Here is a 72,089-nt window from a genome sequence, read left to right on the forward strand (position 1 = left end):
CTCCTATCTTTCCTTTTTCAGTCATGATGACTCACTAAATTGCAGGAAAGTACGTCACTGAGAAGCTCCACAATAGCAGTGATGTCGTACAAAATAATGGCCCAATGTGCCTCAACTGTGTTGTACCATCTCAATTTGGTAATTCTTAGTAATTAAAGTTGGTGAATAAGAAATGAAGTCGGTATTCACAATTGTTTTGCTAATTCAACATCATCTCTTGCTTTTTATGTTGTCGCTTTACAGAGGTGGAGAACAAGGAGGAGAAAAAAAGAGCTGCCCACAGCTCGAACAGTCAAAATTACAACTATAATGATTGTGTACTCTCGCTTTTAACTTTTTTTAATAATAATTAGCTAATAATAATTATAGCTTGTTTGCACCAGTGTTGAGGCAACTCATTTTTTTTTCATCCAATAGTAATTAGAGGAATATTCTGGGTTCAATAGAAATTAAGATTAATCAACAACATTTGTGGAATAATGTTGATTATACTACAAAAAAATAAAATAAATGTTTTCATAAAAAAAAGAGTATATTATAAAAAAAAAATATATATGGTGATAAACACACAATGGAAGTCATTTTTAGACTATTTAAACGAAAAAATAATTTTCTGCCACATTAGTCTATTTGTGCTAGTTTGTGTATTATTTGAGCTGTATTGCAGAATAAATCTTAATTTTAATTAGGTGTCGCAATGTCATGGCGATGAAGTTGTAAAATTAGATATAAATTTACACAGAAAATGTTGTCGATTTATTCACACTAAAATCATGTTAACACAGGCATTGTTTACATCTTGTTGCAAAAGTGAGTATTTTATGTTCACATTTGTACCATTGTAAATGCTTCACGCTAACCCAGATTTTTGCTTTTATTAAAGAAAAAGAGGGACCATTCGAAATTAACATTATGACAAGTACTGCCATGATAACATGATGATTTTTAGTTTCAGCACTTTCAACACAATGCCTCTCTACTTACTTCCAACTACCAACACCTAAATGGCGCAGAATTCATCACAATACACAATGAAAACAACACTGTCAGTGAGCTAAGGTCCAGTCTGAACCCAGACTTTTCATTCTCACTGCAGAAGAGCTCAAATTTATTACTTGTTATCCTTTCTCCAAATCTCCCTAACACCATTACATAACATGCCCAAGGTAATGTACACACTAATGGGGCAAGTGGTGTAAATCCATCAGTATGCCATAAATTAACGCTAGGCACACTTGTGTGCATGGATTACATTGTTGGGGGGGATAATGGCCGCCAAGAGAGCCCCGCCATGATATACGTTGGTTTTGACGCGAGCGGCACCACTATAAATCGTCCTGGACCACAAACGCAGGGCAAGTAATGCCCAAACAGTCTGGTAAAGATGTCACTGGATGCCTGGGATTTGACTCATATCTAGGTATTTATCTTTTTGGAATTCTCTGGCAGCCCTCTTTGTCTCTCTTTCCTACACATTCACATTGAAAGACACACCCACATTCTCTGGTGAATAAAGACCATGTCGTGTAAACCTAGACACACTTTATTATTGGTGGAGGCATGGATGCACTAAGGAGAAATACTGCAGAGTCAAGAAAAGCTCTCCATCATAGCCGCTGTGACAGTCTACCCTCACCGCATTAATGATGGACTGGATGTTTGGTGTGCCTGGTGTCTGTCCACTAGGGTTTGATATGATGACCGAGCATAGAAGTCTCACAAAGCCTATTGGCTCCACTCAGAGGGAAGGGAAATACAGGCACTGACACACATCCATTGTTTAGTCAAATAAACACTGGAATTGAGTTGCTTTTGTCTTGCCATAACTGCATTAAAAACATGTCTATTAATGAGCTGTGAAAGTGTAATAACAGACTAATTCCTGTTTGTTTTTATTCCACAGTGAAAACAGAGGAGGCGGAAATGGAGAGAAAAGAGCTGGAACAAGAACAATCTGAGAAGACAGCAATGGGAAGACTTTTCCACTGCACTAAAAGAGCAACAAGTGGTTTCCACACTCATTCAAAGGAAAAACAATGGCTTGTTAGCGATGACCCTAATTATACAAGACTTTCAAAACAGTTAACCCTTAATCAGTGCAGTAGGGTTTACGTTTTTGGTGCTTGGGGTCAGATAGACCCCAAACATTTACAGAGCTTCTCAACTATACATTTATGCTGTGTTTTTGTGGATATTTGGTAGTTTTTTTTACCTATTCACTGCACAATTACTTAACTACACCATAAATTGGCTCATGAAAAAAAAAACATTTTTTTAATGAAAAAATCACTTAAATGATGATCTTAATTAAATCTAAATTGTTTTTGGACATTGCTCTATGTGTTAGGGATAGAATACTGCCATCTGCAGGTTTGTGGAAAAACTTTAGGAATTATAGTTAAAGAAACAAAGTGCAATGACCACATATCTCCAGTAGAGGTCCACAGGGACTCTTGATGCTTCAACTTCTCCTCACAACTTTACGATATATATTTTGTGAATATATATTTAAACATTCTAAAATACATTAAAAATCTGTATTTTAGTTAGAATTTGTTGTTGTTGTCTGATATATTTTGAATTGTCTGCTTTTCCAAATTATTATACATAAATTTGCAGAAACGTTACAAGTCACCACTAAAAGACATGACTAATCACATACTATTTATTTCAGAAAATTATTTATCACAAATGATTTATTTTTTTAGAACAAGAGATGAATTTGAAAAAGTAAATAAAACCAATATAATACAAAACAAAAGAAAAGATTGTGTGTTCTAGTATTGTTCTAGACATTTTTCTGATTTAGGCCAGTTTTGTTGATTTTATTTGCCAATTTCTATAAAAATGCTCTCTGTTGCAGTCACGTGTGTGTGTGTGTGTGTGTGTGTGTGTGTGTGTGTGTGTGTGTGTGTGTGTGTGTGTGTGTGTGTGTGTGTGTCTGTGTGTGTGTGTGTGTGGGTGTATGTGTGTGTGTGTGTGTGTGTGTGCGTGTGTGAGATAGAAAGTTCGTTCCACTTTGTGTTTATGCTCTAAGACCAGACCTTGATTTAAATGTAGAAATTTTCAGATTTAAACTGGATTTATTTTTATTTTTTTGACAAACAAGATGACAAAAAAAAAGTTTTTTATTTTATTTTCCCACTCATTTTCAATGTGGGGTCAATCTGACCCCAAACACCTTAAAAATCAAATCAAGCCCAGATTTTTTGTGTGTGATTTGATTGATTATTTGGGAAAAGTCACAGAGTCTCATGCCCCTGAGATGAAGGTACCAATTTTAAAAATGAAGGAAAATTCCAGTGGGGTCAGCTGAACCCCAAACACTTAAATGATTATTAGGCTGCATAAATTAGGTCATCCCTGAAGTGTCAGCAGAGATTGTGTCAACTAGACTCTCATCGAAGGCCTCATCAACACGACAGCCATCAGCACTGATCCTCAACAAACCCGGTGTGATGACTCTGATCTTAAACCAGATGGAACTGGATAGTATTCTGATTGTTCCAAACCACTCTGACTTCTGACCTATAATGCTGCCTGAATCATAATCATACAGTGTCCGTTCATTGGCCAGGCCTGAGCCTGGTTTCTCCCAAGGTTTTTTTCTCCATTCTGCCACCTGATGGAGTTTTGGTTCCTTGCCACTGTTGCCTTTTTCACCTTTGTTGCCACTGGCTTGCCTTGCTTAGTTGGGGACATTAAATTTAACATTTAATTTAATATTCAACAATAATATTGATCTGCCTGCATTGACACTATTATACAAGAACTGAACTGAGCTGGACGATGACATCACAGTTTAATCCAGAGCGGCTTTATATATATATAAATGTATATATATAATGTATTTAATATATATATATAAAACTAAATTAATAACTTTTTTCAAAAAACAAAAATGAAACATCTGGATTGTGATGCTATTTTCTTCTGGAAACAAACTTTTTTGCATTATTTTTCTGTTATCTCTGTAAAGCTGCTTTGAAACAATCTGTATTATAAAAAGCGCTATAAATAAATGTGACTTGACTTAGTCTAAACATGAACTGTAATATATTCCATTCAAACAGTTTTGCTGTACTTTTTTTTTCCAGCCTCGCAAACACAAGCATTGCCAAATAGGACTCAAAGAAAACTTTATGGAAATCCTAGTGCAAAGTCATACAAATAGACAAATCCAAGCCATAAGGAAAACAAAAGCAGACCTGCGGGCTTAGCAGCCAGCACATAGCAAGCCACGTAAGCACCTGTTAAGGGAACAGCCAATGACAAGTAAGGTAAAAGCCCAGTTTTGCTTGGCACATCGCAGCCATTGCAAAAAGATGAAGTCAATTGGGAAAAGGCCACGCTTTTGCTTGGCAATTCCCATCCATCATCTTACCAAAGAGGGAGCTGGTCTATTGGCATTCAAACATGATGATTAAATAAAAAAATTACAGCAACTTGGCTCCGCAAACATAGTGTCACATTTTGAAAGGTTTTAAACAGCTGCATTAGATAAAGTGATTCATGGCCTCACAATTCCTTTCTGAATGTTTTTATAATAATCAGACATGCAACAGTCCATAGTCTTCTACATGGAATACACCAGCTGTAGTAACAACTACAGAAATGAGCTGATCATCAAACAGTTCCTCTCATCCGTGTGGCATGATTGGATAAGTAGGGCTTTCAGACATGTGTGGCTCAGAGTCCATAAGGATGTGATGCAGAGCAGAGTAATCCACAAGTGTGTGATTGATTGAGGGACACAATAAAACCAAAGCTTGTTAACAGCTAGACAATATTATGGGGGACTGAGAAAGGAGATTCCCTAATGTTGACTTTGTGGGTTTTCATTGTGCTTCTTACTCTTAAAACAAATGTAGCCTAGTTAAAGGGACAGTTTACCCAAAAATAAAAAAATTATGTCATGACATTTTTCAAAAATTCTTCTTTTGTGTTCCACAGAAGAAAGAAAGTCATACAGGATTAGAGAAACATGATAGCCCATTCATTTTTTGGGTGAACTATGCCTTTACATTTTAATGGAGGAACAATGCCACAACCACTTCAGAAAAACCTTATTGTCTTAGAAACTGTGACATAAACTGAGGAAGAGGTCATTTAGAGCATATTGCGTTGTCTACCGAATGGCATAAGATGTCATGTTGTTGTGCATTCGATGTGCACCGCAAGCATGTGCACATATGGCTCTGATTAAAGCCCAGATTCTCTGTTTTTTATTGGATTTGGGATGTATTGTATAAACTGGTTAGTAGTATTGTGTTAGGGCCAAAGAATGTGAATTATGAATCTCATTTGTCTCTGAAATTACTCTGAGCTCCGGAAAAAAAAAAAGGCCGGTCGGTAAAAGCAGAGACTCTGGGGGGTGAAATTGCTTTAGAAGGTGTAGCCGGCCGCATTAGAGAAACATACAGCAGAAGCACCGGAGGGCAGACTGATGATGATGATGATGATGATGATTGGAAAAGTGAGTTTGACTGAAAACAAGCTGTCCTCATTAGTGTAATGATTTTTCACTCTCATTTTATTTGGGTAGAGATTGATCGGTGATAGCACTTAATGTGGTTCCAAATGGACATCAGGAGGAAATGGCTGCATGGCGAGCGAATACAGCATGAACTTCAGTCTGGTGTGTGAACGGATGAGTTGCACGTGTTACAGTTCGTCTGATGCTTGTTTTTCCCACATGTGTCAGGTGTGCTGCTCGTATTACTGTCTGTAGGGCTTCAACATTGACCTCAGTGGTACGAAACGGACAGCAGCCTGATCAAGAGGCACATGGAGATTAACCCTCTATTCAGATTGGCCCTATTTCTCACACATTTCTGCTTTACGTAATCAGAGAGTAACTCAGTAGGGCAAGAAACAATGGAAGGGCTGACCCTATGTATGTGTGTGTGTGTGGTGAAAGGAAGTGAGTGTTGGTGAAGGAGAGGTGAGGAGACTTTGAACCATCAAAAACAGTTCAAGAAGAAAGGGGGGATGAAAACAGAAGTGGGTGGTGATGAAAAGATGAAGAGGAGGGGGGAAAAAAATTCTGTGGTCAGTGGGGAAGTCTGCAAAAACATACGGAAAGAATGAAGATAACTTGGAGACGGATGGAGATAGTGGCATTGGTTCTGATCAGACAGAGAGTCAACCATCACTGGAAACCAGTAAAACCAGCCTATCCGCAAATTGCTTCATAATCATTTGCATTCTGGGAGCTCCAGAGTGTATTATTCAGGCTGGCTCTGAAAGTGAGGATGAGATATTATGTGTTAGGGGGTGAACAGGTGTTATAAGACATGGGCTTCTGAGTGATGATTAGTATAGATACGAATTATTAATGGGTTGGAGAGAAGGAAAAGAGTGACAGGAAAGAGAATGTTTGAAAATTGATTGCAAGAATTCACAGGAGCTACAGCTGCTGACAAAAGTGATTCGTTTAAGCATCCATTGTGCACATGGATGTATCTGAACACAGAATTCATGATTTGGAAATATATCAAAATGTATAACAAACACTGCTACATGTTATATTTGGTGTTATAATAACCCTTCAGCAAGTGTGCACCAGAAACTATTACCTTCAAGTTGTACCTGCTTATCAAATTTCCCTAGATGAGTACCAAATAACTTCAAATATTCTATAACTTATTCATTAAAGTTTATATTTAAATTTCCATTAAAGTTATATCCATATCCAGTTATAATATATTTATTTGAAAAAAAAAAAATAATTGCAATAATTGAATGCATTCACGAATAAATAATATTGGTGTGATCATTGCTTAAGACCTACATAGGCTAAATATAAATAGCTTTTAAATGGAACCTGTTGTTTAAATGCGTTTGTTTTTTTGTTTTTGTTTTTAAAAATACCAATAAAATGAATGGAAACTTGTAAAATTATTATTTCTGATAGCAGGTTTTTTTTTTTTTTTTTTTTTAACACAGAAACTTTCCCATCGTTCTCTCTTTTATATACTTGGTAAAAAAATAAAAAATAAAAATATATTTTTAATGTGTCATTTAGTTTTTAAATATTTAGCTAAATTCAACGTTGCATTGATCATTACCGATTATTTGACTAATAATTAAGGATAACTCAATTAATACCTGTTCGCATTAACAAATATTTTTTATAGTAATAAAAAAAAACTATCTATAGAGAATTAATCACCCTTACACTTTTTTAAAAAATTACAGCTGAATACACGAATACAATAACAACAACTCTTTCCCAAACATGCGCTTTTTAATTACAAATATCAATATCCTCCGTTATGATCAATTAATAATAAGGGGAAATAAGGAAATAAATGTAAGTAGCCTAATTAAATCAATATTCATTTTAGGCTATAACACATATTGTAGCTACCTATTTTAATTATTTTCCCTCTGGAAGGAAAGAAAGAAAGAAAGAAAGAAAGAAAGAAAGAAAGAAAGAAAGAAAGAAAGAAAGAAAGAAAGAAAGAAAGAAAGAAAGAAAGAAAGAAAGAAAGAAAGAAAGGTGCCACCTCAATATGTTTGGAATAACCTGTTTATAATGACTGTGATTCATGAAGGCAGATGAATTGTATTAAAATCTCGTAAATGTCCCCTAAATCTGGCAGTTTGCCTGTTCCATATCAGTTGACATATCAGATGGGCTTAATACTGATATAAATTAAGCTGGGTCGCTTGTTACGGCTTACCTGGCGGCATATTAGTGGAGAGGCAAGGTGGGAAAACATGTCGGTTTTCCGAGACCGTCAATTATCACAACTACAACGACAAAGAGAACAAACGTCTGGCAGAGAAGTTGGTTAACGTGATTTGGGTGGATTTTCCGCCGGTGTGACTGAGCGGCTTTATTTAAAGTCACTGGATTGAGGAAACGTTGAAAATAGCACACGACTCTCTTAATGAGACCTCCAGAGGAAAGAAGGAGACCGGTCACTGGACTGACTGACTGGGGGATGGGAGGGACATTAGGCTTCAACCCACTGCAGGATCAGGTAGGCTATATGTGAATAAGGAAAATGTTCATTTAACAAACCTTAAATTCACAGACTGTCTAGAAAGGATAGCATAATGATAGTTCGGGTTACCTTTAATCACGAAACAACAACAATGAACTTTCAGAAATTAACAGGAAACCTGAAGGCAGAGTTGGAATATAATCATCATATAATATAGGCGATTTTAAAATTTGTATAAATATCCATCAGAAACGCGGACGCTTGCAAAAGGGGACGTTTAAAACGACACTTCGATTTTAAGAATTTCTTCTCCATGGTGACATTTCTAAATTGTATTTATTTTATTTTATTATATATATACATTATAGTGCAGCCAGGCCTTTATTGTTATGAACTGCAGCCAGGCCTTTATTGTTATTTGCTATAAGCATTATTGTTTTATTTTTTCCCCATTCATAATTTACCTTAGTCCTAATGGCATAACAAGCTACATCAATTCGGATCATATAGAGTCTATTAGTTTTGATTCATTCTACGATTATTAAACACTTTTCTCATGCTCAAATATTTGGTTCTGCATAACTTTATTTATTTTTTAAGATTTCAGTTTGAAAGGAGATCAGGAGGAGGAGGAGGAGGGGTCTGTACCAGGAGTCTGACCAAGTGACCTACAGGCTGATTATATGTCATTAACTGGAGACTCGGCCTATTTAAATTACTCCAGAACTTCCATTCAGACAGATGAATTACGCCTGAACCCCACACAACAACACTTAAACACGAATAAATCATGAGCCTTCTTTTGTGAAATTTGTGAAATTTTACACACACACACACACTTATTCCACTCCCTTTTTCTCTCACTCTCCTCTTGCCTTTCCCCTCATCTCTCTCTCTCTCTCTCTCTCTCTCTCATTCACACACACACACACACACACACACACACACACACACACACACACACACAAGAATAGCTATGCCCATAGATATTCACACATTGTTTAGCATAGCTGTTATACTTGGCAACTGGAGGAATACACTGTGAACTGTCCATATAAAACGAGTCAATTCCAAGTCCCCTGAAACGGCTCACATGCAGTCAACACTGATAGGCTAGGCTACTTGCACGGTACAACCAATCCTGTTCAAAATTACCATGTCTTTTGGATTCAGTTCAAAAATTCTACACTCTTCTACACCACATTTCAAAATATGTGTTCAAACATGGATGTCGTGAAAAATGAATGGCCAATTGAGGATTAACAGATCCAGGAAACATAATTCTTGTAAAGTGTTTCGTATACAAACATACGACATAAACATATATTACAGTCAAAATCATTGGCCTGTTCTTGATGATGTCTAAATTTTAATGGCACAAATAATTTTTCGACTACGCCCTCGGTTGGACTTTACATGATGAAACAGTGTTGATAGGCCTATTGATTTATCAAAGATAATACTTTAAAAAAAAAATCTATTATAAGCTGACGATGGCGTGATTATTTTTGTCAGAAATTTCAAATGCAGTCAAAAAGATTAAATGATTTAACAATATTATTTTATGCATTTTGTTACATTTACATTTGTATTATTATTATCATTTTTGTCTACTTGTATGTATATTGCTTGTGCTTTTATTGGTTCGTTAAACATTTTCATGTAAAACACTTTAGTTAATATACGGAAAGGAAAATACATTCAATCAACTTCTAAATGAAAAACATTTCTCGTTTTATATACTGAATGTGTATATAGATTAAATATTTAGATTATGTTTTGAAGTATTTCGAGATATTTCAGCATAATTGGCCTTATACTTAAAAAAAAAAAAAAAAAAAAAAAAAAAAATTACGCTGTGCTTGTGTTTATATGAATCCGTTTGTATTTTTTTTCCCAAAAACGCGTCAAAAAGCAATAGGCTATATATTGTTGAGAAATTTTATTTTATAGACGACCTAAAGTAGTACAAATAATTAGGTCTAAAGATGCATATAGCTACACAGTGGCTATGAGAGAATGAATAATAACCTATACGTTTTAACGTCCGTTTAAATGGCAAATCTGTTGCTCTGCACTTTGCTTTTCCTTCCTTTTTTCAAGAGGCAGTGATAAAACCCACACACACACAAGTTCTGCTCTTAACCAGGTTTTTATTTTAAATACGATCCATCTCTTTGGTTCCTGTAAGCTATTTAAAAAAGAAAAAAAGCTTATTGTACCAATGTTTAATAATACTCAAAAAGCAATTTTATTTAACCTATTTTATTACTACATTAAAGCTTTAAATTAAATGTACAAAAGACTGACGGTATTGTGCAACACACACACACACACACACAAATAGGACTATTTAAATGTATAATAAAAAAATGAAAACAAATTGGCCGAAATGTCATTGTTAGCTTTTGCACATACTACATAGGCCTAGGCCTATATAAAAATAAATATAGCCTATAGCTAATATAAACATGGCATGGCAGTATTTACCAACCACTTTTGTATGTATTTCATAGTTTTCTACATTTTATGTATGCTTTGCAAGGGTTTGTGCAATTTAGGAGCGTAAACACCCTAACGATGCAGTTCATGTCCCTCCTCCTCTTCAACGTTATTGGCTGAGAACAGTTTTGACGACATATATGAACCCAAGCCGCTCTAAAGATGTAGCTGACATGGAGATCAAACGGCGGAATTCGCCTGCTTCTACCGAGTGAATCAGGCTACGAATTGCGGGCACAACATCGACTGGGATTGGATCTTTTTCCATCCAACGCGCATTGATTCCACAACGGGTGTGAAATTCAGAAAAAGGCTGTGAACTCTTCTAAAACAATAATAACCATTAGCAATGGAACTTTTTCGTGATGGATATCTGCAGTGGAAAATATAAGCGTGAGTAAATGATTTTTCAGTAATAACTCGACTGCAGTTAGCCCACACCCGAAGCCTGTTTTGTGTATCCGTTAATGATCTGCTATATTTTCTGCGATATCTTTGTTATGGACAAATAAGTAGGACTGTATTTTTTTACATTCTGTCTGAAAGCAACAAATAAATACTTTTTATGGGGAGACAGCCAGTGTTTAAATCATCAAGTCAAAGTACGCACAATCTGAGAGCCAAAGCGAACTCCGTCTGTGGTTCGCCGTAGGGTACACAAATCTGTCGCCATGAGTTTAGTTGGAGGGTTTCCCCACCACCCGGTGATGCATCATGACGGCTATTCCTTCGCTGCTGCAGCTGCTGCCAGTCGCTGTCATGAAGAACCCCCCTATTTTCATGGGTGGCTTATCAGCCATCCGGAGATGTCTCCTCCAGACTACACGATGGCACCCTCGTATAGCCCCGAATACTCAACAGGAGCCCCCGGGCTTGACCACTCGCACTACGGAGGAGTACCGGGCGCCGTTGGAATGGAACCCCGACCAGTGAAACGTAGACCCACGGCAAACCGAAAGGAGAGGCGCAGGACTCAGAGCATCAACAGCGCCTTTGCAGAACTCAGGGAATGCATTCCCAACGTGCCCGCGGATACGAAGCTGTCCAAAATCAAAACCCTTCGTTTGGCTACCAGTTATATTGCTTACCTTATGGACATTCTGGACAAAGACGAACAGAACGGGGAAGCAGAGGCCTTCAAGGCGGAATTCAAAAAGACAGACGGCAAAGAAGAAAGGCGAAAGAAGGAAATGGTAAGATCTCAATAAACTTTAAACTTTAGTTTAAACAAATATTATGTTCTAGACTTATAATTTATTACGCAAATATGTAAGTTAAAAGATAAACAGCTCTGCGATATATTAGACATAAATATAATGGAAACTTGCTTTGACTTTGATATAGGCTACAATCTTCAATATTATTCTGTGCGAAAACGTTCTGTGAACGTTGTTGTTCCTGTGTCTTTGTTGCGTAAAAGCAATTTGCTGTCTTTACCGTATTGATGAAGTTTGGTAATTTGCAATATAAATAATCTCTTTTGTGTTCTTTTTCCACAGAATGACGTTTTGAAAAGTTCAGGGAGCAGCAATGACAAGAAAACTAAAGGGAGAACTGGTTGGCCGCAGCATGTATGGGCATTGGAACTGAAACAATGAGACTAAAGCAAAAGACACGAAATGAGGCCCTCTGAACTCATTTTAGTTGTTCTCTCACTTTATTTAATGGAATATTTATGTGCAATTTACCGCTACGGACAGTGGATATTTGAGGAAAGACCATTCCATTTTAGAAGGAGGATACTCTCTTGGTAAGAAATTGTATGTTGCTGTCTGATATTGGGTTATCATTGTTTGTTTTCGTGTCCCATAGTGAATCAAAATGAGATATCTGCCACTAGGAGTACGTGAAATTCTGTCTTTTTCTGCCTCTCTATCACTTTCAGTATCTATCTCTGTCTCCCTCTCTCTCTTTCTCTCCTTTAAGTATGAGGAAGATTAGTCGATGTTATGATATAGTAAATGTTTTATTTGAAAATGTCATGAAGTGTTATAATGTCATTTTGTGGTCGTACAATGCTGGTGTCTGAAACCACCCAGTGCACTTCCGTCCAGAGACACGAAATTTAAATAATATTGAAGATGTAAACAATGTAATTAATTCAATAAACCACTGTGTTTTTAACGATCTTAGACCTTTTTTTTTTTTTTTTGTATTGAAATGTAATTTAACTTAAAGGTGCCACTTAGTAAATTGCATACTTAATAAGTAGCCAATTCACAGAAGAAAAGTGCTGTTCGTGAACACAGAGTAGGCTATAGAAATTAATGATACGTTTCAGAGCCTAGAGAGGCTGTTGAACGTATTTTCAGTTATACTTACATTAACTTGACAGTCAAATCAAACAGCACTCACGCATACCCGGCAGCTCCTCGAGCACAAACAGAATGATTCTCACAGCCCAAACTGTGTCCCGCTTCGAGACATTTAGGCTTTTTTAAAAAGGTATTCTAGAGTTACAGTTGACAAAGTTGCTGTGGGCTAAGTGTCAGCAATGTGGCTGGTGTGCACAGTTTGCCTTTTGATCTACGTGCACCACTTGGATACGCCAAAAAATATATAGTTAAAAATAATGTTCTTGCTAGCTATCGTCCTAATGTACAGGTAATTCATTTTTACAAGGATGCCTACAATTCGATGTAGATAAACTACTTCAGGTAACAGCACTGTCTGTAGTTTCGTGTTATTACAATATATAGGCCTATATATAAAAAAAGCGATAGCTATTATCATTATTATCTCAAAATTATGCCCATTTCATTTACCTACAATTGTAATACATCTTGCCAGTGTACAAATGAAATTTGATTTAATCATATTATTAAATGGACAGGTTTGTTGAACAGGTGATACGGTTTATGCAGCAGGTGCCAAAAAATAAATATTATATGCTAATTTAATTAATCAAAATGATGATTTGCCTCAATGCATGTGACATATAAAGAATATACTAGTGCTCATGTAATAATAAAAAAATAATAAAAAAATAAATCACAGTAATCTACTGATTAAGGGGAAAATCAAATAGAATCTGAATCCCGAAGTATTGATGTAGCCGTTAAATATAGACAGCCCTTAACAGTATTTTAATAATTCTAACACTGAAACTGCAGGGTCGCTTAGACGCATGAAGTTTAATTCCATAATTGATTGAGTAGACTTACTGGAGCCAGTGGAAAATGTCAAAATGACGTTAAAAACAAAATACGGAGGAGGGCTGGACTTTCGGAGTAACGGCCAGCTCGGATGTGCAATTGATTGATAACCACCACAATTAGCACCACAATTCATTGAACCGAATTTTGGCTCTGATGGCAATAACAAGAGTCAGTAGTATCAGCTGGAATTATGGCGTAATAGGCTACAACATCCGTGATTTATAATAAATTATTCATTCATTCTTTTTTTCTGCAAAGTCTGCAAAGTTTTTATTTATATTTAGAAACAGCCTAAATAAATGTATTTATTTATATAATAATTGTTTATTATTAAAGAGATTTAATAATAAATTCCTCCCCCCCACCCAACATTTTTTCTTTAACGTTATAGTGTTTTGGGGGAGCTATGCTAACGTGAGCTATGCTATTCGGTTCAGGCCTCATTCGTATGATTTTTTTCTTTACGCAAAGGCATGTAATTAAACTGACATCTCCGGGAGAGTAAATCTCTTTAGATAGGAAGACACACAGACAATTTAAGACCCATCCAATTGCTTTAAATTACCGCGTACTTTACATTGTATTGTCTGATTCCACAGGTCCTATATGCGCTAATAATTGTAGATAATTTGTTAAGCATTGTCAAGATGGCGTCTTAGATAAAATTAACCGTCCGTACTCCCTTGATTAAGAATACAGATAATACTGTGACCTCACTCTGACCTGCTTCTGCTGCTGTAACATGAATGGCTCTCCAAATGGAAAAGAACACATATCTTACATTCGACACCATGATTCCTGAAGGCCCAAAGTATAGTCAGGACCCCTTATTTCCTCTGGCACTAAAGCAAACGAAGTCGTCTAATCCTGGAATATAGCCTACAATTTCGTTGGTATACAGAGCTCTTTTATCTCTCACTTCCCCTCACCTCATGTCCCATATGAATAAATACAATTCTAAGCTTACACATTCTGACCAGCAAAAACACTTGAATTTCAGTTGCCCATATGTCTAGTGTTGTTTATTTCAACTTGCTTCGACGATGGCATACTAAGCCACTTATCAGCCTAATAACAAATCAATTTGGTCTCTTACGTGAAATTGTCCAAAACACGTTCTCGAATGATGTCGTATAATATTTTAAAACATGGACCAAACAGCATCTATTTCTTAGTATTACAGACATCTGTAAACCATTAGCTCATAAGGCCCTCCTCCATTTTTTTCTGTCTGTGGCAGTGGCTAGTAGACATGTTGACGTCAGAACAGAGCCATCCTGCGCCTATATGCTAAACGTAATCACTTACGAGGCCTGTGATTCTACCTCAACATAAAGCCTTGCATCAAACCCGTTCAGTGGAAATAACTTATGATAAAGACAATCTAAGTTTTCGAAAAAATATAGTCAATGGTTTGAAGTGCCACAAACACGCCTACAGCATTAAGATATTTGTTTTAGTCTGTTCGTGCTTTAAAAAAAATAGATGTCGCAGTCTTAATCATTTAAAATGAAATTCATGGCTATATGTAGGCCTATTTCATTTGGACACTGCCATATTCTTACATTTTGTGATAAGGCTGGGCTACTGTAGCTCTTTACATGGTTTTCCGAACAGATCTCTTGAAAATAAAAGTTCTTAAAATACTTTTTTCCCCCTGAGTGTAAAGAACATTTTAATGAATCTATTTTGCATCTAAGAATCTATTTTGCACTATAACTTAACCTTTTGTGCAATGTTAAGGTTCCATTTATGTTAAAGGTTCGTGGAACCATATTGCCTAACGCGTAATATCAAATTTTAATATGGGAGATTAGACTGGATCACCTCAGTGTAATTAGATGTAGCATAATTTATATTTTACATTTTGTCCCACATCCTCAATGTGTACCGATATAACGGAGCATTCTAACTTAATTAAGATTTTGCTTGCGTTTCGCCGACATTTGCAACCATTTTGATGGTTGAATCAAGTCTGATATTGACTGAATTAGATAATTAAACACTTTATATTATTTCCAATAACATGATAGTCTAATTAGTTGCCTATAAAATTTAATTCCTCGTTTGTTCTTGAATTAGCGTAGCCTAGGCTAATATAAACATCGACACGGCATTTTATGTTCTTAGGCCTATACACCCTTTTGTCACATGTAGGCCTAGGCCTAAAATTGCAATCTTAATGTATATTTATACGTAAATGTGTAATTTACTACCCAAAAAGTCACTTTCATTTTTGAATCCGAGTGTATTCTCAGTCACTGACCCAAAACGTTTTCCGTGAGTTTATTGAAAGGACAGCAATATCAGTCTGCTAAATTTCCCATACAATACAAATGCGCCAGCGTATCAGGTTATAAACTGTCAGCTGTTTTCCACCCAAAATTAAACAACCAGACAATGTGCCATTTTGAGAGACTGTCCTGTGTCTTGCTGAATGTTGCGCGGAAGAGCAGGCCAGTGCCCGTGGTGCTGTCAGTTGTGACAGTTCCCAGATGGAGGCCGCTACTGTATGCGAGATTGAGTTTCTCACAGAAACAACTCCCTCTTCTTCCAAACCGTCCTCCAAAAGTTCTTCAGGCACTCTTGCGCCCCGACGCCTCAAACATCGGTAACGCGGAAAGAATGAGCGGAGGTTTGAAGGAATAAAGACGCTTCGCTTCATCAGAGTATATGCTTGACGAGAAGAGATGGCTATACATCTGCTTGACGAGCTAGTGGCAGGATCACTGATGGTACTACGGTAAACTGGATTTGCCTTGAATGTGTAAAGTGATTTGTTGGTTTTATTAGCAACTTAAACACAACTTAAACACAACTAAGAGCTTTCTTTTTTGATCATAAGGATCTCTTATCAAGAGCATACTTTTTCGGTCAGTAGAAAATCAGCCATTTGAAATAGTATGGTTTTTGTGCTGTTTTTATTTTTTCTGTTAGTTAGCTACATTACAATTTTACTAGCTATACTTTTACTGGTTTTGCACTCGCCTAATTCTATTGCGGTGCACAACGTTGCGAAAATGAGTTGAAAATTGTTTAGGCTAGGCTACTTACACATTAACCAACTTTTAAAAAAAAAAATATTTATTTTTTAAACTTGGCAGGGGCAGATACCAGTAAATGCGTCTATGGATGGCCCTTAAACAATGATAACGTTTTTTAAATGTTGTAATTACAGAAAATAATTGCCGTTACGCGATTTGCTGTAGCCTATTACTATTGGCAAATATTGCATATTTGATATTTTTATATTTAATAGATCCAGCATTAAACAAAATATGTTTGTAATATAAATATATTGTAAAATGTTATTTAATTTTGACAGTTCAGTTACAAGATCATTTTAAAGAACATCTTACACAACAAAAAGCTGGAGTTGTCCTTGTACACGGTACAGCGAAATTTAGAGTGGCAACTCTCAGAGAGCAAAAATACATTTAGCCTAAATATATAGGCTACACACACACATAAAACATTTAAATAAACATAATAAATGTATGTAGGTTATTGCACATTAAAAATGGCCTAATTTGCACTTTAAAATGTAGGCAATGCCATTGAAGACATATTGTATGAGGTAGTGTTGCATGTATTGTATGCTCTTCAAGGTTTAAACGTAGCCTAATTTAAGACTATAAAATAGAATTTAAATATAAACTGTTACATAGGCCCACAAAATATTCAATATTCAATATTTATAAAAATATTCAAATCAGCTAAAAAAAAAATGCCTACGTTACTCGTGCTGAACAGCCTGGCATCACAGCTCAGCAATGAGTACAACGACTCCTTCAGAAACATTTCAGAAAAAGCGTATATACTGCATAAAAAGCGTCACGTATCCTATTGAGCCTGTGAGAGGAGAGGAAGACCTCCCAAGTGGTCAGGGCATGCGTGTCATTTCAAGCGAGTCCTCTAACACTCCATTTATCCCTGCGAGCATGAGGCGACTGCTCTGTTTTGTCGGTGATAAACATTTAAAACCTTTAAACGAGAGCATAAATCCAGATGGGGGAAAAAAACACATGAAAAGGCTACATTTTCAGAAACCGACCTAATAAATACGGAAATGCGCTTCGGATAGATCAACAGGCGACGTTCATTTCGTAAATAATCGTTTATTAGGATAAATTTATATGTTAAAATTGAGCAAGCATTAAATATGCAAATGAATTCGGGTGCAGTCTTCGAGAAAGTATGCACGGCCTTTAAAAAATAAATAATGCCCTCTAGAAATGCTTATCAAACATTTTACATGATGTTCAGTGATACACAATATAAGGGTAATTCTAATAAATAACACGTAGCCTATGTGCCTATAGATGTTGTGGAGATGTAATTATTCGTATAATATGCAGTGTAGGGATGCTGTAATGGGAAATGTTAGTACTGTTAAAGATTCATTTACGGACATCGTGGTTGTTAATTTCATTGCGCTCCAACGGTGAAAATGTAGGCTAAGTTCATCTATAGATGCACTGTTGGTTGTGTGAGGAGATGGCGATCAAATCATTAACGGTAGGCCTTATATTACCATCTATTAAGCCTAATAGTAATGTTTTTTCAGCTAAACGTCCAGGATTGACATTCCCTGACCCTCACCAAATTCGCGCTTTCTTTATCCCATTTATTTAAATGGAACTCATAGGAGTGGTAGTGCAATACATCTTCAGTGAATAATAAACAGACTTCGTTCATCACAGACACAAATTACTCACAGTGTTAACCTTTTAAACTGACCAAATTAAACAAACTGAATACAGGTCTATTCAAATCATTGGCCTATAGCTGGAATAGACTCTCCTCGCTTAATACTTAAGCTCGTAGGCTATCTTATCCTAATGTTGAGATTGTATCTACATCAAAACTTTCGACCTTATTTCAGTAATTGCACAATCTGTTGCCATTGCTATTTACTTTTAAACAGCCTATTGACAATGTGAATGTGATTTTTGATTGTAATTCTATATTAAAAATGTGGACAGAGCGAAGAAGATATTACAAAATAGCATCTATGACCTTGAACTTGGTTTTGCAATTTTGTGAGTTTGTTGATGGAACCAACCGTTCACTATAAACCTGTGGCCTGTTGACGTTTCAATCGATTCAAGCATGCATGTCAAATGTTAACTTGTATTTTTATAATAATAAAATGGTGTAACATATGGTCTCCGCAAATATTGGATACCAGTTTTAACAGTTTTTATTTCAAAATTACCCTTGAAAATTGCTTTTGGTTACAACATAAACGTCTATTTTCAGTATGGCCAATCGTTGACATTTAGAAAACAAAATCTACCGTCGAGCACAAAGAGAAACATTCATAGACGCCAGTCAGAAGACACCTACATTATTGCCCAGGGGCCCCGAGATGCAGCTGATGGTCTATAAAGATATCTTAATCTCCCTCTGATACTTTCATGGTTCTAGCCATCTAACTATCGAAGGGGGAAATAGCGAAGTGACTTTCAAAGAAATCACACGAATGCAGGCAGATGCAGCAATGGGCTATTGGACTTTTTAAAATGAACAAATCAAATGAATTACCTTGTGTGTCCTTTATTAAATCCAGTGTGCAATGTGCAAAATGCAAGCACAGAATTATGGTCGTATTTCACTGACTGACTGGTGGTATTTAGTCGTCTTTTTTGTAAAATGTTGTTGCTCGCAAATTTGAAATGTTCCTGCTCATGTAATAACATTGGAAAATGATTTGAAATGACGAAACTCACAAAAAAAATCATGTCGTCAGGCATTGTAGAGTCTGAAAATGCATTCATGAATTATCTCACACACGGAGATTGATGGGCCAAGAGCTAAAACCAGCATTCTAGCATTATCACTTGGTTAGCCAATTCTCAGACCTCTTTACGTATCTGCAATATCCGGTCAGTTTTCCAGTCATGAAAACATCTATTACTTTGCACTCCACAGACCTTGCATATGCAATAATAGACTGTAAAAATAACCTTATGTGGCACGTGGTAAAATACAAACGTTCAGTCACTGCTTGTGGCTATACATTGAAGTATGGAGTTGAGAGTATGGTGCGGTGTCCAACTAAAACGTGCTATACGACTTTTGGAAAGAGTGGCTTCTAAGTAAAGACAGCAAACTCATGTATCAATAATGAAGAGCAGATCAGTGAGTAACCATGGAAACAGTGGTACCATGGCAACCCCAGGTTCTCCTGTCACTCAGGGGCCCCTCAAGCCAGTATATCCGGGGATAGGTTCCTCTCCCATCCATCATTGGCAGTAATGGAGAGTTTCTGGAGCAGTCTGTGGCTGACTGTGTTAAACCACAGCGATGACAGCTATCTGCTCTCCAGCTCTGAGCTATACCCTTCCTTCTCTTTACATTTACTATCACATTTATATTTCTTTCTTTCCGTTTCTCTCTCACGTCTCATCAGGCATTCTCATTTACAAAGGGTACCCTCTGTTTTTTACACCGCAAAGCCTACATGGATCACATTGGATATAGCCTACATTTTCAGTTTGTGTTCCCCTTCACATTCAGAGCGTTCCCGGATTGTTTTTCTATGGAACAAACATAAGATGTCTATATGGCATATATGGTCTCTCTTTTAAGCCTAATGAACACGTCACTATCATATAGCCTACAGCACTTTTTAATGCAGGCCTAGTTTATTGAGAAAAAAGTTTTTTTTTAAAAGACAAAACTCCAACTTTTTATTTTATAAAAAACAAGTTCTTAATAAACCTTCTAGATTTACATCGAGAATGCTTTCTATAACTGCACGATACATTTTCTTTAAGCAATCAATATATTATAATATCAGTTCTTTCTTTTTTCATTGGGGCTAATAGATTTTTTTGCATTGGCTATGTTAAAAATATATGCAATTTTCATGGCCGGAAAATGTTTAATGTAAAATGTTCAGTGTAACTGATTTTTTGCAGAACGATACATTTCTTTAGCACAAGCACTGCTTCGTTTGCAATGCTTCATTTTCACAAATAGCCTACATTGGCGGGTCGAGGTGCAAGCTTCAATGAATAGGAGACCAAGGGCCAATGATAAGGATACGAGTTCGACATTCACCGTGTTGCCATACTGCGGGGTGCATATCTGGAAGCTGCGCTTTTGGGACATTCGCCAAATCCATATTTTCATCAGCATGCAAAGCTCAGATCATTTCCCGTTAAACATATTCAGTTCCTCTGAATTTAATTTATATGGCTGTCAATCATGCCTTTTCTTTGACTGTACCAAAATCAGTGTGTTTCATTTATTTATCTCTTTATTATTTTGTTCATTACTTTGTCCATCATTTTTTATTCTCTTTTTTATTTAACTGCAGTTATGTAACATTACTATACTCACTGGTAAAATTAAAAGAATAGCCTACTGATTTTAAAGTCACATTTTATCGACCTACTGGACTGCAATTATACTACAGGCCTACATATTTATGTGTCTACGTAATTTATTTATTGTGTTATGTTTCTTTACTCGCTTATCTTTTCATTTCAATTTATTTTATTTTATTGTGTGTTATTGTTGTTTTGTACACTGTAAGCTTCTTCTTTCACCAAGACAAATTCCTTGTTTGTGTAAACATATTTGGCAATAAATCTCATTCTGATTCTGATATTAAGTTTCTGTGTGATTTTGAGTTTGTCCTGCAAATGATTGCATTGGTCTCCTTACGATGCACTTAGCACTAGTCTCTTGCGCCAGAGAATTTTCGGGTTCTGTTTGATGGTGCTTTGGGAAACAGCCCCAATTCTAACCATTAAAAAAAAAAAAAATATGATTGAAAATTTGCCTATATAAAAGAGCCGGGCACGGGACACTTTTGTGTCTTTCACACCTATAATTCATTCATGCATTTTTTAAATGGCCGGAATATTAAAAGAAAGAAAATGTTAAAAGAAGTAGGCTAAATGTTTAGTAACATTCCAATTTTCGTAATGAGCAATTAATTATTTTTACAAAAAAAATAATAGCTGTAAACCTTTCAATCAAATAGGAAAACACTTCAAGATAAAACAAATAAAAATAAAAATAAAAACTTTCTCCGCCAACAAATAAACTATTCTAGTCAAGAGGGCTTGAATAATGAAATTGAAATGTTTTCAATCCTGCATGTAGCTTTCTTGATCCAAACATTTAGACCTCATTATAGAAGGTAAAACATAAACGATACGGCGCATTTAAATGTTTCATACCTTATTTTTTTTGTCATGGCTGAATAAGCTGTAGCCTACCTATACTATAGCCTAAAAACACTATTTAAAAAAAAATAATTACACCCACTATCAAGTGCAACTAAATTGTTTGCCGTTTTCTCATTGCTTATCCCACTCACGTACAATTATTGATTTAGGAAGTGGGTGGCAGATTGATTTGGGCCTGTAGTGGCCCCATGTTTATTGGGCACACAAGTCCACAGGTCTGAGGGTATTAGGACATCTCACGGGTGGCCAGGCCACTGTGATACACCACACCCCACTGCTTTCATTGCTTGCCGCAGAATGGTTTTGATCATAGTCAAAGGAAAACGTAACACCTTGATTCAGTGTGAGAGTGGTCATGTTGCTGGCACAATTTTAGGACACAGCCGCAAAAACAAATAAATAAATAAATTCTGACGCAGGGTCAACTTCAATGTCTATGGGGATCTTATTAGCCTATTTACATGCTTTTAAGGTGAATTCGGTAATCCCTAACTGTGATGGCAACGCAAATAGATTTAAGGAGCATCCTCTGCGTGCGTGGTAACCTAGACATTCATAACTCACGGGGTTCCCTAAAATGTACTTAACGAGAACGCGCGAACAGTGCAACAAGAGTCACTGTTTGTTTATGACATGCTGAAATGTAAAGTCATTAGTATAATAATAGTATAATATAATAGTAGCGTTTTTACAACGCTTTGCGTCATGTAGACGCAATATTTACTTGTTACTTGCTTGTTATTTACCTGGAGGGAAAGGTATAGGCTAAACATATTTTCTTAAATATTCAACTTATTTTCTTCCAAAACACTTGATTGTTTTGTGCAGAACAATATATTGCCCTACTTTTACACAGTCAAAGTTACTCCATTCATCTGAATGCCATTTGCGATTTCTCAGATTTAGGTCGAGGTGCGATCCTGCGAAGCCCTGAGACTGGCAATGGCAAGGAAGCATTGTAAAGCACTTTGTTTGAATGGTCTTCTGCTCAGGGTAGGCCTACTTTATGTATTTAATTATTAGCCTATTTTTATTATATTTTATGCATTAGGCTATTTAACAGGCTATCATTTAAAATCATTTATTAAATAAAAGCAAATATTGTGCATTATACACAATAATAGCCTATAATAAAACACTCGTGAGTAACGTAGGCTAGAGGGTGAATTCAGGTTGATTGGGACACTTTTTTGCCATTGTGATGACTGTGGAAACGTGTCCCAAACCTGAATTCACACTATATGAAAAATATAAAAGTCACTGTATACATTAGGGAACTATGTGTAATTTTGCTTTTGCCCTGCAGGTTATTCTCCTTGCAATGTAGCCTACTTCGATTAGGCTATTCGTTGATCTTTCGTTTTTACAATCTGCATGGGGTTTAGATGTTTTTGGAAAAATAAAATGTATTTACAAATACCATTCGATCATAATAATGCTATGAAGACGACTAAATATTGTTTTAATGCAGGCAACAGTATGCGGTCTCAGTGGGCTAGTAAATTGTGAGACTAGATTAATAAAATGTTGAATATTAATAATAATAAAAATCACTGCGGACTAGTAGCTTTTTAATAAGAAGGGAGGACTAAAAACAAAAAAAAAAAAAAAAAAAAAAAAAAAAAAAAAACACATCAACTGCATAGCCTAGGCTATACTGCAATGGTCAGAAGCGCTGTTTCAGTCAGTGATTCAGCGGGAGCTTTAAAATGATTACTGTTATGACACTGATCTCAGAGCGATTAGAGCACAAACCTTGTGTGATTAGAGCTGTCAAATAGCCACTACTGAAACTGTCACTGTTCACAATCACTAGCAGTTGAACAGCATCGTCAATTTTCCTTCCACAACAAAGATCAATTAAGGTTACACGGTCACCATGCTCATGGTGGAAAATAGTGCTCTGTTCTGCAGAACATTATTACTTTAACACTTTATTGGAGAATGAAGGCAATATGCTAAATACACAGTTATCCACATCCATGCGGTCACAGTAACGAAACTGAATGAATCTCATAAGTGCTTACATTTTGTGGAAATATAGGCTATCAACTGTTGCCTGAAAACACTGCACATCGACGTGTAACCAGACATGTCTTTAGAAGAAAAAAACGTGTATTTTATTGGCTACAGTCTCCAAAAGTAAAATATAGGCCACATGTCATTATATTTCTATAGTAAAAAAAAAAAAAAAATCATATTGTAGGCCTATACAATATGAATAACAGGCCGCATACATATTTCTAAACCACTGATTAAGGATTTGTGTATAATAAATGAGAGTCTTTTTATCCATAGCTGTTGGTGATCCAGATCTTTTGGAAAATAGTATAAGAACATAGGTTAAGAGCGCCATCTTGTGGTTGTTGCGTGTTATAGGCTAGTGCAAGTTCATTGGGTTTCGTCTAAGCACAAAGTAGGCCCTAGAACGTAAATAAACTTATAAGGTATGCCTACAGAACGTTTTTCAAAACTTCATTATGTAATGCAAATGCGTTCGTAAATTAAGCTAGGCCTAAATTATTTTTAGCAATATTTATTTGCTAACCCACCCCACATTCATGATATTTACCATTAGCAATTGCTGTAGTAGGCTAACATCAAAGACTATTGAATTAAAACATGCAATCTTTTGTTCCAAAAGCCATCATCAGGTTCTGTGATTTGTACATCCTGCACTCTTAAAAATAAATGTTCTTTATTGGCATCTATGAAGAACCTTTAACATCCATCTTTCCATAGCTTTACAGTGGTCAAAGTCTTCACTTAAGACGCAGCCAACATACATCCGGTTCTCATTACAGCAAATATAAAGGCAAGCATTCAACAACACATATGAATGATCCATTTTCTTTTCATTTATTTTTTCTACATTAAAATGCAGGTATTGTAATTTATTTATTTCCTGAGTGGAATAGACACAACAGCTGTGCAATTCGCTCTAAACCGTCTGGTATTCTACAACAAAAAAAAATTTCAAGGATCGAGAATGCCATGGCATTACAAAAGGAGTGAAGAAGATGCGACAAATTGACACCTTGCAGAACCATTTTTGGGAGGGCAACGAGTGCGAAGTCTGTAATTACACGATCTGGCCGCTAGAGCGCAGCGGAGATCTGGTTTCAGTGGTTTGCTAAAGATCTGGTAGGGAAGGGCTTGACGTGAAGGATTGTTTCTGAATATTTATAATTCATGAGCTAAGCTTAGTCTGTTGGCAAGTGCAAACCTCTGTCCTCTTGGTCAGGAGTCCTCTGGCAACGTGTAGACTAGGCTACCTAATTAATATTCAGTATGCTACTCCAGCATTTATCATTGGGACGTTAGGCAAGGTCAGCTTTGCGAAATTAACATTCATTAGCTCAGACTCGATCGCCATTGTAGGCTTTAGTAATTTCGCAAGAGGGCGCCAAGTTAATTTTACAGGTAGGCACACCGGATACGGTCAGAGGCGTCATTGTAGCTGCTATTTTGAACCATCTATTTATATATGCACATGACTAACAGCGCCAGCGTGGTAGACTGATATAGGCTACAGTTGCTTTTTTTTGTTCGATGTAAGTTAACAATGTAACGATTAGATAACTGACTAAATAACGGGACTGGACATTTTCTTTTAATCGAGCTAATTGTTACAGGCACAGCCTCTTTGGGACGAAAATCTTCTTTGTAATTCCATGCAAGAACTTCCGAGCCTTTTCTCTAAGTGAGAAAATCCAACCGCACAAGGAAATGGTTTGGTGGAAATCAGTGAGAGGAAAATGCGAAATATAAAGAAATGATTAAATAATTAAACTGGCTCTCAGCGCTACAATAAAGAATGTTTATCAAGTTTCATTCCGTTTTACCTAAATTTTACAGACAGGGGCTCTAAAGGGGATAGGCCCTAGCAGCACAAATAAGCTCCGTTAGGGGGCAGTATTTGAAATGTAATGGTTTAAAAAGGGTGCATTTGTGATATTGTATTTGCCTAATGCAAAACAATTTAACCTGAAGTTTTGGCCATTTACTGTCTTTAATTTGTGTAGCCTTATCTGAAAAGCACTGTGTTCATTTGATGTTTAATAGAACAGTCCACACTTAAAATAATGCAATCCTTGAAATTTTATGATTTTGAAAAATGATACAATGATTAAGTGACATTAACTATTTAAGGCTAGATGACATCAGAGTCAGAATGAGCTTTATTGCAAAGTAGGGTAGGATGGGGGAAGATGTCCCCTATGTGGATTTACTTTGTAACATATTTAGATAACGTTTAGCATGTGCAGGATGCTGATGCATCAGCCAATCAGCCAATGTGTTATTGAAATAAATAGAAACATTCACTAACTTATTTGTTATAGCAGAAAATGTCAAATTTTAAAAGAGGGGTAAGATGGGCCATACTGGGGTAAGAAGCCCCCACCCAGGGATATAATTATATATAGGCAACATATATACATATATATACATATATATATATATATATATATATATATATATATATATATATAGGCCCTATATGCTGTTTTATATGTAAAACACTAAAACTATTGTAAAAAAATGATTTGTGTAACAGGGTTGAGGGATTACTGAAGGACGGAACTAAATAATGTGATTTTAATGAATAATCATGAATTTACTAATTTAAAAAAGCACAGATAGATAGTCACGGGAATGGCAAAATGTATGGACTTTTTTCTAATTATATTATTCATATCTCAAGTACACGTTCATAGAAGGCCATGAGGGAAATGACAAAATAGGTGGTGTCAACTGAAAAAACAAGATAATTTCTAATATAAAGATAATGTCATTATACCGGTTTCGTGGAATGACTCATATACTCTTTGGAACACAAATCATCCTATCATCAGGTTTTACTTGCAGTTAATGCAGCTCTAGTGTTGCTGTCATTAAAAAGCAAAAGGAAGGCAAACCAAAAACTAAGAAATCCTGCAAATCATGTTCATTTCTCAATTACTTTTCCCTAAATTGTTTTGCTGACAATACAATTTGTAAATAATAAAAAAAAAAAAAAAAACGCAAAGAGGCGCTGTACAGTCATCCTAAACCAATTCTTGCACTCTTCACATTTGCAAATAAGATGATAGTTTTGGTTTGCATCAGCATGTCTATTCTTGCCAGCTTGGAGCACTCTTAGACCTTATGCGACAGAGAAAAAAGCGCGCAGCAATTCTTTAGAATTTAAATTGTCTTTGAACTTCCGTTTTTGCGGTCGCTCTGTTTATCTCTATGGCATCGCTGTCGAGGAGTAATTAGCTGGTAAAGTGGATTTACTTATTGTAAAGTTAACAAAAGTTATCACGAGGATTGTAATGTTTAGAGCAGATGCCTTAACAAATGTCAGTAGACCGGGAAGATTTTAAAACGAGCCGTTCATTCATAAATCTGCAAGATCACTGTGAAAATACAGACCGGAAGACAAAAGACAACGAGCGCGGCGCTGAAAAGGGGCGGGGCTACATAAGGTCTATAGCACCACACCACAGATGAACAGGATGTGTTTCATGCAGAAATCTGAACGGAAGGGCATGTTACAAAAAGAAAGAAAAGAGGACAGTGTTTCACCTGTCCATTTTTCTGTAGGCCTATTAATTGCATAAATCTAAAGGAAGACACATTTAAATTAGCATGAGTCCAAAGACAAGGTATGTCTGACAACAGAGGGACACTGAAAAACAAAAGACCAACAAAAACTAGTTTTAGTTGTTGAGCTAGTTTCTAAGTCACATTTGGGATACTTAATGCACTCCTGGTTATTCACAAATAATATTTTTTTCTCTTGCACTTGTTAAAACGTCAAATCTGAAAAGTGCAATTTAATGCCTAGCTGGTATGTATTCTTATTTAGTCTCTTATTTGACCACATTTCAGACTTGCGTTATCCCCGATCATGCCCTTTGTGCTCAGACAAACTGTGCTTATAGGGTACTTAGACAGCCATTTGGCTAATTCTCTAGAACTGTTTTACACCTCTATTGTCCTAACCTATTGAAATCCAAAGGGAAAATGTAGTTAGATTTGAATGTGAGGTGCTGTTTTAGGCTCTAATGCAGAGGTAACAGTGTCATGCTAATGACCTCATTTAGTTATCCATCACAGTTAAGTCTGAAATACATAATTTTGTGCAAATATATTTAAGATTTGTGTGTATAAATATATCAGCTTTTAGTGATCTTTTTAAAGTTCTTATAAATACACAATTTCTTTAATATAAAAGTTTCACTTCTTTAAATACCACCAAACTGCTCTTGTTCTTCATATACATTTCAGCAGAGTTCCAGTTGTCCATCCCCCCTTGGCCTTTCAGTTGTCTGAACAGCTGAGAGTGTTTTCCACAATGAATCTTGATGGCACATATTTCATGGAACTGGCTTGAACTGCCCAGACAAACACTTCAGATTAGAATTTGTCTTTTGTGTGTGGGTGTGTGTGTGTGTGTGTGTATATATATGTGTGTATATATATATATATATATATATATATATATATATATATATAATGTAAATGACATTAGCACTGGCACAATTTCATAACATAACTTGTATAATACAACAGCAGCAATTTATAATTTGTCCAGGCCATGCTGTTATTAATGCTATACAGTGATTCTAGCAGATATTCTTACAGATTTCTCTTAAATATATTAAGAAATAGAAGAAAATAATTGCTTGTTACTACAGTTTTAAGTATGTTTAAGTGAACTATGCAATCTTTGTCTTCTGTTTGTCATATTTGTATTCTGTTGTATTACTTGTCTTTATAACATTCAATGGTAGGCTACTCTAACGACAAACGAACGCCCTTTCCCCCACAAAAGGTTAAAGTATCACGTGATCATGTGTTTACTCATGTGTCGTCCAAATGTGCAGATTACGCTGCTGCAATACTTATCTTCTAGACAAATTTATATAAAAAAAAATGCGTTGGAAACATGGGGCAAGATTTTTAGATTTAAATGGGAAAACAATCATAGTAATGAAAAATCATAGTAGCCATGACTTGGTTTTAACTTGGGAGGAGGTGTGAGCAGAGACCCAGGGCGTGCCTTCTTTAAACCCGCATCAACTCAGACTTCAGCTTTTGTCCATATGGCGCGACGTTGTTTGTGCCAATTAAAACTAAAAGCCTTCGAACCCTAATTCTGTTTGTCATAGTGATCCTCCCTCAAATAATTTTACTCAGAATGTGCAACGTATTAATATTTGTTACATAAAGTCATTTGGATAGAAGAACGAAACTGGGGCGCATTTCCTTGATTCAAAGACTTACCGCTCATTATTTTAAATCCCTAGTTCAACCAATAGCTGACGAGATCAGTGGCGTCGTCATCTGGATCTAATTTTCACGAAGAAACTTGACTGCGGTCATAGACAGCCAATAAGAATTCAATACCGTGTCTAGAACGTTCCTGATTCAAATTCGAACGTGTCCCAACCAATCAGACGAGAGCTGTGAGGGTGGAGTCTATGGGCATTTAATCAAGTTTGTGCGCCCTGCAGCACAGCTACAAAACAACAGTTTACAACCAGAGTACGTGTTGAGCAGTTGAGGCTGATTAGAGGTAAGCTGCATGTCTTAATGTACCCGATAAATCTTTTAAACTTGAGCTTTTATCGAATATGTCTGAGAAAGATAACGTTACACGGTCGCGTTAGAATCTTGTATGATACTTTTAATACTTTTTACAGCTACTACAGTTGAAACCAAGCAAAGTGTTGTTTATTTAAAAAAAAAAAAGTGTGTTATCATCTCAGCTGTAGCTTTTTGTAGCTGGTTACGCGAGCAAGTAGATTTAAAGGATTTTACCAGCTTAGTGATCTCGTGAAGTTAAGAGCGTAAGCAGCCATGGCTGGCTTGAGTTCGAGGTCGTAATGGAGCGCAGCGCTCGTGAGACCGAAGCGGCTAAAAGTGCGCTAAAGTTGTGTGCCGTACAAACTTAACGTTACTTGGTTTATTTACTTTCAACGACTAGAGTCTGAAACTTAATAGCCTTCATACATTATGGTGCATATTTCCTGCAGTTTAGGCGGGAAAACAAAATGGAGGGACGCTTATTGTTCTAGTTGAGTGATCTGGTGAAAACGAAGCAGGAACTTGATCGGATTAACTAGCGTTTAGTGCGCGATCGTTTCTCCGTCGCTTTGCTAGCGCACAAAGCAACAACATAGGTTTTGACTGAACAATACATGCTGCTGTTTCTGAGGGTTATTTTCTTTTAAATTGGTTTTTGTCTCTTTATCACTTTTAGCACATTACAGCCATGGGTAAGGATCCTACTAAGCCCAGGGGAAAGACGTCCTCTTACGCCTTCTTTGTGCAAACCTGCCGGGAGGAACATAAAAAGAAAAATCCAGGGACATCGGTGAACTTCTCAGAGTTCTCCAAGAAGTGCTCTGAAAGATGGAAGGTGAGCTGAACAGAAGGGCTGCTTCAATGTTTTTCCGGGGGGTGGTGGTTGTTGTTAGGGAGGGGGGGTGGGGCAGAATTACACGATGCATCTGTTACTCAAGTGACTGAGGCAAATGTAGGGCGGGAGGATAAAGGGAGACACACTGCGCCTGCCTGGCACAATCTAATCATAGTCTCATGTTTTTCAGACCATGTCCTCTAAGGAGAAGGGCAAATTTGAAGAAATGGCCAAAACCGACAAGGTCCGCTATGAACGGGAGATGAAAACTTATGTGCCTCCTAAAGGTGCGAAAGGAGGGAAAAAGCAGAAGAAAGACCCAAATGCTCCTAAGAGACCACCGTAAGTAGTGCACAAATGGACCCCTGAGATTTTTCTTTTATTTGAATATTTATTTTAAGTAATTTTTCTTCCGTCATCAGATCGGCTTTCTTTGTCTTCTGCTCTGACCATCGCCCGAAGGTGAAGGGCGACAACCCTGGCATCTCTATTGGTGACATCGCAAAGAAACTTGGGGAAATGTGGTCCAAGCTTTCACCAAAGGAAAAGTCTCCATATGAGCAGAAGGCCATGAAGCTCAAGGAGAAGTATGAAAAGGTAAAGGTTGGCCCAATTCAGGTACTTTTGATGGCGTTTTGCTCGTGTTAACAAGTATTTGTGTACCAGGACGTTGCTGCATATCGCGCCAAAGGAGCAAAAGCAGAGGGTGGCAAGAAGGGTGGACCTGGCCGGCCAGCAGGAAAAAAGGTGGAAGCTGATGATGATGATGATGACGACGAGGAGGAGGATGATGAGGAAGAAGAGGACGAGGAAGAGGAGGATGATGATGACGATTAAACTATCAGGAAAACTTGAGCTGAGTTGTTTGCAAAACAATGTGAATGCATTTAAATTTTTCAAGACCTGTACAGAAATGTGTATAATTGAATACATATTGAGGTCATGTGCTGTTTTGTAAATGTAACAGCTTTTTTTTTAAGCACTGCTTTTTGTCTTGATAGCTGTGGTTGCTTGTTTTCTTTCCCTGTTTCATATTATTTCTACTGCCATTTTAAGACAAATGAGGAACAATTTGTGTAGTGTCTCAATTTTTAAAATGAGCTTTAAAAGTTGTGTAGACTGAAATCTTTTTTTTTTTTGTTATTAAATTTTTGTATATTATGACCAGTTTCCCTTTCCACTGTGTGCAATTTTGACTTCATTTGACTTATTAAAGATTTTTGCAGAATTTGTTCATACTGCATATTGTCAGACCGCATTTATTCATAGCAACAGGTCCTGATTAAATATCATTGAGGTATAAAAACTAATTTAATCATTGCCTAAGCAAATTGTATTAAACCAAGCATTTTAGTTTTAAATTGAAACTGTTCAGCTTTGGCTGTTTTACAGACTATTTGCACTATTTTACTTCAAACAAGCCAGCTTAAAATTTTGGTGTTTTAAATTAGGCTTAGTTTCTTGTGGACTGGCCATGATGCTATTGTGAGACCATAACTATGGAGTGTAATTGTTACTGACTTTAAAGGGATGGTTCACCCAAAAATGAAAAATTGTCGTTTACTCACCCTCATGTTCCAAACCTGTATGAGTTTCTTCTGTTGAACACTAAAGATATTTTGAAGAATGTTGATGGACTCCATTGTAGGGAGAAATTACTATGGAAGTCAATGGCTACTGTCCACTGTTTGGATAACAGCATTCTTCAAAATATCATCTTTTGTGTTCAATAGAAAATAGAAACTCATACAGATTTGGAGCAACATGAGGGTGAGCAAGTAATGACAATTTAAATTTTTGGGTGAACTATCCCTTTATATTGAGGTTTGTTTCTTAATTGTTGGTTATCAGGTTACCCTGAAGGGAATGCTAATCTCACCCGTGAATAATTTGATCTGAAAAAATAAGAGGCATAAATGCACATGTAACTTAATCTGTAACCAGAGTTACAATTAAGTGCTTTAATGATTTATGTTTGGGCTGAGATGTCCTTCTGCTTGGTCATGTGACATGTGGTCCACTATATAGGTTGGGTGTATTGTTCTATGCAGTGACAATAGATGTATATTGTACATTTGACATCTGCTCACCTACTGCCTTGAACAACCTAATCTGCATATGAACAGTATACTGGGATCACTTCCACATTAGCAGGCACTTTCCAAGAACACTGCAAACAAGCTTATAACTTCTATATTAAAGGGGGGTGCTTAAAATTCACAAACTCAGAAAACAATTTATCAACTAATAACTTGAAGTTATGCTTGAATATATATAATATATAAAATATAATAATTTTAAATGATTGGAAACCAAAAAATATTTCCAACTTAATTCCCGTGATCATCTAAATGGTTGAAATATCAGTGCTTACAACCTGCTAAAAACAAAACTTTAATACAGCAACAGACTGGTAAAAATGTTCCATTTATTTTCTTGAGAAAACAGCCAGTATAAGTTAGATATTTACACCTTCATTCAGAAACCCACCATATCTCAAAATGTTAATTTAGAAATAATCATATTTACATTGTACAAAACAAACAAAAATGTACACATTGCAATCATTCCCGCCCTTAAAACATAACTTTGCTCCACTTGCTTGTGATTTTTGGCCATGAATAGAATAATCAATCAATGATTTTCACAAACAAGTAAACAAATGTTCCCTCAACCAACCAAACATTTATGCAGTAGACAAAAATAAATGCATCACTTTTTTTTTTCATTGTTGACCCCATGTCCTCATTTCCCTCGTCTTTCCACTCCCATTCTTCACCCATAGAATGTGGCAAAAAATGTGCCATTGTGCCAAAGACGAAAAAAGTTCAAGTGGCAGGTTGACATCTCAAACATAATGAAGTTCCAGTGTTAAAAAAATATATGCATCCCAGTACTTGATGGACAAACTTTACTTTATAATGGAGCAGCAACAGAAGTGGCATTAGATAATTTATCTCAGCACACATTGTGCACATTCTACAAAAGATAAAAACATTCTGTTAGGTAGACCCCTCCAATCCACAGATTCCAAAGAAAAACCCATGCAATGGACACTGGGGATGAACCGATGTAAACATTGTCTTCAATGGAGAGAAAAAAACAAATATGATCAGAGTTCAGTTATTGTGGCGAAGACTAAAACTTCATTAGTCACATGTATACTGGTAAAACATGTTTCTGTAGTTCAGTGGTTTTCCTTGAAGCACATTTGAGACAGTAAAGCCAGCTCCTCAGACTGCCACAATGTTGTTCATTTCCCATTTCTGCGAGCTCTTACTGTTGTCACAGTCAGTTATATAAACCTTGTGCAATACATCAGAGCGATCCAAACATTTCCCTGTAGGTATATGTGTGAATCGATGCAGATCCTACGAGAAATCAGGAGAGTTGGAAAAGTTCACTGAAGAATTGATACAGAAAGGTACGGAATCAAGCTTGCTAACACTTTATAATAAAGTTAATAAATTAGGTATGATGAACTAAAAAAAATATTTTTACAGCATTATTAAATGTATTCATGTATAAAATATTAGTAATTGTTACGGTTTGTTAACTAAGGGATATTGTTTTATGTTTTACTATGCATTAAAACGATCAAAAGGGACTTTTACACAGTTAAAAAAAATATATATTTCAAATAAACGATATTCATCAGTGAATCCTGAAAATCAACATTGATAACAAGAAAAGCACAAAATCAACACATTATAATGATTTCTGAAGGATCATGTGACGCTTTGCCATCACAGAAATAAATTACATTTTAAAATATATTAAAACAGAAAAGTTATTTTAAATTGTAATAATATTTCACAATATTACTATTTATACTGTATTTTTCATCAAATAAATGCAGCTTTGGTGAACATAAGAGACTTGAAATGATAATTTCTACAGATAATAATACAATTTTAACATTAACCATGTTTAATAAATGTAAACGTTTTTTTCATTGTCATCTCTTGATACCCGTCGTGACATACCTTAAAATATTTCCACTCCGTGTGCTCGTTCAAGTTGCAGTGCGTTATGATGACGGCAGATCCATCTCCTCCTTTTGTCAGGCACTGGTCGTACTGCATGAGCTGGTTTGCTTCATTAATTCTGAAGAGCTGAAGAAATGCCAAATTGAAACGAGATCAAAAACTCGTTCTAAAAACGGTCAAAGCAAAGTACTGCTGCTAAAACATTTCCCTATACCTGATTTCCACCCATTCTGTGACAAGGCCCAATCTCTACATTGCCACCATTGGTGTGGCCCATGCTGTCAATGCAGTAGCTGGTCTCATACCCACGGATCTATCGAAAGAAAAAGCGACTGAATAATAGCAAATTCCACAACATTCACTATCACTTTAATCAACTGCATTTTCTCCATTTCTTGAATAACTACATATTTGCACCTCTCCCCATTCGACATTCTTTGGAGGAAGTGGGTAATGTAGAGGGATGTCATAGGCAATCTCCTCCATGAACCACTTGAAGCTCTTGCAGCGATGTTCCTCTCTGAACTTTTTCAAGCTGCTGATGTCCCCGTAGGCCAGCGTGAGAGTCTCAGGCCGACTGGCGTAGAAATAGTCTTTATACTCATCCCACCACACCTCCACCACCCGCACATAGTTCTACATGCAGCCAATAAGGAGAAGGGAGGTTACAGACTGGATTAAAGTGCATCAGTAAAGTATAGCTTTGACCCAGTTTTGTTTTCAGATTCAGAAAGTTCTGATTATAGAATAAAAAGAGTAAAACTGACCTTAAGTGTGGGGGATGAGCCTACATGAGCAGGAGGTGGGTTTCCTTGCCAGCCCTGCAGACGGTAGATGTGCCCCACCCGTGAACATGGCACGAACAGAAGCTGCCCACCACATTGCCATATCTACACAGGACACACACATGGCAGGGATTCAGAAAGTGTCCACGTACAAACAAACTGCTCAAGTTGGCTAACTATGTTGCTCGGTGCAATTCAGATCATTATTCAGAAATAACTGACTGTTTTGAATACTGATTATGATTGGTCACTTCCATGTCATTCAAAAAGATTAACAAACAAAAAATCAAATCAATCTTAGTCACCATTAAATCAAAATATGGAATATTTTATGGAATATCACAGTAGTTATTATAAATTATTTATCTGTGAACATCGTTATTGTTTGTTATCTTTAATCAAAATAACTTATAACCCCTCCCTCTTATAACCCATCTCTTGTTCTCTTCTGTGATGATGTGTTTACCAGCTCGAGGGCAACCTGTCACTTGCATGAGATCACAATAATAGCAAACCACAATGATCCAACCATCCAATCAATTCCTCAAGTCCCACCCAACATTTTGTTTCACTTACCCAAATGCATCACAATAGGGAAGAAAAGACTATCACAACTTCCGTTTCATGACGATGTTCAAGGCAGGGTAGGTTATTTGTTCCAGATTTTTTTTTGTTATGCTGGTTGAAAGTCTCTTTACATCCTAATAGCAATCACTAAGTTAAGTGGTGTAAATATATTTATATGGATATATCTTGTCTGTGGATGGTGTAGGACCATAAAATGTTTGTTTATTCAGTCCGAATGCAATGATAGGATGTCATATCTGCCTGTTAGCGTATGTATTTGCATACCTCTGCACACCCTGCTCGTGCATACGTCACACAACATCAGCACGTTTCATGCTACGAATTAGACAGATGCCAGTCACCGAGCACCGCAACATAGAGCTTAAATCGGGACCAACAAATCAAACCCGACCCAACCCGAGCCCGAGCACGTTGTGTCCGAGCCCGGCCCGACCCGACCCGTTCACTGTAATTATGAGCCCGAGCCCGATTTAAACCCGACCATTTTTAATACGTGGGCCGTTATAATCAGGGGCGGCGCCAGAATTTTTTTAAGCAGGTGCTGCTGTGCTAGATTATTAAGGCTACAGGTGGAGCTGCGCAGCTATATAGGCTATATTATTTACATACTATTAATAAATGAGCAAAAATTGGCCACTCAATATTCAATATTCAATTATTTTAATTATCACAAATCATTATTTTATTAAATTAAACAAGCACAACATTCAGCATTCAATCAAATATTCTTAAAGATTAATTATTATTAATAATGTTACTTCAACATATTGTTATTTAAACATGTGTGTGAGCAACAAGCAAGATGTGCATTTGTAAATTCGGTGACAGCGTGTGTTACGAGTTTCAAATGGTGTAAGTGACCGCGGTGCGCCGGCGACTTCATGTCATGATTATAATATCTGCTATATTGCTTTTTATGTATTAAATCCAGGCAATTGGTTGATGAAAAATGTATTAAAATTAAGATACAATTTATACTAAACGAAATTCACTTTAAAGAAAAGCTTTCTTCAAAACAAAACTTAAACTTGAAACTATGTGCTTATTCAATGGCTAAAACACGTAGGCTACTACAGACTCTTTTTGTACAAATTGCAGCACATTCATTTAATTCTGAATTTTGCACATGTAAGTTGAAAGGCATTTGTTTGTGCAAAACATATCTGTATCATTTATCAAGTTCATAATTGTGCGTGCATTCATTAATTATTATCTTAATGAATAGACCTAATGCGACAAGGAAGAAGCATGCAAACTGCGTTGTTTGTTTATTCAGAAATGGATCGGAAAAGTAGCAAAAGCGGATATTGAGGCCTGAGGCTGACTACTATAATAATTTCTGTCATGGCAAGACTGCTTGTCTGTTCATCGTCGAAGTCCCCGTTTTTTTGCTGTCATAGGCGAGCGGCGTGCGCATTTAATGCACGAGACAGAGCCAACACATTATGTTGTCACTCCCCACGACTAGTTTAAAATGTGTCCATACCTCCGATTTTCCTCCAAACTTGCTCAAAGTTAATTCTCCTGTTTTAATTTTTTTCTTTGCTTCTTCAAGATCCATGTCGCACTTAGAATAGCAACAGAATAGCCTATAGCACGCACAGCAGGTGTGATGCGTCACGCGTGTGAGACTGCGAGTGCGAGACGCTGCGCATGACACGTGACGTGCTTTATCAAGGGCCCGACCCGACCCGGCCCGAGGACAGTGGCGGGAAATATCGGCCCGACCCGGCCCGCGGGTTGGGTCGGGTCGAGTCCGGGCTCGGGCTCGGGCAGAGAATTAAAGCTCTACCGCAACAGAAACAGCAGCCACCTTTTACAGTTCCTCCTGAACCAAAACAACAAGCTTATGCTAAGTTCACGCCATAACTACTGTAATTTGGAAGAGATCAAAACCTGTGACGTTATAGTCGGAGTGGTTCTTGATTCGAATTTATACGTTTCAATGGCGACACTATCAATGGTGAAATGAACCTGCACCTGCAGCAGTCAGGTGATATAGGTCAGTGCTTTAAGTTTTTTTATGTTCATTATTATTGTGATGTTAATGCGCTTTGAGACATGAGGTAGTTTAACGCCGTCTCTCGTGACGCTTTTGTTTGCTTCTTGCTGTAAGCGTTCATGTGTTTTGGAGGAGGTGTGGCTTTGTAGACGCTCTGAAGGGAGGGTGGGATCTCATGCTTTCAAAGCTAGCTCTCCAAAAATTACCTACCATACCTTTAAAACAAACTTAGGAACACATAATTAACCTTTATGCAAACTTCTGTGGGGGAAAAAAAAAAATCGAGTACAATTTTTAATTGAGACCACTACCAATTTCTAGAAGTTATATCTAAAAGTTTACCTTGTAGGAGATCTCAAAGTTTTCTCCTCCCCAGATCTGAAGGCCTGGATCATAGAGGCCCAGCTCGAAGAAGAATTCTCTTTCTATTGCGAAGAGTCCTCCAGCCATGGCAGGAGACCTGACACACAAATTCACTCATAAGGAATGTTCACCCCTTACTTTTCACACACATACAATACGCTATTTTACAACATTAAGAGACAAGGCCTTTTTCAGACAGGCAGTAAAAATCTGAAATCAATTTAGTTTTTTTGTTGAATTAATGAAAAACATTGACAGACACAACAAACTGCAAAATATGCACATCACGGCTGTTGACTAAAATGAATTTACTCTTTGGAAAAAAATTATATATGTAAAAACAGAAGGAATTTAAGAGAAAAAAAAAAGGATTTCCCCTGCAGCGTGAACAAAACCGAAGAGACACCAAACCAAGCAGTAAAATGCTGACAACCAATCAAGATGTTTCCATTATACTATCAGGATGTTCCATTTTTTTTTTATAAATTGTCCATGTTCTGTCTCAGCGCCTACATAATTCTGCGAAATTCTGGTGTCTCTTTTTACGTCATATTAACCATAGAATTTTTTTTCAGAAGAGTGCACAGAAAATAGCATAATGTAAAGATGAAGCTCTAGTTAAAATTCAAGCAACAACAGCATACACACTTTCCCTTGTTTGGTGACGCGTATATGTACACTTGGGTTGTAGACTTATCCCAAGTCACTACCACAGAAGAGATTAGTTGATAGACAAGAGAGAATGGAGACTACATGCAAAGAGAAGCAGAAGCAAGGTCTGTGAGTAGTTAAGTTTCTAAATTCTAGTAGTTGAGCGACTCAACCAGAACAGCCATACTGGAGTCATAATATATGAAGTATTTTATTAAAATCACTTCATTGTTTTATGACCACTTCATAGCAGTTAGTATGCAGCATGAGCATCAAAAGAGATGAACTGTTAAAAAAGCAGAGACAAGCAGACCACCACCAATCTTTACAAGAGAGAGACAAAGTCTCTCCACTTATGCGTGTTGTGGTCAGCCCTAATCCGCTCAAGATTATGGCTCTAAATTACCGATAAGGCTCAGTTCTAGTTAGTCTCTTCTGCTTCTCCTTGACACCCAGTGGCACGCGTTTCCAAAGCATGCTCCAGTCCCATGCTCCTCTGGCAAAGCCATCCTCGTCCCCGCCCCCCTGGGGCTCGATGGTATAAGTCTTGCCGTTAATAGAATCTATGAGAGGCACTGTGCACACCGTTCTGAACATGGCCACAGAGGATGGAGGAGAGACAAGGGGGACGTCCATGCAAGCAAACATGGACACACATACACACACACAAAAGGGTGGGGGAGACAAAACAAGAGAAAGAGACAGAATGGATTTAATGATCATGCTTATAGGAGGGTGGAAGTTTACCGATAAGGCTCTGTCTTATGCTTTCTCTTAGCCTTCTCCCTGCTGCTAAGAGGGACCCTTTTCCACAGGAGGCTCCAGTCCCAGGCGCCTCGCGCCAGGCCGTCCTCGTCCCCGCCCTGCTGTGGCTCTATGGTATAATCATTGCCGTCTATGTAATCTATCAACGGTACTGTGCAGACCGTTCTGCAACATTAACACAACACAGTATTAACAATACATTTAGGTGAAGATACAAAAAAATACCACACCTGTGTAGTGTACTAGAAATATAATGTAAAAAAAGAAAAGAAAATTAATGTATATATATTAATATTTGAATAACTAAAACCAATAACAAAACCAAAAGTCATGTGGTCGAACCAATATGAAAAAAATCTCTCTATATCATAGAGGAGACTGCAGCCCTTCTTTAAAGTCTTTTAAATAATTTTATATTTTTATGACAAGGGAAGATTAGTTCAGACTGGGTGTTTAAAAAAAAGTTAATGATATTTATTAATTCATGATATTTATAAAAAAAAATAAAAAATGTGTTTGCCTAAAAATATCTTTTCAAAATTATTTTCAAAACAATGACTTGGATTAGGGCTGGAACGATGTGTCGACGTTATGGATTATGTCGATTACGTACTGTTTATGTTCATTCCTATTCCGCTGTAATTTTTCACACAAAACTAAATTCTAGAGCAGATACTAATGGCTATTAAGGCAGCACCGCTTAGTTGTAGGGGTGTAACAATATATCGTGTCACAATATATCGCAATACAAAAATGCAACAATATGTATCGTGGATAGTGACAATATGTATCGTGGATAGTTTACCCAAAATAAAAATTACCCTGTGAGAAAAAATTTAAGTTTTCAGAGTCAGTACTACATTAAACTACAATATATTATGTTGAATATAATGTATAATAATGGGGGAATATTAGTGGGTCCTGATAATGCTTATGTTATAAGTCTTATGTTACCAGTAAAAAGTGGCCTACATTATTTTAAATATATCTACCCAGTGACAGAGTGCAAGCATATTCGTCTAAAATAATTCTGTATTTTCAGGTTCAGGTTCAGAATCATGAATATATTTATTCTGGTGTCACCATTGTCCAAGCCAATTCATTTACACCCACAATGTTATATCAAATTTACCATTTCATCAACAGTACATTTTTTCGTAACCTTTTATTATATGTCTTGGAGTATCGCAATAATATCGTATCGTGAGTTCAGTATCGTGATATGTATCGAATCGTGAAATTAGGGTATCGTTACACCCCTACTTAGTTGTGTTCATACTAGTGTTGTCACGATACCAAAATTATTGTTTCGATACCGATACCAAGTCAAGTATTGCGATTTCGATACTTTTTCGATACTTTTTCTGAAAAGGGAGAAACACTCTCAAATATCATTGCTGTGCTTTATTTTAAAACCGGGACAACATTCTAATCATATAACACACTAATAAATGAACATATGAACAGCAGATATATTAAACATTTGAACAAAATATGAAATATCAAAATATAAAAAATAAATTAGAGCAATGACATTCAAGGTAAAAATTTTTATAAATTTAGCAGCATTATCTCATTTATCATAAGAAACATAAGAGCTTTATCTTGATTCTGAACTTTGAATAAAAATATGAACAGCGATTATATTAAACAATGTCAATATTGGTAACATATGATAAGCCTCATTGATATATTTGACGTGGGGAGAGAGTTGTGGAAGGCCTATACTTCATGTTAAACATAAATATATAGCAGCAAAGACAACGTCGGCAGTGTTGATGGCAAAATAGGCTACAGAATAATTCGTTCTGTATTAAGAGGTGCAATATTTGAAAATCGATAATATTTTTTTAAATTACATTTATATTGTATTTATGTCAAAACTTTCAAACATCAAAATGTCATTTATTAATATGTATTCGTGTCAAAATGACATAGAAACATCTTTTCCTATTCTATTTTGCCTGGAAACTCTTCCAACACGCTTGCGTGTCGCGTGAAAAATAGGCGTCGGTTCTATTTCTAGCATGCACGCGTTTTCCGCGCATCTCTCGAGCTGCACCCAGACGCGTGTGTCACGCAGGCAGTTAACATGGGAGCCGAAATAAAAACGGACACGACACGCAGCCAGTGTGTCGCTGGCCATCTGGAACGCGGTCATTCTTAGAAGTATCGATACTAATAAATTAAGGAATCGTGACGTTTTTAATTTCCGATTTACTTTTGAAGTATCGGTGCACCGTGCAACAGAGCAAGGTAGGCAACGTACTTCCATATGTCACTCCTCGCATCATCTTTTTCTACGAGTCGTGGACCACTTGTGCTCGCACATGCAGCCATCTCGCTGTAGTGTTTTGTCACATGACACTGACAGCGGCAGGTTCTTTGCTGTGTGCGTCAGGAAAAAAACACAGACATCCATAGGGAGGCGGTTTTTTTTTTGTTTTTTTTTAAGTATCGATACTGATAAATTTAGGTATCATGACGTTTTTAATTTCCGAGTATCGCGATACTTTTGAAGTATTGGTACACCGTGCAACACTAGTTCATACAGAGTTTTGTTTTTCACAAGCGTGACAACCCTATTCTATAAACGAACTTGACGCCTGCACATTTTCAGGACTCACAACCGCATTCTCGACAAAGGCACGCTGAATGAACAGAACCGCACTGGACAACTAGTTGTCTGCCACGTCATATAATGTGAGAGCCACAGTGAACTGTATATCATCAAGGGTGTAGTTCACTTAAGTTGGCGGAGGCGTGCTGCTCAAACATACTCTCTGAACTGGTTACTGGTTACTAAGCATTTAAAGTCCTTGTTGGTTATTTAAAATATCAGATGGATGAACTCACGCTTTGATTGGACCCCTTTTATTTAACAACACGCTGTCAATTGTGCTAAAACTTCCCGATGTTATGGACATCGCCATTTTTGCTACTGTCGCAGAATGTGGTTGAGAGTCCTGAAAATGTGTAGGCTCGTATTAAGCGGCGCTGCCATACTAGCCATTAGTATCTATTTTTGTTTAGTATGAAACACGACAGTGGATTAGGAATGAACATAAACAGAGCATAATCTACATAATAGATAACACTGACACGCCGTTCCAGCTCTAATTAAGATGTGTGCACTCACATGTTTTCGAGGTGCAAGGTAAATCCTATGTTTTACTTTTAGGTTATACCACATGACCTTTTTAAATTCATTAAATTTAAACTTTTCTTTTAAAACAAGTTTTTTGTGTGTTTTTTTTAAATATGAAACCAACATGAATAGGAAGAGAACATTTCTAGAAAGCCAACACATGCATATTAAACAATTGTTAAATATTTAAAAGATAAATCTATCTTCAAAGTCTCTTTTTTTAGTGAGCACAAAACTGGCCTATAGTGCTTAAGTCATACCTGTCTTTTGAAATGGGGGCCACCAGTGGGGCATACCAGTTTATCCCAACTTCACAATGAGCATCCAGGTAGATCAGCACCTGAGGACAGAACCACAGCGTGAGACAGGTACATTTATGTAGTACCATTAAACAGCATGTTAATAATGGGGCCCATACCTGTCCCAGAGTGGCTTTGCGGGCTCCTATGCTCCTGGCCTGGATCAGACCCTCTCTCTTCTCATTGCGAAACAGTTTGACCAACCCATTCCATTGTTTTATATACTCCTCCAGCCTCTCTTTAAGATGAACTAAACAGAGAACACATACAAACACTTTCAGGCTTTGTCTACACTGACAGACACAAAAATGTCACTTTTATTTATGTTGTCCAAATTACCTCATGAGCTCCATGGGGACATAAACTTTTCAGCTTTCTGCCTGCACTTGTTAATTATACCTTGCTATTCAGTTGTAAAAGAAGGTTATTGGCATATTGTTCAAACCTACATCATTACTACAGCAGCCAGTGTAGATATAGCAGACATCGATTATGTCTGAGCAAGCGGATCCGATTTGACCACTTGCAAAATAACAGTGCAGACAGTCAGCCCTAAAGATTGGGCTGTTTGCAGCATGAACAAAGTTTTACTGACCTTTACTAGAAAGCGCATAAAACATTCTGAGCCTATACGCTCTTTATCGATTCTTATCGGCTAATTCTGCAGCACTGCATTCATTCATAGTTCCCCTGTGAGCGATCTCTTAAAGAGTAATGATCTCCATTCAGTAACAGTCTGCTTGCCCCATATTAATGAACAAGCATTAAGCATTAGTCTTCAGGCAGACCGCCTACAGGTTGTGGCAAAGATATGTCTCTTTCACTTATGAGTAGAGAATAGACTCTCAGGAGAGAGATATCAAAAAACTAAAGCCATTCATCACTTCCTTAAACCTGAAAAACCAGTAACAGCTGAAAAACAGTCAGAACATGCAAATCCCAGAGCATTTAAAAGACAAGCAAGAAAAAAAAAAAAAAAAAGAAAAAAAAACTGGTGCACTACAGGTTCTATATTTAAATCAAGTGATATTAAACTGATTTACTAAATGCATGTTATTGATCTTACTGTGAACAATTCAGTCTTGGGTTTTGGGAACTTTGGCCAGACTCTTACCATCTTACTCTTACTCTTGCCAGCAGCCATATCACCCTGTAGCCCAAGACTGGTTGCCCACTGAAGCTAAGCAGGGCTGAGCCTGGTTAGTACCTGGATGGGAGACCTCCTGAGAAAAACCAGGTTGCTGCTGGAAGAGGTGTTAGTGAGGCCAGCAGGGGGCGCTCACCCTGTGGTCTGTGTGGGTCCTAACGCCACGGTGTAGTGACGGGGATACTATACTGTCAAAAGAGCACCGTCCTTCGGATGAGACGTTAAACCGAGGTGCTGACTCTCTGTGGTCATTAAAAATCCCAGGATGTCCTTCGAAAAAGAGTAGGGGTTTAACCCCGGCATCCTGGCCAAATTTGCCAATTGGACCCTGTCCATCATGGCCTCCTAATCATCCTCATATACTGATTGGCTTCATCACTGTCTCCTCTCCACCAGTAAGCTGGTGTGTGGTGGGCGTTCTGGCACAATATGGCTGCCGTCGCATCATCCAAGTGGATGCTGCACATTGGTGGTGGTTGAGGAGATTCCTCCCCTTCCATATGTGAAGTGCTTTGAGTACCCAGAAAAAGCGCTATATAAATGTAACAAATTATTATTATCAACTGCAAACTTATATTCAGGCAATCTACCTCTATCCAATCAACAACCGACTGATAAAAACAAGTCCCTGGCCTGCCCTACTTTTCTTTTTTTTTGATAATCCATTTCACTCAGCACAATATGGAACAAACAAATCTGTCGCTACTTCAGTTTTCTCGCGACTACAGGCGGGCATACACTGTTTGATGTTTCAGCAAGGTTACCTACTCACACTGAACAAGTAGATCGCATGCGATGTAAAGCCAAAGCTCAGGATCACTATACGGTCCGAACGTCGAGCTGCGACTTCACTGCTCACGCTATACGTGTGAAATATGCGCGAATCAGCACGATAAACCCCCGTGTCGGGTTACGCCTATAGACGATATCATGTATCCAGAGATATTGTCAAAACAAGCATCAGCTATCAATATCAAGATGATTTAGCATTTCCAATTTATGCATTACATTATTATTAGTATTATTGTATTATTATTATTAGGGAAGGCCTAGGCTACTTTTATTATTAAATTGATAGGCTATTATAATTAATTTGCCACGCAATAATTTCATAGTGCATCACCACATAACCAACGCACTGTGAGAATAATAAAATATTACATAGAAGCTTACTCCTAATTGAAAATGGTCTAAAACATTTAGGTCGATTACAATGAATTATAGGCATATAATTAAAATTATTAACAGTCTATAATATGTCCGAACGCTGCAATAATTAGTCATCAATGAAAATTAAAAACAGCTTTATTTCAAAAACATTGTTTAACAAATTAATAAAAGAGACACGGTGTAGCAGCATCACCGGTGGCTTGGAAGACGTGGGTAATATATGATTAATCCATTTTACAACACGAACTGGAGGTAAGCAATAGTAATTTGTAGCTAGTTTGAGCTACAGAACTTAAAGATCTCCCTCTTTTCATTTTCTTTCTTGCTGCAGCTGAAATGGTTAAATTTGTTTTCGCGCAGGCGCAGTGAGGGAAAAAACACTGAGTTTAGGGCAATCGGTTTGTAGCTTTGCTTCAACTGTGCGACATAGTCACGAGTCACGATTATCTGGTTAACTGACTCGTAACGTGTTCAATGGTTCATGTCCTCCCGAGTGGACCAAATTTTGGTCGCTCCTCGTGACTATATCGCACAGTTGAAGCAGAGCTACGAACCGATTGCCCTAACTGCCCTATTTTTTCCCTCACTGCGCCTGCGCGAAAACAGAACTTTCATCTGCAGAAAAAAAAAGAAAAAAAGAGGGAGATCTTTAAGTTCTGTAGTTCAAGCTATAGCTACAAATTACTGTTGCTTACCTCCAGTTCGTGTTGCAAAATGGATTAACCATTACCCACTTCTTCCAAGCCACCTGCAATGTACACTTTGCCTCTTTTATTAATTTGTTAAACAATTTTTTTTAAATAAAGCTGTTTTTAATTTTCATTGATGAATTATTGCAGTGTTCGGACATATTATAGACTGTTAATAATTAATTATATGCCTATAACTCATTGTAATCGACCTAAATGTTTTAGACAATTTTCAATGAGGAGGAGTAAGCTTCCATGTAATATTTTATTATCCTCACAGCGCGTTGGTTATGCAGTGATGCGCTATGAAATTATTGCATGGTAATTTAATTATAATAGCCTATCAATTTAATAATAAAAGTAGCCTAGGCCTTCCCTAATAATAATAATAATAATAATAATAATAATAATATTTTAATACATAAATTGGAAATGCTAAATCATCCTGATATTGATAGCTGATGCTTTTTTGGACAATATTTCTGGATACATGATATCGTCTATTGGCGCAATCCGGCACGGGGGTTTATTGCGCATATTTCACACATATAGCGTGAGCAGTGAAGTCGCAGCTCGACGTTCGGACCGTATAGTGTGAACACATAAATCCTGAGCTTTGGCTTTACATCGCATGTGATCTACTCTATCGCACAGACATCGCACAGTGTATGCCCGCCTTTAGAGCCAGGGACACACCAAGCCGACGGTCAGCCGACGGTCAGCAATCGGGCAACGTGCGCAAAAAAAGTCAGCAAGCGCTGCTTTGTTTATGGTTTGTATACCTGCAGTATATTCACTTTCTCTTTTTGAATGATGAATATATCTGCTTAAATAGACAGTTAGGCCCATCTCCTTTACAAGCAGAATGCAGATGCTACTTGACAGTCGCCTGTAGTCCTTTCGGTGTGTTCAAGCACAGATATTTTTCCCCAACCCAGGCGACGCGAGCCGACAACACAGTCGGTTTTAATCAATGCTAGTTCTTTAGGGTCAGTTTGGTGTGTCCTTACCTTTAGTCAATGGGAAGCAGCATCAGATGATATTATATTTTTCTAATTTCTAATCTAATTTACAGATTAATTAGCACTAAATACACTAAAACTAGAAAGTTATAAGTAGAAAACAGTAATGAACACTTCACTTAAATGAATTGGTGAATCTTCTTTTCAGTTTCTTCTAAATTACCAAATGGGATGCAATAACCAATAAAATAAAACGATTCAGACTTATTGGTATTTGTGGAGGACAGGAAAGTGTGTTTGATTATTGCCTGTTTGCTTGGCTGTTGCAACAATAAAATGTGCAAGGGACATAAAAACCAGTGACACTACTTCCAGTTACTACGTCTACATTGATTTGAAAACAGCCGAGAGCTACTGTCACAATACTGTGAAATGTCATTAAGATATAGATATAGTTCCTTTGTGATTGTTAATTAAAAAACTACCAGCATCAATGCACTTTTTCTTTGCCATGTTTGTGGTGTAAATATGACTTTAGTTGTCAGACCTGATGGGGTTTTTTTGCACAAGCATTGTGCTGAGTTTAAAAAAAAAATGTGCAAACCACAGACATCTGCAATTTAGAGTTCTATTCATATTTGCAATTTAGAGTATTTGATGAAGAAATGAAAACAAAGCTCAATGCTCACACTACCTTTGTTACTGAAGTCATCAATCATGACTATCTCAGCCAGGTATCTTCTTGGGGTTCTTTTGATGACACTGTGCACCGTCCTCATCAGGGTGGACCAGCCCTCATTATGGAAGACAATGATCACGCTGGAGGTGAGGAGGTTGTCATCATAGTGCCAGTATTTACACCTGCAGACAATATAAACAGCTATAAAACACACTCTGTACTGGAAGTGAACGTTGATGTTATAAGTGCGTGTCTGGTCTGTATTACTGTTCACGGGTTTGCACATGAATACACAGCTTATCATGTGTTATTGGTAGATTATTACACACTGGCATGCACCTCTATCCAGTGAAAGAAATTTGTGAGACAGGAAACAGCAACTTTGCTCACGGTTTCCTCCGCACAGGGGGAAAGCAATGCCCAGTTACACTTCCTCATTCTCTTTCTAAGCTCAAAATTAAAGTTTCTTTATCCAGTTTCATTCACTTGCAGTAAATAATATAGTTGTGTGTGGGACTGGGGAGAAATGCTGTTGAATGAATTGCACAAACTTCATGCTATTTTATGAAGGTTTGAGCTTCCAGACACCTCTAATATATTTGAAATATAGAGGTGGTGGGGAAAAGGCACCTATTTGAGCTATGAAACTGAAGGATATGCATGCACAAACAACTTGGCTTTGTTTGTAGGTTCCAGGTGGGTTATTTGCACTAGGGCTTAATATATGTAAAGTTCTTACATAGTGCAAACAGAAGTTTTAAAGTAAAAGTTTGATCAGTTTAGAAAATAGAAAATCTATTGATGAGGAAACTCTTGATGCCTTAAGTAAACAGGACATAGATTTGCCTATGCATGTGATTAAAACACACACAATTTCCCTCCCAAAACCATAAAAAAAATATTGTTTCCTGCCTGCAACACAACACACTGCCAGAGCAATACTTTCTTTCTTAAGGTGGTTTAACCTCTTTTAGCATCAGACTTAGGTTTCAATGTTCTTAAGTGTGTAGAGGCCTAACCTGTGTGTTACATAACACAGTAAAGCCACTCAACTGAAAGAACAACTCACTCCCATGGCATTCAATCTCGCTGGAGATTAAGGTGTGTTGCACTACTTGTAAACACTTTGTCACCATCCGAGTGCTAATACTAACTGTTCTTCTCAACTACTTGGATTCTATTTAGTTAAATGTTTTAGCTAATTTTAGCACTGACTCTCTGAGGTAATGGAGCTGTTCGGTTGTGACGTCCATTTATAGGCCAACTCAGAGGGCCAATTCATCATGAGGTCCCTTGAGAATTTCCACTGCATCATCGCCGTGCTGAAAGGTATTGGGGTGTGGATAAAGGTTTTTATCCTCGGTAGCAAAAGCTGTATGTCAGGGTGTAGGGTAGGGTTAGGGGTTAGTTTCTGTTAAAGCAATTCACCTTTCGGCACGCCCATTATATCAACCTGCAGCTATCTCGGTCTCTAAAATAGGGTCTTGCAAAGATCACTTGAAGAGACTTTCATGTTTTGCTCAACAATATAGGCTAAATTACACACAGTTATACGTCAAATGTGAGATTTAAAAATAGTAGCCAAAAAAATAATTCTAGAAGAACTACAATGGTTGTCAGAATCATGAAGCACGTCAACCCGGATCCTTGTGGTGGTGGTTGTCTTCAAAACAAATTCAAAAAGAGGTCTCTTCAAAACAAGTTAATGTAAACCACTCACCTTATTTTACTCATAAATTAAAAAGCATTTTCCATTGACGGCCATTCAAATGCAATTCTGACGAAATATATATTTTTTGCAATATATAGTTATATAGTATAGGCTAGAATATTTGGGCGAAAAAGCAGGTAATAGATGGATGATTATGTGTCCTCGTCTGCTTCCTTCTATGTCACAGTTCAGGATAATTGCTAATAATTGGGACTTTATGCATTCTTGGCCAATAAGCATTGTCTTTTTCAAAAGGGAAGTTATTGGCTCAAAAAACTTGTATGTGCCAACAAACAAATATTTAAATTACAAAATTGATAAAGCTATTCTTACTTGACTTGACTAACATGCTGCAGTGTGTTTGACTTATGAGGAAGGCATGACTAAATTATGAAATGAAGCAAAACATCACTACTAAGAAACAAAGTGTGTAAACACTGACATCTTCAGACAAAAGTTGGTATCACCGAATACACTCACCAACAACTTAGTTTGCCAAAGAAAATACAACCAATACAAATGCCATAACGTAATCATGCTACAATCTATATAATCATAACGTCTGTGAAAGGTTAAAAATATATCTGAGCTCTGCTGCACTCTGAGAAGTCACACACCTGCGGGCTCACAACTGATCAGTTCAAAAGGGCCACATATATTATATATACTAACCAATGTTAATAATAATATCACCAAAGATCAGCGGTGCTCTTTTTCCCAGTGACATTTAGTGCCCTACTGCAAGTTTATAAGCTGTTGAAAACCTTTGCACCCTGCCTGTACCAAAGAACAGTGGTGTCTATTGTTTCAGCCCTAACTCGGATCCAGACACAATCCAGATTTCTCTACTAGAAAAGAATTTGTTTTTCCTGAAGGAAGCGAGTTTGAGAGAACATGCGTATTTGTGTACTAAAAGCCAAAGTCAAAAACATGTAGCAATGACATTACAACACAGCTGAATGAATGAGCATGACTGAATTTGGTTATATTTAGGATCATGTACCTCAAAGGGCACAACATTGTACCTTTACAACTCATGTGCTCAATTTCAATGGAACAAGCAAACTGACAGTGTATACCTTGAATTCCTTTTTTTGTTTTTTTTTGATAAAGACATCTTGAATATGTATAAATATAATTTTTAGATAATAAGCTGGTCAAGTTAAATAAAATTTTCATTAAAGGGATAGTTCACCCAAAAATAAAAATTCTGACATTTACTCACCCTCATGCCATTCCAAACAATGCTGGTAACAAAACAGTTTAGACTTTCATTGTACAATTAAACACAGAAACATTTCTCAAAATATCTTCTTTTAAGGTCATACAGAAGAAAGAAAGTCATACAGTTTTGGAATGGCATAAGTAAATAAGTGAGTAAATGATGACAGCATTTTCTTTTTTGGGTGAACTATCCCTTTAAAAGCCACCATTCAGGCTATCTGCAACAGAAACAGCACTGACCAAAGCGCTATAAAATTTACTAATAATTAAACTGCAGATGGTGAAAACACTGCATGCTTTTTATACCATCAACTATTGCCCAATGACAATGTATACCAAGTGTGAAATGTAACCATATAATATTATTGTCGAAAAAGAAAATGAGTTTGTGTTCAAACTGGACAGTGGTCAAATATGTTGTTAAAGCCTCAGGTAGGACATTTCTGAAGCTGTATGAACTCATAAAGCAGTCTCAGGCAGATAATCCAGCTTTCCAGCTTGGAGGGGAGTTAATGAGAGAGACTGCGGCTTATCATTCAGCTGTGACGTGGCTAAACAACATTTTGGTGGCTGAATTATGGCCATAATGCCGATCCTATTTAATGTCTGGAACATTAGTAATAGAGTGCAGCACATTATCTACCCAGTACTAACCATCCTTTCAGTGAAAAGGGTATAGGATACATTCCTTAATGTACTGCAACACACAGTACAGTGTTAATATCTGATGGTACTTTTCGATATTTGCATAGGCTACATGGTGTTTACAATACATGGTACACCAAGGTACTTCTATGTTCAATGGTCTTACCTGACAAAAATGATGTGAAATTTATGTGAGAAATGAAGGATTACCATAGTTTTTTTTTTGTGTGTGTGTGTGTGTGTGTGTGTGTGTGAACAGAAATGACGTGGCTCAAAAGGACGTTTTTCTTCCTTTATTACGCCACTGAAATAACTTGTTTGAAAAGGTGTGTCCTTATCGTTTTCATCTTTCTGGGTGTGATCACAAAAATAACTCAGAAAGTCAACATGTCAAACCTGACTGTCTATAGTGTGTGGTCTGAGCATCTAAAAAATAAATGTAGATTATTTTATAAATAGATAGCCTACTGTAGTCAAATGCATGCTGAAACAAAAGAAAACAAAAAACATAGGTTGCTACCACACCCACAACTCTCCCCTCACACACACCCAAATAAATTCTGAAATCAGAGTGACGTGCGTCGTCATACTCACTCTTCATGCCGCAAGTCGCCGACAGTTCGATCCAAGGAGATCATGTCGCTGGCTACCATATTAAATCCAAATTCCTTGATGCTGGCCTGAACCGCATCTTTGTACTCAGGTCCCAACACAAACGGTTTGCTCCCCTCTCCTGGTCCGTCCAGGGACCCCTGAGGCTCAGGTTCTTTAGGCTCAAAGTTGCCCAGAATCCCTTTCTTCAACACAGGTTCGCTAAAAACATTGGTGTGGGGCTTGAAGGTGACGTATTGCTTTTGAATGACATTCTGCTGGTTCTGGGCTCTTAATTCAGGGTTTGGCTTGTCACCATTTTTCTGGCGGATAGACTCCAGATCGACCTCAACTCCTTCAACGTGGGGCCAAGGAACAACTGGCTTGAACTGGTCAGCCATGTCATTATTGGGAGGGATGGGCTGCAGAAGTTTATCTGCATCTCTTCCTACCTATGAAATGAGACAAATTTGTTGTTAGAAATTTGTTGTTAGATGTTAACCCTATAAAGCCATATCTACTACATGCTTTCTGCCCTCTGGCTGATAGTTCATACTTTTTTAGCAAGTATAATTCCATTGAAATGCTCCCCCTCAGGTTGTGGTACACACGATTTTTTGTTGTGAATTCTTTAACGATTTTAATAAAGTAAACGTAACAAATAGCGTTTATGTTGTTAAAGGGTTAGTTCACCCAAAAATGAAAATTATCACATAATTTACTCAACCCTCAAGCCAAGGCCTATATGATTTTCTTCTTTCAGCCTAACACAACTGGAGTTATATTAAAACATATCCAAGCTTTATAATGTGAGAATGTTAGTGGTATAATTTTTTAAGCCAAAAAAAGCACGTCCATCCATCATAAAAGTAGTCCATACATCTCCAGGGGGTTAATAAAGGCCTTCTGAAGCGAAGTGATTCGTTTTTGTAATTGCGATGCATTTTTCGACTGTATAAAAGTAATAAATATGAATATTTATGACAAAAACACATCGCTTCACTTCAAATGGCCTATTAACGTCCTGGATTTTTTTGTGATGGATGGATGCACTGCACTTTTGGGCTTCAAAAAACATTGGTACCATTTACTCCCATTATAAAGAGCCAGGATATGTTTAATACAACTCCGATTGTGTTCGGCTGAAAGAAGAAAATCATACAGCTAGGATGGTTGAGGGTGAATAAATTATGGGATAATTTTCATTTTTGGGTGAACTAACCATTTACAGTAATAATATTTCAAGATGGACATTTACTGTAGTTTGCTAATTGCTATACTGTCATAAAATCTCACTGATTTACAAGCTATCAGAATTTCATATTACTTTTTGACCATCTAAATAGAAACTGAACCAAATTGGCTATTTTTGCTCAGTTTGAGCCTCTGAATAACGTTAAGGTGTTTTTCCCCCTCTTCGAATGTAAGCTCAATTTTCTAGCTAATTTAATCATACTACATGGGTCACTATAAGTATTGGCCAAAGTATCATTTCAAATGACAGGTTTACAGACAAGTACTTTCAAGTAAACATTTAGCCTACATAAGCACCCATTATGCAAAAGACAACCTGAGGTGAAATGAGTAAACAAAGAAGAAACTATGTACAAATAATGTATGCTCCGTACAAAAGCAGTGCAAATAAATCCGCGAGAATTGAATACCATAGAGAGAAGCCAAACTACACCAGACTGATGCTGACAGAAAGGTGTCAATGTGCCACGTGTCACTTGCATTTATGTGCAATCTCTTCTGAAAGCAAAGAAATGCGTGTCCATGTACACTTATTCATCTCGAGCTGATCATTTAATTCAGTCTGCAAGCATATCGACCACCTATCTCGAAGACACCATAGTCCATAATCAGTAACGTTACTGATACAGCAAACCATCTAGAGACTGATCACCTAAAATATATATATTTTACATTAAATGTTTATATTAAATAACTGCTATTTTAAATTAATTATGCGTGTCTCAAATTTAAGCAACCAGTAACAACAGAAACGACCTTCCGGGTTTTCGCTGAATTTGCTGGTACTTATGAGGATGTAGACACTGACAGCGACATTTAGCTCTCTATGCTAGTAGCTGACATCCATATGTGCGTTTTGAGTTTAATATAAATGGAAATACATATTTAAATACTTCTCAAGATTAATAAAAACGTCCTGTGTCTGATTCAATTCATCGGTCAGTTCTCGCTGCTCATCTCCATGACAACCGCAGCAGTTAGCATGCTAATCATCATGCTAGCCGACCCGCCTGAATACTAAAACATGGTGAAATTAACAGCAAACACAGCGAAAACACTCTCGTCTCCAGATAACTAACGGCCATTAAAGTGATACTTTACCACAACGCCAGCGAACGGGTTATCGTCGCCTGCCTTTGGTGTCAGGGAAGACCAAAGCAAAACCAGCCCCAAAAATGTGCCGATGACCAGTACACTTCGAAGGATGAATCCAACCTTTAACCTCATTTTGGAAAAAAATCAGTTGAAAAATAATAAGAAAGAAAGAAAAGGGGTATCTAGCACAAATAAATAAACACTCCGCAGCCTGTATGGACACATTGAATCCCTCCCTCCCTCTCACCCTCTTTTTCTCTCTCTCGCTCTCTCCCCCCCTTCTGTCTGCTCCCTTATTCAATAAAACTCCCACTATCCTCTATGATTCAGTCACGAAAAAAAAGTCATACAATAAGCAAACAGTTGCGTGTGTGCGTGCATGTGAGCGCGCGCCACGCAGCCATGAGGTCTAAACACACGGATGTGTGAATGAACACACACGGACGTGTGCGGAATGATTGATAGCAAATAAAAGGCCCGTAGAGATGTGCTGGGCGGAGACTTCCACAAGTGTTGCAGCATAGGCGTTGATACGCACAACTATTGCCAAACCCTTCTCGCTTTGTGCCACGCACACATAACTCTTCTTATCGTTTTTGAAGAGACCGAGATGGACAGAGATCAGTATTCTGGATGTCGGAATGAAATCAAAATGGACAATTTTCATTTGTACGGGATTTGGGAGTAGGGGAGACCGGGGATGAAAGTAACACATTTTGTTTTGCATCAGTAACTCAGTGGTTGTTTGTGCTATTTATCTCTCAAAATTTGATACACGGAAGCCACATTTGTCTCTACAAATATAACTCACAGCATGGCATGTACAACCCTATCACAAATTATGTGAGTTACTGTCAAACACAAAGTTGAATAAACTATGATGGAAACATATTTACTATAAATTCCTCAATGTAAAAAAAAACATGATTTTGTCTTGACTGATAACTTGAATTATCATAAGGGGTTGGTTGTAACATTTTTTAAAGAACTGTTACAACTATCCCCACCCCTAACAGTCATAACTTAGCTTACTGTTTTTAGCATGTGGGTTTGAAGTTAGCATGAATGCAAAGCATAAAATTAAACTAGAGAAATAGCTACTTTAGATAATGCAAGTCAAATAAATCAATGATTGCTAGGCAAAAAAAAATATTCTTGATAATTTGATTATTGTTAATAATATTTTTGTTCATAAAATGTAGCCTACAATGTTGCTCACATTCACATGCCACTTCTCATGTGAGCTCAAAAAAGTTATGCAAGTGTATGATAATGATGACATCAGCACAGCTCTTTTCTGACTTATCAAACGGACAGTGTTACAACTGACCCCGTGTTACAACACTCCCTGGTCTCCCCTATTTATTATAAACAGGGGGGCCTTAAGATAACTAGAGGCCCCTGCCCTACCCCCCTCTTGTCAATTATTTATTATGTTGATATTTTTTTTGTCAATACTCCAGTTAGCATTTACAACACTGTGTGTATGCTGCGTAAAAATGTAAAAGTCAAATATAGGTGAATTATGTAAATTCACTCTCTGCCAGTAAGTGGCTCCTTGGAACAGCAGAATTATAGCGGCGGCATGCGATCACACTGGTGTAGTGCCAAATTTTATGACCACCACCAAATTATGTGACCCTAGTAGGCGCTGTAGTGACGGTAGGGTTAGAAGTAGGTCGGATTAGCTCAATACATAGGGTCTACTATAGACCTTATGCGCCAGAGAAACAAGGGCGCCGCCATCTTTAGAATATTGTCTTTGAACTTCCGTTTTTGCAGTCGCTCTGTATATTCCTATGGCATTGCTGTCCAGGAGTAATTAGCTTTTGAAGTGGATTTACTTAATATAAAGTTAACAAAAGTTAACGAAAGTTATCATGAGGATTGTAATGTTTAAACCAGATGTCTTAACAAATGTCAGTAGACCGGGAAGATTTTAAAACGAGCCGTTCATTCATAAATACGCAAGATCACTGTGAAAATAAAACTGGAAGTCAAAAGACAACGAGCGCAGCGCTGAAACGGGGCGGGGCTACATAAGGTCTATAGGTCACATAATTCGCTATACTCTAGGTGATCGGTGATGAATGAATCGGTGATGAATGATCGGTGATGACCTTGAATTGGTGATGAGCTCCCTCCAGCCAGTGTCTTCATTACTCCAAGGCGAGCTTGATGGCGAGCAGCTCACGATTTCCAATGTCGTAGTTCTGCTCCGCTGGGGACAGCTTCTTGGAATAGAAGGCACATGGATGGAGTCGAGGAGGCTCACCCTGCCGCTGAGATAACACCGCTCCAACCCCGGTGATAGACGCATCGACTTCGACCACGAATGGGAGTTCTGGATTGGGATGTACCAGGATTGGAGCGGTCGTGAAGGCATCCTTCAGGTGTTGGAAAGCTTCGGTGGCCAAGGGGTTCCAGGACAGAGACATGGGCCGGTTCCTGAGGAGCAAGGTGAGAGGTGAGCTGAGGAGACTGTAATTCCAGATGAACCTGCGATAGAAGTTGGCGAAGCCTAGGAAGCGTAAGAGTTCCTTGACGGTGACAGGTTGGGGCCAGTTGTGGATGGTGTCCACCTTCCTCTGGTCTATCTGGATACCCTGTTGGTCGATGATGTACCCAAGGAACTGGCCAGATGGTGTGTGGAACTCGCACTTCTCCAACTTGAGATAGAGGTAGTGTTCTCTCAGCTTCTTGAGGACCTGCGTCACGTGGTGGCGATGTTTGGCCAGGTTCCGGGACTAGATCAGGATATCGTTGATGTAGACGATGACGAAGCGTTGGAGGTACTCCCGGGAACACCTCATTCATGTAACCCTGGAATACGGAAGATTGGTTGGACAGGCCATACAGCATCACCTAGTAATCGTAGTGGCCTGCCGGAGTGATGAACGCCGTCTTCCATTCGTCACCCTTGCTTATTCGAATGAAGTTTTAGGTAGTCCGCATGTCCAGCTTGGAGAAGATGTGAGCCCCACGGAGTTGTTCCAACGCGGCAAGGACCAGAGGAAGAAGATAACTGTATTTAACAATCTGTGTGTTAAGGGCCCGGTAGTCGATGCACGGCCACAAGCCCCATCCTTCTTGGCCACGAAGAAGAAGCTGGATGCGGCAGGCGGACAGATGAAATGTTGTTTGAGAGCCTCCTGATTGTACTCCTCCATGGCCTTCTGTTCCAGGATGGACAGATGGACACCTTACCCTTAGGTGGAGTAGCCCCAGGCAGCAGGTTGATGGCACAGTCCCATGGCCGATGAGGTGGTTGAAGGGTTGCCAACCGCTTGCTGAATACATCCTGGAATGCCCTGTACTCTAGAGGGATTTCAGTTTTACTCTCGGTCTCTGGTTTTTCGACGGAGGTGGAGTTCAACTGGAGACTGGAGACCATTTTTGGGCATTAAGGTGCCTGGTAGAAAGCCCCCTAGCCTCAGAGATCGTGTTCATGAGCTCCCGGGTAAGGGATTGGCCATGAAGCTGCTGATGCCAGGATGAACCACGGGTGCCAGGAGTAAAATCGAGCATTTATCCTCCCTAATTCGGCTGATGACCTGAGGGAGCAAAGCTACCGAAGGAAAGGCGTAAAGGTGTCAGTGTTTTTCCTGGCTCAGAACGAGGCGGAGGTGGTAAAATCCTGATCGTGTATTTTAATAATATGATAATTAAATTTGTATTTTTCATAGAAGAAAATTTTGTACATTTTAAAGATAAATTCATTAATCTGGTGCACTTTGAGTCACCCGAATCCACTGTTAAAAATAAATAATCCACCCGCCAACCACCCAAACCTATGATATTCTTTGATTTAGATATCTGCATCTGATCATCACATTACAATTGTTCAAATTCTCAGTGTTAAGCATGATAATATAGTAGAATATCACACTGAAGTAGGCTGATTTAAAATTAACATCTATTTAAAATAAAAGTTCTTCTTTTGGCAAAATTACATTTCCTTAACCCAAACAGAGGCTTTACTCACTTCAAACTTAAATTGTCAATGTTTCATTACATCACTGTTGGAAAACACTCTTATCAGAATAATATTTTTTACCTTTATAAAGGGCATTTTCCCCCTAATTTTATTTAATGTATGCTCCATCTTTTATTTCAAATTCTTAAATTTGATCAATACATTCAATTAGAAGAATAAGACACTAGGTTGTTACCAATCAAATTAAATAGTTTACATTGAAAAAATACAACTGTAAACTATTAAATGAGATTATGAGATTGTTTTAAATATTTTTGGAATATACAAATAAGGAATGTTGAAAAGAATGATACTTTGAAACTAAACATGGCTTGATCTATTATATGAGCTCTAGTCTGGCTTTAGAGCTGCATATTCCAAGGACACCTGTCTCATTCACCTTTTCGATTATGTGCGTCAGAACTTTGATCAAGGGAATTATGTTGGTATGCTACTACTTGTCAGGGTTTACAGAGGAAGCAGACAAGATGGTAGGTTTAACTCTTTTAATTGCAGAATGAACGGAGAAGCAGGAAGATGGTGAGTAACAGCAACACAGAATAACAGTGAATGCTTAGCTGATTGGTAATGTCTCTCTATTTCTCTCTCTCGTAGTTGACCCAGGATGGAAGGCTGAAGAGGAAGGCGGGCTGGCAGAAGGAAGAGGCAGGCTGGCAGAAGGATGAGGATTCGCGTCAGGTAAGTATCCAGGTAGGTGTGTAGGGAGTCTGTGAGTCATGTAATGACGAGACCAGACAAGTGACTGCAGGGAGAGTGCACCTTATAAAGGGAGTGCTGGTGATGGGACACAGGTGACAGTGATTAGTAGTCCGGGGATAATGAACGGGTGACTGGATGAGAGGGCGGAGAAAGAGAATGAGTGGGCGGAGGTGATGATGAGCGTGGTGGTGGAGATGGAATCCTGACAGTACGCCAGTATCCTCTCGACGCCTGAGAAGGGCGCTGCCGGCGGCGAGGTCGACCCTGACCCTTGGGTGCTGGACGGTCTGGATGGTCTTCATGGAACTGGGAAAGTAGGGCTGGATCCAGGATGTCATCACGTAGAACCCAAGAGCGTTCTTCTGGCCCGTAGTCCTCCCAGTCCACCAGGTATTCCAGACGGGGACCTCGCCGCCGGGAATCCAGGATGGTATGGACGCGGTAGACTTGTTCCTCTTCTACAGGAACGGGAGGAGGAGGTACGTCCGTGGAAGTGCCATCTGTGGGAACAGGAATGACTGGGTCAGTGAAAGGTTTGAGTAATGAAACGTGAAAAGATGGTGAAATCCTGTACTGAGGAGGAAGGTTGAGCCTGTAGGTAACTTCGTTCAACTGCCTCTGGATGGTGAATGGTCCGATGAATCGAGGACTCAGCTTACGGCAAGGCAGTCGGAGGCGTGTGTCCCGAGTTGATAGCCATACCTTCTGTCCTGGCCGATACTGAGGAGTATCAAGACGACGACGGTCCGCATGTTCCTTGTGCCTCCGAACTGCCTGTTGGAGGTGCATATGAGCTGAGTCCCATACCCTCTCGCTCTGATGGAACCAGAAGTCGACAGCTGGAACCTCCGAGGGCTCACCCGACCAAGGAAAGAGTGGAGGTTGATATCCGAGGATACACTGGAAGGGGGTGAGCCCGGTGGTGTTCTGCCGAAGGGAGTTCTGAGCATACTCGGCCCAAGGGAGGTAGCGGCTCCAGCTGTCCTGGTACTGATGGCAGTATGTACGCAGGTAACGTCCTATCTCCTGGATCTTCTGCTCAGTCTGTCCGTTCGTCTGAGGGTGGTAACCAGAAGAGAGGCTGACAGTGACCCCGAGGAGCTTAAAGAAGGCGTGCCATACCCGGGAGATAAACTGGGGTCCCCTGTCCGAGACGATGTCCTCTGGGATGCCGAAATTCCTGAAGACATTATTGAAGAGAGCTTCTGCTGCTTCAAAAGCTGTGGGAAGACCAGGTAGAGGAATCAGCTTACAGCCCTTGGAGAACCGGTCCACAATGACGAACACGCAGGTGAAGCCTCCAGAATTGGGTAGATCAGTCATGAAAGCTATGCTGATATGGGACCATGGTCGTCGAGGGAGAGGTAACGGCACGAGCTTGCCTTCTGGTAGCCTCCTCGGGGTGTTGGTGATGGCACAGACTGAGCATCCGCGGACGAACCTGGAAACATCCTCGGAGATGGACGGCCACCAGTACCGTTGACTGAGGAGCGAGAGGGTACGCTTGCTACCCAGATGTCCAGAGCCCGGAACAGTATGAGCTGAGTCAAGAAGGGGTGTCCGAAGATGTGGAGGTACGAAGATGCGCCCTTCTGGACCTCCCGGCGGAGCGGGTTGGTGTGCTACTTCCTGGGTGATTTGTTGGTCTAGTTCCCAGAGGATGGGACTGAGGATCATGGCTGGAGGGAGGATAGGCTCAGGATGAAGGTCTTCCACAGAGGCATGATGAAGCCGAGATAGTGCGTCCGCCTTGCAGTTCTTACTCCCAGGCCGATACGACACCACAAAGTCGAACCGTGTAAAGAAGAGAGCCCAACGGGCTTGGCGAGGGTTCAGTCTTTTGGCTTCTCTGAGGTACTCGAGGTTACGATGATCTGTGATGACCTCGAATTGATGGTTAGCTCCCTCCAGCCAATGCCTCCATTCCTCGAGGGCCAGTTTGATGGCCAGCAGCTCCCGGTTGCCGATGTCATAGTTCCGCTCCGCCGGGGACAGCTTCTTGGAGAAGGCGGCACATGGAAGGAGTTTAGGTGGCTCACCCTGCCGCTGAGATAATACAGCTCCAACTCCAGTGGAAGAGGCATCCACCTCTACCACAAATGGAAGATCAGGATTAGGATGGACGAGGATAGGAGCTGTAGAGAAGGCTTCTTTCAGGCGTTGGAAGGCTTGAATCGCGCTGGAAGAGAAGGACAGAGACTTGGGCCGTCCTTTGAGTGATGAAGTGAGAGGAGCACTGATTTGACTGTAATTTTGGATGAATCGTCTATAGAAGTTAGCAAAACCCAGGAATCGTTGAAGTTCTTTAACGGAAGAGGGTTGTGGCCAGTTCTGTATGGTTTCCACCTTCCTCTGGTCCATTTGAATGCCGTGTTGATTGATGATGTAGCCCAGGAATTGCATGGTTGAGATATTAAATTCACACTTCTCCAATTTTAGATATAACCGGTGTTCTCTCAGTTTCTCCAGTACCTGGATGACACGTTGGTGATGCTCAGACAGAGAAGAGGAGTAGATGAGTATGTCATCTCACTACGAATCGATTGAGGAATTCACGAAGGACTTCATTCATGTACCCCTGAAACACGGCAGGAGCGTTGGACAATCCGAAGGGCATAACCAGATATTCGTAGTGGCCTGAGGGGGTCACGAAGGCTGTCTTCCACTCGTCCCCTTGCCGGATTCGAATCAGGTTGTACGCACTTTGGAGATCTAGTTTTGAGAAGATGCGTGCACCTCGTAGCTGTTCCAAGGCGGCTGGGACCAGAGGAAGGGGATAGCAGAATTTGATTGTCTGTGAATTCAGTTGACGGTAGTCGATACACGGCCGCAAGCCTCCGTCCTTCTTGGCCACGAAAAAGAAGCTCGAAGCGGCAGGGGAGGTAGATGGTCGAATGAACTGCTGCTCCAAGGCTTCCTTAACATACTCCTCCATGGCCTTCTGTTCCGGGATGGACAGAGGGTATATGCGACCCTTGGGTAGGATGGCTTCGGGTAGCAAGTCGATTGCACAGTCCCATGGCCGGTGTGGTGGTAATTTTGTTGCCAGTACCTTACTGAATACATCCTGGAACACCCGATACTCCACTGGGATCTCAACCTGAACTTGAGTCTCTGGGCTTTCCACCGAAGTCGAGCAGATAGGAACACTGGATTCACCCGTAGTAGACTTGGAACAAACTAAAGGTTGAGTCTTCTTGATAGAACTAAGACAGGAAACGTGGCAGTCTTCACCCCAACGAAGAATTTCTCCGGATTCCCAGTGGAGTGTTGGCTGATGTTGCACTAACCATGGGCGTCCCAGGATGATATCCGCGGTGGACTCCTCCAGCACCATAAACGAAATCTCCTCAGTATGCAAGCAGCCGATGCGAAGAATTAAAGTGGGTGTGTAGTGACGAACACGACCTCGTCCCAATGGCTTGCCTTGTATGGTCTGTATAGGAAGATCTTGGGCGAAGCGGCGTCGGCAGATATTCAGCTTCTCGAGACATTGGGTGGATATAAAGTTCCCCGCTGACCCGGAGTCGATGAGAGCTTGCGCTGGGAGACACACACATGACGTCAGGATATGTACTCTGGTACGGATTAAGGATTCAGTTTTAGGAGTTAGCTGAACTGAACTTACCGCCGGACGCGGAGGTCGAATAGGACAGGTGCTGAGGAGGTGTTTATCTGATCCACAGTATAGACAGAGATGATGCTGAATTCTGCGCTGGCGTTCAGAGGGTGATAGATGGGTGGAGTCAACTTCCATTGGAATAGGTGCTGGAGGAGTGATGGATGTAGCCGCAGGCGGAGAACTTACAGTGGGTGCAGACTGATCACAAGCTGTAAGGCGCTGGGAGATGCGAATAGATTTCTGAATCAGATTCTCTAACCCCATGCTGTCTTCGTACACAACCAACAGATGGCGGATGTTGGGATTTAAACCATGTCGAAAAGCTGTGATCAGCGCGGTCTCATTCCAGCCGTTGGATGCGGCTAGCGTGCAAAACTGCAGGGCAAAAGAACTCACCGATGATTTTCCTTGACGAAGATTATACAGTTGGTCGTGAACTGACAGTTCGGAGACGGTTTGCCCGAAAACCTCTTTGAAATGTTGAGTGAATTCAGTAATGGATTTTACCACTGTAGATTCTGAATTCCACAAAGACTGAGCCCACTGAAGTGCTTGACCTGATAGAAGGGAAATCATGAAAGCCACTCGGGCGGAATCGTTCCGAAATTGATGTTCATTCATGGTGAAATATAGTGATGTTTGAAGGAGGAACCCACTGCAGTTCTCCGCCTCACCGGAGTAGGTCGCTGGCCGGGCCATGGGACTCGCAGAGGCAGTGAACGAAGCAGCGGGTGTTTGCGGAAGTGAACGTGATGGCATGGAAGCGACGGATTCGGCTGGGAAATCTGTGTATAAATCCTCTGAAGACTCCGCTTTCTGCATGTTGTGGTCTGGTCTTCTGTCAGGGTTTACAGAGGAAGCAGACAAGATGGTAGGTTTAACTCTTTTAATTGCAGAATGAACGGAGAAGCAGGAAGATGGTGAGTAACAGCAACACAGAATAACAGTGAATGCTTAGCTGATTGGTAATGTCTCTCTATTTCTCTCTCTCGTAGTTGACCCAGGATGGAAGGCTGAAGAGGAAGGCAGGCTGGCAGAAGGAAGAGGCAGGCTGGCAGAAGGATGAGGATTCGCGTCAGGTAAGTATCCAGGTAGGTGTGTAGGGAGTCTGTGAGTCATGTAATGACGAGACCAGACAAGTGACTGCAGGGAGAGTGCACCTTATAAAGGGAGTGCTGGTGATGGGACACAGGTGACAGTGATTAGTAGTCCGGGGATAATGAACGGGTGACTGGATGAGAGGGCGGAGAAAGAGAATGAGTGGGCGGAGGTGATGATGAGCGTGGTGGTGGAGATGGAATCCTGACAGTTCTTGACCTGCAAAAAGCATTCGATACTGTGAACCACAAGATTTTGATTTCTAAATTACAGTGCATGGGTTTTAGTAACTCAGCACTCATATGGTTCACTTCTTACTTAACAGATAGGACTCAAGTCTGTGATGTTGAGGGGACCCTCTGATCCACAGAGTATAACATGCGGGGTGCCCCAAGGTTCAATCCTGGGGCCCCTGTTATTTTTAGTATATATAAATGACATATCAGCTGCGGTACGGTGCAAGTTGCTATTATATGCTGATGATTCTGCTTTACTTGTCCCAGGTTGTAATGTAAAAGACATCGAAAATACTCTTGCCAGAGCTTGAGTCTGTCAAGTAGACAATAAGCTCTCTATGCATCTGGGCAAGACTGAATCAATCCTGTTTGGTAAAAAAGGAAGTTGGCAAAATTAAATACTTTAAAGGTGATGTGTAATGGGTCTGAAATTGTATCCAGATCAAGTGTCACATATTTGGGTTTAACATTGGATCAATCACTTATAGGTGAACAACAAAAAAACAAAACACGTGTCCCGGACAAGCGTTAAAGGGGTCATAGACTGGATTATTTTATTATTTTATAATATTTCCTGGGGTGCCCTTATAATGTTAGTATAATTTCAACATAAAAAATTGTCATAATTTATAAATAAAAGGCATTTTTCCAAGCCTGATTTTAGCCTCTGATTTGAACACTCTGTTTTAAGGGGCGTGTCTGCTGTGAGACTTCAGTGTAAACGCCCACTGCTGTGATTGGCTGACATGTTTGCATATGAAATAGCTAGTATTACATGTGGAACTCTCTCTAAAACTTTAACTACGTTTTTACTATTACAGCTATCGAGATTAAAGAATCGTGAAAAGTATTGATCATAATGATCTATTCCCATCACATGAAAGGTTGCCTTGATGAGCACTGAGCAGATGACAGACAGTCTGTTGATCGCGTATAAAATTACACCTCTTTCACCAATAACAATGCAAAACGATGTAAATAAAGTAAGAGCTTCGATGTACTGTGCATTATAACTGCGTCATGATTTTGTGATGATTGATTTCAACAAGTCCAGATAAACTTGCGCTGTTTGATTGACAGCTTGGGCAATTGGAAAGGGAGCGTTCTTTGATCGCTTTCTTTATATAATTTAATCACAGTTTAATATAAGATTATTTTCATCCTACAAAGAGAAACGACGTGAAGTTGATTGTTTAGTCACTGCCTTGATTTACTGATGCATAAACAGTATTGAACGATATTTTGTGAGATAATCTGTCTGAATTTGAATAGTTACATCAGAAATCACTGATCACAGATCAGGCATTAGAAAAAAACATGACTACTTGTTTGTGGCGTTGCTGGCAGATCCATATCATACAAGTCTGTTAGCAAAGCCTCTGCTGAAATTTACCAAATAATCCACAGTGAAATACACAGAAAACAAATAATGCACTGCTGAGACATTCACATTGTTGGGAAAAAAAACCACTATGTAAAACCCTGGTTGTAGAGAGGGCCACCTGTGGGCTAATGCGTCCTTTTCCCTAGAGAAAAATATTGGGCAGTGGGTGTTCTCTTTTGAAGCAAAGAGGTCCATCTCCACTTGCCGGAAAGTGCTCTAGATCATGCAAACTGTCTGGGGTGGAGTCTCCATTCCCCCGTGGACGGTCCGTTCTTGGACAGAATATCTGCTCCCATATTCAAGGAGCCCTGCACATGTATCGCTTTTACTGAGCAAACAGATACAGGTGGGACGATTTCCAGGGGATCAGGGCTTTGGTACATTTGGTACATTGAGCCTTTGCCCCACACTCAAGGTTTTTTATTTGACTCGCTATAACAGCAGATATAGGTCTGGGCGCACATACAACTAGTGGCAAACACAATGCCTCCAACGCCCCGGAACCAAACAGGAGTTTAGTTAGACTCTAAGACCACCAAATTGGCCATGGAACGACCAATTACTTGGGTCGTAGATTAAGTGGCACGCAGGGTGAGGTCGGTCGTGCTGTGCAGCTCCTTGAAGGCCCCTGGGTCAAGACCACTCCATTGGGCAGAGAAGTTAGGCCTGATAAACTTGGAGGACCTCCAAAGTGTAAAGGACGCAACCAGCCTGGCCACTCGCGGCATACGCTCTGGCCACGAAAGCAGATGTCGCTCTGCACGGCCTTGTTGGGTAGTCAGCTTTGGTCTTCCAACCGAGGGCTGCGGCAGGGCTGCAGCAGGGCAGAGAAGAGCAGCGACGGCCTCCTCCAATAGGGGAAGTTTAGTGTAGCCCTTTTCCTCCACGCCGTCAACTGTGGTTAGGGCAGCTGAAGAGGTGTAATACAATTTTGTCAGTTCTTTGTGGAGAACTGCATTCTCAATGCAAATAATGCAATAATAAATATTCTTATTAGAAATAAAACTGCCTCATTTTTGAGCTGTGCATAACTGTAGCTGAATAGTTAGGCCTACTACGCTACTGTATTTTCATATTGGTTGTTTTGGTGGTACTTGGACAGCCGCATATTTTCTGAGGTACTTGGTGTAAAAAGTTTGAGAACCACTGTTCTAGAGGTTGTTTCACTCATGATATATAGTAGCAACAGCCAACAGGGAAGAAAGGACTAATATACTTCTGTTTCATGCCGACTTTAATTTTTGTGTTAACCTTATTGTTATTCCTCACTTAGGGATACACACGTGTGATCCTCATAACATTTTTTTTTTTAATGAACGTAGGCTATTATATTTTGTTTCAATAATATTTATTCTTTAGTAGTCAGATTTGTGCTATTTGGTGGGGAACATAAAAATAATGTTATTATTATTGTCAGTTCAGCTAGTTTGAACTTTGTTTTCGTTTGCAACATTTCTCCCTGCCTATTTCTCCCTGGCTTCTTTTTCTTGTCATTAGGCCTACTTGTTTTGTGTATAATGCTTTGGCAATATTGTGTGTAAACACAATCGTGCCACTATCAATATAAAGAACTTTTAATGGAAAAATAAATAATATGTCTGTATATCCCTATGCAAGCACTGTTTTTCCTAGTTGCTTTTAAGAGTGTTTTTTTTTTTTTTTTTCAGTGTAATGTCTTAATTTCTGGGATCAAAATTCTGTTATCCTTTACTCAAAACTTGAATTTATTTTTCTGTGCATAGAACATTGTGGCCAAAACTGTTTGGTTACCAACATTCTTCAAAATATCACATTTTGTATTCAGCAGAAAAAAGTAGTCATACAGGTTTGGAACGACATGATGATGAGTAAATGAATCATTTCCATTTTTGGGTGAACTATCCCTTTCAGTTGTTCTTTCATTCAGATCTTTCCGTCTCTTGGCAGTTCCTTGTTCTTCCGAGCGATGCTGTTTTTCCTGCTTTAACGAGGAATTTTTAATGTTTTTTAGCCATCTATTAAAGGATTTATGCTCACCGACAATATATTAAAATGAAATGTCCTCAGGTCATTTTTATTTCAATAGTTAGTTGTAGTAATCGTTTTCAAACACAAGATGTCGCCAAATCATCGCTTGCATGGGTATAACTCCCAAACTAATTGTTTTTACGCGAAAAAACTTCTGACAATGAATCACTATCTATTGTGTTCATGGGTTCAATATATATAACAGTAACACAAATATAATAGCACACATATATAATAAAAAATAGAGGGATCCAAATCTTGCTGTGGACAGTTCTTTGCAGTTCACTTAAAGAGCCTTCTTGTGTAACAAATAAATTAGCAAATTCATGTTCTCTCAGTTATCATGTCATGTAGGCTATAGGCCTATAATAATGTTATGAGCTGTCATGCTTGAAATGTAAATTTACAGTAGAAGGTTTTCAAGAACCAAACATCAGAACCAAATAAAATTTATCTGTAAGTTCACATACAAAATTTATAGCCTATTAAATCCCCATGCTGAAGTGGAAATTGTTTAACAAGCAGTTTTCTCTTTTGTGTTGACATGTCCTGAAACAGAAAGCTTGGGACTAATAAAGTTAGTTATTGTTATGGAAACCAGAGACAGTGCACTGAGACACACCTCCTGAAACTTTGACTGTTAAACCGGGACATCTTGTCATCCTGCCTTTCCCTGATTTGTAAGGGCATGTTAAAGTCTGTCAGATTGGTGTATTCCAGTTTCACTCTGACAGCTTATTAAAACACATCATCTGTCAGTCATTCATGCTCTGTATTAAATGGTAATGTCTATAGTTTATGTATTATGTGCTCTGAATGCATCGCAAACCACTGAGGTTTGGATGGTTTGAATCATTACATACTGTCACATTCACCGTCTGTCTTCCTCATCTGTGTGTGCACTACACTTCCCATCATCCTCCTTGGCACACCTGCACTCTATCAGCCATCATCATCACCTGCACTCCCTCGTTAACAAAGCCCTATTTATTCAGCACTCTCCCTTCACTCCTCGTCTGGTCTCGTCAATACAAGACACACAGACTCCCTTCCTTCAAGACTTACCTGAAAACCTACCTGAGACGATCCTCATCAGCATGTCTACGTCCATCTTCTGAGCCTTCATCTTCATCATCTGCAAAGAGAAAGAGAGACTTGATTATCATTCAGCTAAGCTTCCATTGTTTATCTAATTTCGGTTTACTCACTATTCATCTTTGGATCCGATCCATTCTGCTAAATAAACACATTAAACTTACCATCTCGTCTGTTCCCTGTGTGAATCGTGACACATAGGGCCTACATCCTGTTAGCTGGTATTATATTGATCATTAGAAGAAAAGTTTATTGAGCAGCAAATCAGCATGTTAGAATTATTTCTGAAGGATCATGTGAAACTGAAAACTGGAATAATGGCTACTGAAAATTTTACAATATTAACCCTTTCACGCATAGTGGTCACTACAGTGGACAGCTATTAAAAAAACATTTTCTTGAATTTGCGCGGGTTTTTATGGCAAAGTTGCACATCATCCTCTTCATTGGACCCTAGTGCATCATCCTATAAATTGCAACCAAGTGGCAAGCTGTTGTGTTTTGATTTTTTTTTTTTTTTTTTTTTTCTCCAAACCAAGATGGCCAAGGGTCAGTCAGACATGCCAAGTTGCTCCGGAATATCCACCCATTCCTTCTATCCTAGGAGACTCTTGTAGGTAAAAAAAATATTGCAGCATCAAGCAATATCTAATGAGTCATAACACAGTAAAATTTTCCAAGTTTTGATTTTAGATTGAGAGAAAACTCTGATTAATCACATGTCCACTGTAGTGGACGTCATGCATCAACTGCTATATTTCAGCTACAATTCATAATTATAATGTGAATATTGTTTTTAAAACTTAAAACTTAAAAACTTAATCTGCAGTGACTTTTTTTACTGTAAATAAATGTATTTGTATTATTATAATGTAATTTTCATTGACATCGAAAAAAGTCATGTGATTACATAATGTATGACACTTGTAATGCATTACTTTACTTGTTAGATCAAAAAGTAATCTGGTTTCGTAATGCACGTTATTGTAATGCGTTTTTTTACTCATAACATCAAAACGTAATCTGATTACGTAATGCATGTTACTTGTAATGCGTTTCTTTACTCATAACATCAAAAAGTAATCTGATTATGTATTGCATGTTACAATACATTACTCGTAACATAAAAAACAAATCTGATTAGGTAATGCATGTTACTTGTAACACATTACTTTACTTGTAACATCAAAAAAGTAATCTGAATGCGTTATGCATGTTACTTGTAATGCATTACCCCCAACACTGATCATTTCAGATGAAATTGAAAAAACGTATCGCTAGGGTTTCTCTGAGGAGGGCTATGATAGAAATGTGCATGTTCATCTTGAACATAATCAGAATTAGTAGTAGTAGTAAAATCTTTATTTGTCCCTTTACAGGGCAATTTAAGTAGCTTCAACCTCACAAACATCCAAATTTTTATAAAACAGAAAACATCACAAACATTACGAAAACATCACAAACCCCGGGCATTTATAATGATTCTTCATATAGCTACTATTAAAATTCACGGTACCTTTATCTTTGTTTCAAATAAGTATTTACACTCCTTTATTGGAACTTAAAATAATTAATTAGCTGAATTATCAGCTAATAAGGGTAAATCTCCATACTCTGGTGCACTGGAGGGAGCATCTGTGTGGTTTCCACAGTTGTACCTTGACAGACTGTAGAAAATTCTGATGGAATCACATCCTCATGTTCTGATATCAAAGATACGCGAAGTGCAACTTGTATGAAGTTGTATGAAGCCTTTGCAATATTTCGCATTTATATTTTTTGTATATATTTTATAGTTTTCACATGATTTGATATAATTGTATTGATTAGTTTGTTAAATTCACATACTTTATCTGTTTGATTATTGTCTTATATTTAATACAGTATATCTTCACTTTAAACCATAACCGCATGCTGTCCACTCAAGTGGACATCTGAAGATCTCTTTGAAAAATGTGTAAAAAAATAAAATAAAAATCAATTCTTGTTTTTCATGCCCTAAGAGCAATAAAAACACATAGGAAAAATAAATCCTGACTGAGGTTATCATAATTCATGCATGAAAGGGTTAATGTTTTATATTTAAGATCAAATAAATGCAGCGTTCTTAAGCATAACATACTTCTTTAAAAGTAAACATATTTTAAATAAACATTAAAAATATTACAGAATCCAAACTTTTGAACAGTAGTTAAAAATTACTATAAGCCACTATAATTATAATTGTTTCATAAAACCAATAGAAGTTTATGGTATGTTCTCATTAACCTTAGTTTATGTGTGAGAAAGATTCTTCTGAACAGCAGGATTGTGTGTATCATGATAGACCACAACAATATTACACACATGTAAACATTTTTAGTTAATAATTAAGTCCAGAGTGCAAAATCCAGATCTGAAGCTATAGAGGGAGCTTGACGTCATATGCACATATCTCTTTGTTCCACACTTTTAAGTGACTTACACTTTACAGTGCATTTACATATGATGTAAAAATAATGTTAAATTGTTAACATTAAGTAGGCCTGGCTATCGTTAAAACATAAAACATAAAAAAAAAAAAACATAAGACAGAAGGAAAAACTCGCACTGAACAAATCTTTGTAATAATCATTGATCTGTAACGTTAAACTTGACTGTCTCAGTGATAAATCACTTGCAGTGAGATAAGAAAATATTTGTAGGAGATGAGCTCCCCCTAGTGTTCAAGATTGAGAACACAGACTTCAGATTTCCAGTAGGATGCTTTATCGCCAGATAAAACTTTCAGGACGTTTTTACTTTCTACTCATATCAGCGATTGATCCAGCAGGCCAGTAAGTCCTCTCTCAGTCAGACTATAACAAAATACCATATCAAATGAGAATTATGTTGTTGCATAAAATGTTCTGAAAATATTAACACACATTTTTAGACAGACACGGGGGCCCGTTCCCCCAGCCAACAATTGAACATTTCCGCCATTACTGGAAAAGGTGGTTCATTTAAAAAACAGATAAGATAGATGTGTCAATGTGGTTTTATTATGTTCAGTTCACTTGTTCATACAATTTCTTTCAAATTTCGTCTTTATCATTGGAATTAAAATGCAATTGGACTGAACCATACAACCACAAATGAATCTGTAAAATACAACCGACTTAAAACCATATTTACTGAGGTGTAGCACTTGTGACAACTTCCCCATTTTACTATAGCCTTATAATTTATAAAGACAATTGTTCAGAACCTTTAAAGCACCTTACAGCAATACACACACAAATAACAGTGGTATTACTGTGGCTGTACCTGTACATATTTGCTGTTTATTTATGGTAAAGAAATATACAAATTCAATATTTAAAAAAAAATATGATCTGCTAAGTATTTAGCCTGTGTTTGAATTGTTCTTGTAACCATCCTCGTGAAGCATTACTATATGAATGAATATTAGTACTATTTTTTTTTTAATTATTATTTTAATGTTCCTTGAGGTTCACTTATAATGTTGATTTGTATATATGTTGATATAATGTTGATAATGTATAATGTTTTGCACAAAACAACAACAACACTATATATATATATATATATATATATATATATATATATATATATATATATATATATATATATATATGTGTGTGTGTATATCATTGATAAATAGTTTACTTACGATTTGTGATGCAGCTGCTATCAGATCCAATACTGTTGGCTGCTTCATCTTTCAACAAAAGTTTCTTTGCGAACCCTCCTTTACACTGTGCCTCAATTGCAAAGCAAAATGCTTTGAACAAACATACGTATAGCCTAATCCTCTTATGCCATCCAAAATGGAATTACAATAAACCATCCACTTTTTTCCGACGCTGGGATCCTTCTGAAGTCTGTACAGAGACTTCTTTCACTCTTCCTTTTGTCCTGTTGTCAACAGACACAAGTGCGTGGAGTAACCCTTATGTCAGAAACTGAATATGCAT

General features: G+C 38.2%; 3 protein-coding genes across 5 annotated transcripts; 2 read left to right on the forward strand and 1 right to left on the reverse strand.

Annotated features, from left to right (window-relative positions):
- Positions 1-10,623: 10,623 nt before the first annotated feature.
- On the forward strand, positions 10,624-12,584 carry hand2 (heart and neural crest derivatives expressed 2). The gene is made up of 2 exons (XM_084106741.1): positions 10,624-11,650; positions 11,957-12,584. Exons 1-2 carry the CDS (start codon positions 11,129-11,131, stop codon positions 12,053-12,055), a joined length of 621 nt encoding a protein of 206 aa, XP_083962867.1. The 5' UTR covers positions 10,624-11,128; the 3' UTR covers positions 12,056-12,584.
- A 16,604-nt stretch (positions 12,585-29,188) lies between these two features.
- Positions 29,189-31,476, forward strand: hmgb2a (high mobility group box 2a). Its single transcript, XM_084106742.1, has 5 exons — positions 29,189-29,389; positions 30,077-30,235; positions 30,426-30,577; positions 30,658-30,832; positions 30,902-31,476. Exons 2-5 carry the CDS (start codon positions 30,089-30,091, stop codon positions 31,070-31,072), a joined length of 645 nt encoding a protein of 214 aa, XP_083962868.1. The 5' UTR covers positions 29,189-29,389; positions 30,077-30,088; the 3' UTR covers positions 31,073-31,476.
- A 1,167-nt stretch (positions 31,477-32,643) lies between these two features.
- On the reverse strand, positions 32,644-54,482 carry galnt7 (UDP-N-acetyl-alpha-D-galactosamine: polypeptide N-acetylgalactosaminyltransferase 7). 3 transcript variants are annotated; one of them, XM_084105821.1, is made up of 13 exons: positions 53,999-54,443; positions 51,647-52,095; positions 47,488-47,654; positions 42,945-43,075; positions 42,787-42,866; positions 39,361-39,543; positions 39,020-39,202; positions 37,942-38,059; positions 34,992-35,114; positions 34,642-34,860; positions 34,439-34,537; positions 34,222-34,350; positions 32,644-33,606 (listed from the first exon to the last, which is right to left on the reverse strand). In XM_084105821.1, the coding sequence occupies exons 1-13, from the start codon at positions 54,122-54,124 to the stop codon at positions 33,469-33,471; spliced, it is 2,145 nt and encodes a 714-aa protein (XP_083961947.1). In that variant the 5' UTR covers positions 54,125-54,443; the 3' UTR covers positions 32,644-33,468. The 3 variants fall into 3 exon arrangements, with proteins under 3 accessions (XP_083961947.1, XP_083961945.1, XP_083961946.1); XM_084105819.1 differs by lacking the exon at positions 39,361-39,543 and having other exon boundaries at positions 53,999-54,482; XM_084105820.1 differs by lacking the exon at positions 39,020-39,202.
- Between the last annotated feature and the right edge of the window lie 17,607 nt (positions 54,483-72,089).

Source organism: Abramis brama (assembly GCF_963993115.1).
Source record: "Abramis brama genome assembly, chromosome: 2".
Taxonomy (NCBI): Eukaryota; Metazoa; Chordata; class Actinopteri; order Cypriniformes; family Leuciscidae; genus Abramis; species Abramis brama.

Bases quoted from the DNA above. Each gene is read 5' to 3' on its own strand.
- hmgb2a (XM_084106742.1), top strand. From the start codon at position 30,089: ATGGGTAAGGATCCTACTAAGCCCAGGGGAAAGACGTCCTCTTACGCC. The intron at 30,578-30,657 runs GTAAGTAGTGCA...TTCCGTCATCAG, and splicing joins AATGCTCCTAAGAGACCACC to ATCGGCTTTCTTTGTCTTCT. The intron at 30,833-30,901 runs GTAAAGGTTGGC...TTTGTGTACCAG, and splicing joins TCAAGGAGAAGTATGAAAAG to GACGTTGCTGCATATCGCGC.
- galnt7 (XM_084105821.1), bottom strand. From the start codon at position 54,124: ATGAGGTTAAAGGTTGGATTCATCCTTCGAAGTGTACTGGTCATCGGC. The intron at 39,544-42,786 runs GTATGACTTAAG...TTAATGTTGCAG, and splicing joins GCCCCCATTTCAAAAGACAG to AACGGTCTGCACAGTACCGT. The intron at 39,203-39,360 runs GTAAACTTCCAC...GGCCATGTTCAG, and splicing joins CATAAGACAGAGCCTTATCG to AACGGTGTGCACAGTGCCTC.
- hand2 (XM_084106741.1), top strand. From the start codon at position 11,129: ATGAGTTTAGTTGGAGGGTTTCCCCACCACCCGGTGATGCATCATGAC. The intron at 11,651-11,956 runs GTAAGATCTCAA...CTTTTTCCACAG, and splicing joins AAAGGCGAAAGAAGGAAATG to AATGACGTTTTGAAAAGTTC.